The sequence below is a fragment of the Motacilla alba genome, chromosome 4 (assembly GCF_015832195.1).
Source record: "Motacilla alba alba isolate MOTALB_02 chromosome 4, Motacilla_alba_V1.0_pri, whole genome shotgun sequence".
Lineage (NCBI taxonomy): Eukaryota > Metazoa > Chordata > Aves > Passeriformes > Motacillidae > Motacilla > Motacilla alba.
This window is the reverse complement of record NC_052019.1, coordinates 35,440,873-35,492,362: the sequence shown is the minus strand read 5'-3', so window position 1 is coordinate 35,492,362 and position 51,490 is coordinate 35,440,873. Positions and strand designations below refer to the sequence as shown.

Below are 51,490 nucleotides of genomic sequence, written 5' to 3'. Positions count from 1 at the left end.
GGCTGCTGCTTTGTCGAGGTAACAAGACTATTTGTATTTTTTTACAGTTGTTTTGATGTTAGTTATCTTCTAGACATAAACCAATTTCAGAGGGTGGGAACAGCTGTCCATGTTGATAGCGATATCTTGTTACTGTTGCCTGCTTTCTTCTGACAGTGATAGTGACTGCTATCAGAAACAGGATATGGAAGTTTGACAATTCCTGTGTACTCTCATACATCCACTGTTTACGTAAATCAGAGGGAAATACTTTCACTCTGCCTTGCTGGTAGTTTAAATGGAGAAAAGTTTCAAAGAGACTAAATCAAAGACGCTAAGAGAAAAGCCTGTGCGCCAGAAAAGTGCTTCATTAAACATGCAGGAGAAGCTGCATGAATTTCAGACGGGTAACTTTTTTACCAATTTTTTCTTTCCTCACCCTGTAGGAGGATGGAATGCAAAAACTTTGCTGTTTCAATTTCAGTGATTTCATAACAATTTTGACCCCTGTTTTTCTGTTTAAAAAAATCCAAACAATGTAAAATAGCTGTTGAATATTCTCACTAATGTACTCTGTCCAATTGCAGTCAGTTTTGGTGCTAGGATCTGCTCTGTTTACAGTGACTGAAATGGATAAATTTTCCAAGTTTGTTTGATTTGTTTCAGTATAAATTTATTACCCTGCATTGCATTGCATTGCCTTGCAATTTTTTTTTTTTTTTTTTTTGTTAATGTGGAAGTGTTTTAGGAAAAAGAACAAGATTAGAGTAACTACTATACAGAGTGTTCCCAAAAAGCCCAGCAAACAAAAGAAAGCCAAGATTGCGACAGATAAGGAATGTCATTACGAGCATAGCTCAGGGCTATTCTGACTTGTGGCCATAAATGCAGGAAGTGATTTTCCTCTTGGATCCTTTTTAAATATAGGAACAAAATAAAAGTCTGGTGATTGCAGGTATAGTGCGTGGGAGATACTGAAAGGTCACATAAATATCTAGGCAATAAGATGAAGGTGCATGTATATGAACTCATAACTTCTCACTGTTAAATTTTTTAGGGTGTTACCACTAATCCAGCAGTATCTGTGATGAAATTACATAACTTCTTAATAGTACTTCCCTTCTTAATAGTCAAATAATGTGGTAGGATGTCCCTGTTCTTATGGTCTGAACAGTATTTTCACAAAATTGCTTAGAAAAACTCTTCAATTGTGTTTCCATCATGTCAACTACAAGAACTCCATGCAGAAGCTTTAGGCATTTTAATAATTAACTGGAGAGCTGTCAGGATTGGTTAAAAATCCCAGACAAACACCATGTATATGAAAAAATTAACCCTGCTGAGATAATGAAAACAAAAAATTCCAGAACACTACATTCTCCTTTACTACAGATCAAATAGTGTATATGTTTCTCTCTTCATGCACATTTTATATGTTTATGAGGTTTTTTTTCCTATGATTAATAGGTAATTACCAGTTTTTATTTACAACAAAACCAACTGTACTCTCACTGCTTTCTTATGAGCATTTGTTAACATTTATGTTTGTATATTATACACATGCTTTTAACCTCTTTATAAACATGTTCTTTAAAAGGACATTTTTGGTGCTAAAATTTAGTGCCAAATCCTGCTATTGTGTTTTTGATTCAACTGCATTTTTCAATTGTATTTCACAGTTAATTCTTGCAAACTGAAATTGCATCATGTTCAGCAAAAAAATATAGTTTATTGCTTATCTGGCCATCTCATTTTCCAGTTGCATATTTCCTGCAGTTCATTGATTTTTCCTGATTTTTTAAAAAATATATTTTATCTGTAAGCATTTTTTCCCTTACTATTTATTCTGCATTTTAAATTAATTATTTCCCACATCTCTGTTTGTTTGAAATAATTAATAACTAAACCCTGAGGGCAAGCCAATTGTTTTCCTTTTCAATTCAGACAAGCATCTTCCAAAACAAACATGAGTGAAATCCTGGTGACATAAACAGTTAACACATTACAGGAATTCATCCTGGAAAATCCAATCTGAAAATTGAAGTTCTTCGAGTATGAAATCACAACACTTACAGTGAAATAATCTTCTGTCTAGCTGGGTAAGGGGTTGATGTCAGTGGTAATCTTGCAGGTTGTTTCATTTCTCAGGGTTTTCTAAAGAAAGTGTTATTTTGCTTTCCTCCACTAATTAAATGCTTTCTAGGTGCAAAGAGCAGCACTGGTTTGTATAAAAAGGACAGTTAAAGTGGTTAAAGAGCTACCCAGAAGTTTTTGAAAACATTCCATAGCCACCAAGTGCCCATATGAATTTTCCATACAAAATACTATCTCCTTTAAAGAAAATTGTAAAAGCTCATAGACTTGTTGAAGGTGGGATTTAATCTTTCTTGTCTTCCTGTTTCAAGTGCTCCACTGAAAGTTGTAGTAATTCATTTTTGCACAATCAAGCATAGAAACTAAAGAGTATGCTTTATTCATGTGAGAATAGGTACTGGTAATAAAACATAGCAGTGCAGAATGTGATTACAAGACTGGGATTTCTCCAACTATTTAGTTTTGCTTAAATTTCTCTCTGTCTGGATCTCCAACAAAATTATGGATATTAAAAAGAAAAATTATGAAGTAGTTAGCATTCCAGAAATCATACAGCAGACTCTGAGGGAAAGCATGCAAGCAAATTAAGTAATGCATATTTCATTTCATCAGGGATTAGAAATTGTGTTGATCAGTATATAAACAAAATATGGCAGTTAATTTTTAACTCTAAGCTAAGAAAAATGTTTAAATAGAATCAGTTGAATTAAAGAATAGAATTAATATGGTCCATTCACTTCAGAGTTCGACTCAGTCATCCTTCTGGGTGTCTTCCAACTCAGATGATTCTGTGGTTTGATGCACTTTAGAAGGATGGACAGTTGGCTTCAGTGGCTCTGACTCTAGGCAGCTTTTCCCAGAAGAAGCTCACCTATATAACCCATATTCAGCAAAAAAACTGTGTTTATGAAAAAGGGGTCCTTGGTGTTTTCTTGTTAAGAGTTTTGGTTTTGTTTTGATATTAATCATGTAAAGGTTTAGGGGCTATGTCAAAACATGAGCTGAAAAAGAGATGAAACCAGAAAACATTGTGTAATATTTCTATTGCAACTTCTGGTGTTATTTGGAATATCAGTTTTATTTATTTTGACCTCCATTTTTTACTCTGTTTTCTAGTTAGATTTTTAAGTCCTTTGCCAGTCCCAGACAGAAGCTGCTGGTTCTAACTTCTGTAGGTTCCTCTTCTTCAGTAAGGGCATTTTGAGAAAGCAGTTTAGGATCAATGTCAGTGGTTTGATAGACCCGAGGACAGAGTAAAAGGCTTCAACAAGTTCCTGGATGAAAGAGGCTCTTGAGTGTAGTGTAGCAAAAAAATAGGAGAAGAAAAGAGGTTGCCTGCTCCTGTAAACACAAATTATTTTTCATGTTCTAGTTCTGTCTTTGGCTGAGAAGAACTTGGTAGAAGACAATGAGAGGACAGTCTGCCACTGCCTAAAGACTACCTAGTACTTCATCAGTTTTCCCTGGTTTTCCATACACGCTCTAAGAAGGTAACTTCTGCCAATCTTATAATAGGAAGTTAGGATTTATAATGAATTCAATTTTTCTGAAGCAAGCTTTTTTTACTCAAACTAGGGCTGCTGATTTTGCAATGTGCTTCTTCTTCTGAGAATAAATTTCACATGGAAATGTCCCAGAAAGTAAGGTATTCACAAGGCATTTTACTGGCAATGTTTCTCTCCATATTTTCTTTTTAGCTGATTTGCAGATCTTTCATATTCTTCTGTAGGATTGGCTGGTGCAAGGTTTCTAGTGAGAGAGAGGACATTCATATTTGTTAAAAAATGGTTTTGTAGGGTACCAGAAATTGCAAATTTTTTGGAAATTAATGATACATGGAATCCTCTGATGCAGACCATTCAATTGCAGGAAAATGAAAGATTTTTTTATCAACAAACTAGCAACAGATAGCTAAAAGGCAGAGAAAAAAACCTGAAGCTAAAGGAGAAAAAATTTTAAATGTACAATTTAATCCCTCAAAATTTTGGCAGCCATAAATTAGCAAATGTCATCTATGCTTTGGAAATGAAATATTTTGTTAATCCAATCCTTTTCTCCTCAGGCCAACTGCATGAAAGAAAAGCAGAACATGCAAGTCTGGTCATGAACTTATAAACATCTTTCTGCGAGATCAGGATGTGGGTTTGCTAGTCATCCTTGTGCCTCCACCATCCACACCAGTGCTGATGTCAGTGTTCCCTAGTGGTATGAACTAGCTCAACCTTCTGAAAGTTGTCACACATGTTGTGAGGTATAAGGACTCTTGGATTACTGTGGCACTTTGCCAGCAGCTGGCTTGTTTAGAGGAACAACTCATTGAGGAAGCCTGTAACAGGACCAAATGGGATGAGCATCTGGCAGTGAAGGACAGGGGCAGCGTGGGTGTAGGCAGGTTCTTGATTCCCCTGTCTCTTCCCTTTTAACCTGTCATCCTAAATATCCATACTACCTGTGTGTTTAAGCATGTCCTCCAAAGCTGTGGCTTTTCAATAAGCCCACTTTTGTTGCTGTTTTCTTTTTTTTTTTACACAAGAAACAGAAGGTGGTGTATTTTGTTGCATTTTTTCTCACAGAGTCCATGTAGTAAAAGTGACCATCTGTGAGCTGGAGAAAACCCCAAACAAGCATGCACACATATTGCTCTATCTAATGTTTCTTTTTTTAAAAACTTAGGAATCACAGGTGCTACAGGTCACATGTTTATTACTACACATTGCCACAAATGATAGCAGAAACATGATAATTCAGCATTTTTTATGAAGCTTCATTCATAGTAATGCAATGTGACCTTCAAAAATCTGTCTGGCTACCCCAAGTATTTACAAGAGAGTAGGGAAGGTATGGAGTGCTGTTACATAGATGTTTTTAAATATAAATAGAAAGTATCTTTCAACTCTTTACCCAATCAGTTTCTTTCCTTCTAAAATGTATTATACTTTGAAGCCTGATCTGTTTGCAATGCAGTATGATATCTGTATGAAAACCAGTGTTCATGAAGAAAATAGAAGTTGTATTTGAATATCAGTTACCAGTTAAAAAAATAAAATTGCTATCCCTGCACAATAGGGTAGTCACAGCACTTAATTGTGCAGGGTCAAAGTGAGTTTCAGTTCCAAAGAGGTCATGGATTCTTGAGAAAAAACAATATGAGTTCAGGCCAATAATGATAGAATGCTTTCTATGGTGAAACTGCCTACATTGCCATTGAAAAAGAAGTATTTTGGCCTGAACTCCCGGCCTGCAAAGGAAAATAATGTTAGTAATTGCATCTAATGCTCCTAGCCTGAAACAGATTAAAAAAAATTCAGGACTGTGCCTATCACCGATGATAAAATTATCATATGAAGTCGTTCTGGGTTTCCTCTTAATGCTAAAAAATGTTAAAATCCTTTTCAACATTATACTAGCACAGAAATCAATATTTTCTTAGAAATCACAGGGAAATCAGATGTATGAAAATATTTTACTAATTTAGAATTTGGTGTTTTTTTTGTGAGGAATCCTGCCTTAATAAAGTAATCTGATTTTATTTCTTCTCTGAAAGAATTGTTTAGAACTGGAACAGGCTGCCCAGGAATGTGGCTGGAGTCACCATCTCTGGAAGTGCTCCAAATACATATGGACATGGCATCTGGGCACATGGTTTAATGGTGAATGTGGTGGTGTAGCTGGGTTGACAGTTAGGCTTGGTGATCTTAATAGACTTCTCTAACATTAATGATTTTATAATTTTATAATTTGTCTTCCATTTTGAAAATTGTCTGTTTTTGCAAAGACAAAAACTGCTGTATCTCCATAAATCCTGCAGTGTCGTCTGATTGTAAGTCCTTCTTAGCCTTTCAGTCCATTTTGTCCACTTGCTTTCCAAGCTTGGAAATATGGTTTTGTGATATGATTTGCAAGCTGTATAATTAGGACCACCTGGGGATGCATTTCTTTCAGAGTCCAGATCAGCTGAACAATTCCTGCTGGTACATAGGCCAAGAAAGTGGATGAGGAAGGCAGGTACAGTAAAATCCCCAAACCTCCTTCTGGGCAGAATTGATGTTGAAGGGATGCACAAGCATTCAGATTATTCTATTCCATCCCTGTCTGTCATGACTAGAGTTCCTTAATGTAGCAGCATATCGTGGCCTAGGAAGCCCTTTGATATGTTGAATGCCTCCTCTCCATAACCATTTCCATGCCAGTGTGGGACAAACTCCTCCTTTTCTCAGACTAGACTAAATATGTTCATTTGGCTGACCAAGGGTAACTCAGAAGAAATGAAAACATTGTGTGTGGTGCACTCATGTACTGGGTTTTTTCCTACCATAAACAGAAATTTCCCTTCTTTCATCAGGGTGTGCACACGGAAGTAGAACCTCTCCTGTTTTAGGCAGAGGCTGACTCCACAAACAGTTTCAGGTTTCTGTGTATTTTTTTCCTTCCCATTACACTACAGTTAGCAGTATTATCTATTAATTTTATCAAGGTAAAATCCTGCTGCCTATTCTTCTGTGTATAATTTCTAAACCTCTGGATCTGGTCATGGAAAGTAGAACTAGGCAGCCACACTCAGTGATTACAAGAGAAATCAAAACAAAGGAAAAAAAAAGATAAAACTTGATTTCTCTTTAGGAAGGAAATTCCTAGCCATGCACTGTCACTGTACAGTGTATCTTTATGCCATTGCTTGCCACCATTTGACATGAACTATTTGTTGACAGATTAGAGTTCAGACTGGTTGTGGGGTGTGATGGTGATCTGAAAATTAGTAGTTCCAGAAGTAGCATAGTATAGCCCATGTAGAGGGTATGAAAAAAGCAATGCGCAGAACCACAGAACAGGCTGGGTTGGAAGGGACAAAACCATCTGGTCCAACCTTTGATTGGAAATGGAGCATAGATGAGACCAATCAAATACTCTAGAACATCAGAGAACTCTTTGTCCCAGAGGCTATGTCCCTAAGAAGGCTTTCCTGCAGTTTGTATGGATTCTTGCCTGTCTCCTTATCCTTTATTCCCTTGACTGATACTGGCTTTTGTTCCCTCGTTAGAATTTCGACACTTCACCTCTCAGGCTGTGGACTAATCTACAGCCAGTGAGTAACAAATTTCTTTTCGAGTTCTTCTCTGTTTAGTCATCTGATGAATGTGTTTCACCAGAATTCAAGTGAAACTTATCCAATACCAGTCTGATTCTAAAGAGTGGGGGAAACACTGATTCTGTGTCCTCTTAAGGTGGTCTCAGGCTCCATAGAGTCTCTTCCTTGATGGATTCCTTTACTTTACCTTCTCATCCTTGACCATCAGACACCCCACCTCAAAATGTAAAAAGATGAATTTTTAGGTGTGGAAGGGTCAAATATGAAAAATAGTGTAATTTCATTTCAGCCTGGCACTAACAGAACATGAAATTAAAAACAATGCTTTACTTGATAAGGAAGAACTTACTGCATGTAGAGAGGCCCCAGTCCTCAACTATCAAATGTTCTATCTGAAACCACATCATTTAGAACAGGAAACCCAGAAAAATATGTTTCCTCCAGATCATATTGACGTAATGGTGTATATAAGGTAATTAATATTCTGGATTTCAAACTGGCCTAATGGAATCCTCCAAGTCAAAATGATATGAGAAAGCAAACAAAACATTTCCTTTCTTTTCCAGAGAAAGATAAATAGGAATATCTAAGCAAGTCCTGACAAGCTTTAAAATCTGATATGAAGTTCAGTTGTATAATACCACCTAAACAGGATGCCAGAGTTGTTGAGAGTTGGTTGTTCCACTAAATAAACCTTGTTTAGGAGCAAAAAAGTAACAGTTGGTGACCAGGAACTTTTTCAATCCAGAGCTAAACTGTGGTGTATCAGACCAAGAAGTTTAAAAAGCCTAACCATTTCCTAGATGTTAGAGCAAGCAAAACAAATAATCTCTCAAAGTGTTTACTGTTTGAGCCATTTAGTTAGGAAACAACTCTCAGAGGCATAAAAACTGCACGAAAATAGCAGAACAGATCTCTGAATGGTGGAGACCGATTATTTTGGTATTGCATCCAAATTAAGCTTAAAGAGCAAACAGATGTGCTTGAAGTTTATTACCCTTTGCACTGTCTTATCCCTAATTCGATTAAGTAGATGGAGAGAAAGAGAAAGAGAGAATGTGATTTCTCTCTCCACGTAGGGCTGGTTATCGATATGCAGCAGGCTGAAGTCAATGGTTCTTGTGACAAATTGATTAAATTTGCTGTTTTGGTATATCTCCCAGCTTCTGCTAAAAGATACCCTGTCCTCATTGATTTTAAATCTGTTCTTTTAATCAAAAGTCTGATGTAAGGCAAGAAGTTTGTGTTTTACCAGCTTCAAGTTCTTGCCTTTTCTTTGACCGCCAAGTTAGAGGGTGGTGCAGGATGTAAAAAAATACACTGATCTGCACTGGATTTAATGAGTACAGTTTTAAAACTAATTTTATACAAATTTTATCACGCTATTTATTTTTTTGATATGTGAGTGGAGTTATGTATCCAGTAAGAGATATGCAAACCCCTCAAAAGCTGCCAAAGAATACAAGTTATACAAGTGGGCATGTCACAGGCTGACTTGGTGACTCACGTCTTGGCAGCTGCCCTATAAACAAAGCTACTGAATTGGTTGAATCTGTCAAATCATAAAACCTTCTATGCAGATAAAACCTTCTATCACTTTCAAAGATATTCTATAAAGAATTACTGGAGAGTGAAAATTTGATCAAAATGCATTAATTACTAATGAGTTGAAAAATTACACTAGGCTTCAGAAATTCAATTATAATAGTTGTATTTCAGTCTCTGAGTTTTAACCAGATATGAATGCATATTAAATATAAACCAAAGATTTGCAAATCAAAATGCATTCTCTTAGTAATTTCCATTTCTGCTTTGGGAGTCAGCCAAACACCAATGCCAGAGCTTCTAATCATCTGAAAAAAATTTTGAATATCAGGTAAATATTGAGGATCCTTTAGTCATAGTTGCTTTAAAGGTGATTTAAACCCCACTTATATATTCTGAGTGCTTTAAATATTCAAAAACTTCTGGAATGCAAGGAGAAAAAAAGTAAAGAATTAGAAACCAGTGACTATGATTCTGCAGGTCAGATCTTTCCTCAAGGTTGTAGTACTACAGAGGTAGCCAAGTTCCAAGACAGAGTAGCCATGCTGCTGATTAGCAGTTATTTGCCAGTTTCTAGAAGTGTAAAATGTATTTATACTCCACAGCTTGAGAACAATGAGTGTTAAGCATTAACAGTTGTTGAGGATACCTTTGCTGGATTGCAAGCCCCCTTTAGAAAATCCCAGTACTGAAAATTTAGAATGATTTTTGTACTATAATGCTACAGTCTTTATAGGTAGATTTGTGCTAATCTGCACCTGTGACTGTAAAGCCTTGTCTTTCCTTCTCTTTTTAATTCTTCTGGAATGCTGGTTTTTTTGACTTTCAGAATTGAGGACTCAATCACCTCTGCCTGGAGGGGAGTGAAAAGTATTTGTGGTCAATTTGCCTAGACATTAATATTTTATTTAGAAATTGAGTGAGAATTCAGTTTATGCATATTTTCAACTACTCTTAGAAAATCTTCACAGTTTGTCATATGCTCTGGAGCAGCATTTACTGTTAGATAGTTCCTAAGTCCATGTTAATTAATTTCTTCTGCATTTTCTCCAGAATTGTGCAGCTTAGAAGCTGTAACCCAATACATATGGAGATGAATTTTAGTTTTCTGGGATAGGCCGAAATGACTTTTAATTGCATTTTTCCTTGAATATCAAGAAATTAAGGGACCCGGAAGGAAAGAGCTAAGAAACTAAGGCAGCTAATGCAGCTGACTTTTATCGAGACGGTGGAGAACAATGCCATGCAGGAGGGAGGTCTCGGAGAGAGGCAGAAAATTCCATATTGTTTCTTTGGGGGATTCTTGCATAGTTTTCACCTTCCCTGACTACAAGGGCTGTCCAAAATTCTTAGTCCTCACAGAAAGACTTGGCAAAGAGGGAAGACTCCATCAGGACTAATTTGCAGTTGAAGCAGTGAATGCCTTAGTGCTATATGCTATACCGTTATTTTTTCTCTAGCACAGACTTGAGCACAGATTCAGCTGACTTGTAGACTGGTTCAGGCTCACTGAAGTTGATGACATCTTAGCATTGCCCTGAAGCTTAGCATGCAAATCCTGCTTTAAATACAGATGTTACCCCAGCATGACAAATGTTCCAGTGCTGAAGTGTCATTTAACTTGAAAACAAAAGCGCTTTGTTATAAATGCAGCACCAAGGCTTGAAATTTACAGAAATTAAATACATTTAATTTATTTAAAATGGTTGTGATTGCTTTTCAAGCTGTTGCTAATTGAAGAGGCCAAAACCAATGTCTAATAAGGTTTTAGTCCTTATGTCTGTTAAACAGATTCCACAGATCTTTGTTGGCACCCTGGAGAATTTTAATTTACGCTACAAATGTGTTTTCAGGGCCAAATGTTTTAAGAAGCTCTCACTGGAAATGAAGTTTGAATTTCACTCCAATGTGTAGAATGAGTATTAAATCATTTTTCTTCCTTAAGCTGTTTAATTTTTTTTTTCCTAACAGTATGGTACAACGACAAATTGAAAGAAAAATAGTGGCCAATAGGAAACTTATTATCCATGCTAAAATTTATACAGGGTCTTTGTTGTTCATAGGAATGAACCTTACTCTTTCAGCCACAGAGTTTGCACCATGTACATGTCATAGACAAATATCTGTACTGCAAGATACAGCTATTTATCTTCAGTTGAGTGGCATCAGCTTTGCACTTTATAGAAACATTTTGTTCTATGCTTGTGCTTTTTTTCTTGGCTTTTTTTTTAAATGTTTGACATATTAGACATAATGAGGAATGACAAGAAATAATGAGACTCAGATGATATATGTGATGATTTTTCAAGTAACACAGTCCCAGAGGTTGGCCTAGTGACCATATTTTTGATTTTGGCCACAGTGTAGCACAATTGTTCTTTTTAAGCAGAGCCCACTGATGTATTCAATTCACAGTTCTGTTCAATAAATGAAATGGCATTGTATGTTCTTTTATGCCTTTTTTGAGTTTTGGCATTATTTCATTTTGTTTGCCTCTTCTGCAAGTAAAAATTAGCAATGCTAGCAGCATAAAAAAAGATGGAAAATCAATAGGAAAAAATGTAAATTTGCCTTGTCACAAGGGTGGTCTAAATGGTCTTACATATCTTTTCCAACCTAAGTGATTCTACAGTTCTAAAGACTCTGTCATGAAACCTTTGGGAAATGTTCCATGTGTAGCATCACAAACCTTCCAGTAACTGTGATTATCTATGACAGTATATAAAATAATATATAAGAAATTATAACAGATAAGAACATATCCATGCCTCAGCAAGTGGCAGTTGAGGGATCCATAATACATCAAAAATTATACATCAGCTAATGTATGATTGTTTAAATTAAAGAGCAAATCTAATTTTAATATATTTCAGGAACTGAGAAGAAAAATGAAACTTAAAACTCAATTAGGTAAAACATTTTCAATAAAATGTAACTTATGCAGATTTAACCTTATTTCATGATCTTAAAACACCTTAAGATGCCTTAAATTGGGAGATAAAATCACTGTGATTTGGGAGATAAAATCACTGTGAAACAATGCTTTCCAACTTTTATAGAAATTGCTATAAAGGACATGAAGGGATAATGGCTATTGCTCTAAAACAAAAGATTTCTATTGTATGTGTAGATTGTGAGTGTGATTGTGATTGTCTGATTGAGATATATGTGAAGATATATGTATATATATGTATATGTGTGTGTATATATATAGATAGATAGATATGTAAAAAAATGCTAGCTGCATTTTCCCTAGTCTTGCATTAATATGTACCAAGTACAGTAACTCAAATCAAAACAAGAGCAATAGTTTTGATAAGTGTCAGCTAATTTGTAAGCATTGCTGAGGGCAGTGTATTTAAACAGATTTACAACTGCAGAGAAGGATAAAAGCTTCCATAAAGGAACGCTGTATCTGTTTCAAGTGAAATTGCCAGAAGGATTTTGTACATGGAAGGTCTTTCATTTTTGTAAGAACTGTCCAGAATAGGTAGTAGAAAATTGAATATTCTCTGCCCATCTCTGGGTCTTTCTTGAGATCTGCACTGTTTGTGCGTGTATGACGTTAACTGCTTGTAGTGTTAATAGCTGAAATAATGCTTCAAGGTCAAATGCTGTACAAGATTCTGAAGCGTTAGTAATGTAAACTAAGTAAATTTGAATAGCTAGATGAGCTAAAATACTTTTTTTCTGAAGAGTTTTACATTCCTGTATTCCAAAAATGTCTTCATTTCCTCTTCGCTTCTGTGAGTTTTGTTTGCAGCTGTGGGAAAGAGCGCTGAAATTTATCTATGTGTGTTTTTTTTTTCTGCAAGCAAGAAGTGTGCTTATTCTCATGTCCTGTAGTGAAGAGTTCAAAGCTCTCTGACTGAGAGCCTGATTTCTTATTCTTCTTTCTTTCCTTTCTGAAGATTGTGGCTGTCGGGGAATGATTCCATTGCAAAGAGAAAAAAATCTACTGAGATACCTTGAGCCATTTCTTTGATGTGGAGCATCATGTGAAATCAGTGAAATGAGTGATGTCTCAAGTTGATATGTTCTTGGTGGCTGCTGAAGAAGCTCAGCTGTTTTGGTGTAGCTGGAGTGTAGTTCACTTCTGAAACGCATGTGTTTAAGGCAGCTCAATGAAAGATGGAGAGAAGGAATTGGCAGAGTCAGGGTGACAAATAAGGGATTAGGCAGATCTTTTGTGTTCTGCTCAGATGTCACTACCATAAATCTCTGCTTGATGAGGCTAAATCTAGAGCCTTCAACCATTCAGAATTCCTGGACCAGATGTCAGACCTGTCACCAGATGATCATCTGTGCAGCCTCTCTTCTGTGTGAAAGGAGGAGGACTAGGAACCCTCTGATGAAAGTAAAAGTGAAAAAAGTGCAATTATTGTAGCAAGAAATTAATTTGACCTCTGCAGTAGTAAAAGTCTATGTAAAGTTTGCCCAAAAGATACCAGAAGTGAATTAACACAGAGCTTGTGAAAAATAAAAGGACCCGAATATATAACTGTTTCAAATGCTTCATTGCTGAATGATTGCTTGAAATAGTTCAATTTTTTTCATTAATTTTTACTGCGAAGATCCTGATTTTAGCCTCTGAATCCCTGGGAGAATAGTGAGCTAGACTGTCTTTGTACAAATCAGAAAACATCCAGATTTTAAATTGGGCCACAGTGCGCAGTAATGGCCTTTCACTTAAACAGTGGGGCCTAAGTTACTTACTTTAAAGATTTTCCAGGTTTAGCCCCTTTGTACCTTCTTTTACCTCATCTGATCTCTTCCTGTTTATTGTCCCTATCAGAGTAAGAGCATTATGCTTGTTTACTGCCCCTTTCTGTTTTAATCTTAAATTTGACCTGACATTAAGCTGTTCCTTTATGTACTGGAGGGGAAAATAAAAAAAATCTAAGTCATATGGTATTATCTTTCACTTTCATTGCACCATCTGGATTCCTGGAGCTGGAGCTTAAAACTGACAGCGTCTCTTGATGCAAAGCAAATAGACTTAGCTAAAAGGGAAGTTCAAGCTGGAGAATCATCCTGTTGAAAGTTTAGAGCAGTTCAACACTGGAGGAAGGAAATCATCATCTGTCAGAAGAGGCCGTCCTGCCCAAAAGCCATAGCTTTAGATATCTAATAATTTCCCTCAAAGATTAGTCCCATATTCACAATTTCAGTGGAAATCATGTTTTGGTTCTATTGAAATTTATTTTTGGTCCACTGTTTGCAAAGCTTGTGTTCCAAACAAGAGGAAAAGGTCTAGTCTCTCATATCCAGACTTCCTTAATTTCAGAAAACTACAAGAAGGTGTTGTTACTCCATGGTTCACCCCATCAATAACAAAATGGATACCCATACGATTGATTTTATGGCACCCATAATACAAGTTAATTCCAAGTCATTCTGAACTCTACAGAATGCTATGAACAATCTACATAATTATGTAGCTTATATACCTCTTAAATGCTTTGAATTAAGGCATTAAATAATTAAAATAAACTAACACTGTCATGTAACAAAGCATTTGAAATGCATTATGATTTTGGCTTTTCTGTAGGATCATAAGCACTGAAAAAATGGAGTTTGTTAGTAATATTTATTCTTTACCCCTAAGAAAAATCCTACTTGAAACTCTAAGGACACACTGAAAAGTAAACTTGTGTCACATGGGGTTGAGTGTTCATTCCAAATAATGATCATTATATCAGTCTAGAATATTACTTGTTATTTTATGTTCTTGGCAATTAGTGTATCTCATTTAAAATATTTATTTTTCCTTTTGGCTGAGTTTCTCTACAATACTGGAACAGTTGTCTTAAAAATGATGGTCTCTCGGGCAAAATAAATTAAGCCTTGGAATTATGTCAAGACTTTTAACTGAAGATGAAGTTTCAAAACAATCTTTGTACAAAAAATGAAACTCACTTTCCCCCTTCAACTCATCTTTCTACCTACTGCTTCTCTGGTGTTTCTCTCTTTAAATCAAACATATGCTCTCCTTCTTTCTGACTGGAAGTCTTCCAAAGTTTGGGGGGAAGTCTTACAGGAAACCCTTCCAAAACATATGTAGAACTTGTTCTTCCTGTGCAGATAAAACCCCCAGATGTGTTTAAATTCAGACTATCTGAAGCTGGAAAGCTGTAATTAGTTTGGGGCATTTTTTAATTAAAACATAGAATTTTGCTGGTTACTTTTCACATTATGATTTGCATCAAGGATTTTGCTTCACTGTACATATTTCTTTCAGTAGGTTCCAGATTTATCTTAGTTTAAATGTTTATTTGATTCTGAGGCTTCCTTATCAGATTATCAGATGGAAATCAGTGTGGTATATGCCTTTCAGGAAGTTTTCTGTATGGTTTTGATTTGAAAACATCTGTCTTTTGAGCTACAAAATTAATCCAGAAGAAAAGACCTATACATGTAAGATACAATTTAAATTCTTTCCCAGATATAGGCTTAGATTTTTCTGGTGTCCTGTACTCTAATTGTATGTTTTATGAATCTAATTTTTTCTTGTGTGACTATTGATACACCACATAAATGGAATCTTAGAATAATGCCAATTAGTAGATTAGAATTTTATAGAAGTGCAATATCACAAGTTAACTGAACAATGATTAAAATGATTAGCTGTAATTAACTTCACATTTCTTTCTGGTTCTCTTCCCTCAGGGAGCATGTGTTGGACTCCTGGCCTTTTATTACTAACATTATTAAATTATTTATTCTTTCATTGATTCCCTGGGGAAGTCAACCCACCCTGTTAAGCAGAAGTTTCTTTTGGGGTATCAAGGAGCAGAGATGAGCAAAAGCAATCAAGCCAGCAATGTACCACCAATTATAATCCTATTGTTATTTGAAGTGTGATGCTGAGAGAAGCTGCTGAGTTGCTGTCCTAGTGTGGAGTTTGGTGGTTCCATGTTTGGCATGTACAATCGTTATTATTAAGTACTACTACTACTACTACTACTACTACTACTACTACTACTACTAATTTCCATAGTTTCTAGACTATGTTGAAATCCTCCTTAACAAGGAGACGCACAGAGGTAGATGGTTATCAGCTTTAGGACCTAACACATGCTGAATTCAAGTTTTCATCACATCTTTTACACTATTCTGCCATGTATTGGGAAGTGCTCTGGTTTTAAGGAGACAAACTTAGAAATTAATACTATCAAATCATTAGGTAGTTTTTAATCCAGAGGCATATACAGATGATGTCAGGGAGGCTAAAGGTGTGGCTAGCATCCTGTGTGCATTCAAAATGGGCTTTAAAAAATTGTGTTAACATACCCAAAATTGCAGGCATTGGGAGAAGGATGAGTAATTCAAAGTATGTGTTTCTGTTTCTTTTCTTCTCCCTGAGCAGACTTATTACTTCCTGACTTCCACAGAAGGTAAGTATGACTGTTTCCACCTTTCAGTAACAAAAACCAGTGGAATTAAAGTCAGTGCTGCTAAGAAGGGTAAATATTAACTTTCCAGCTTTCTCAGGAGCTATTAAATCTTCTTATGCTATGAGCCTAATTAAATTACTGTGAAAATTTTTTTTTGTTAGGCATGTAACCCATGAAGTAAGAAGATTTTTTGCATAAATATAGTGGAGGATTACCCTGGATTCAGAAGGTCCGGTACTGCTCAGGAGGTAGGAAGCTCAATTTTTATTTTCATTGCTACTATATGACATGCTATATCTGAGAATATGTCCTGTGAAACCAAAAGGCATGATAAAAACCAGGTTATTCAGGATTGAATTGAGATTTTACTCAATGAAGGCAAGAAATTAAAGGTTTTGAAAATAAGATTTAATAGGCAAGCAGACATTTCAATCAATGCCAAAATATTCATCTTTGTATATACAGAGTGAGAAAATTCACATATATATATATGTATATATATATATATATATAAAAGAAAATTTAAAAATTTTGAAATATTTTATAAATATCTAAAATTCAAGAAGTTAAAAATCTGTACTTCCTTACATGATATACAACATATTAAGTTGCACATATTTAACCTTTCATAAGAGAAAGTTAATTCTTTACTCCTTATGGCTACATTTGTGATCTAGATTCCTGAACTGAATTCCTGGTCTGAAGAATTCAAGATGCAAATAAGTAGGCACAACAGTGAAAAGAATTATAGCAAAGTAAGTCAGATCAACTAAACTATGCTTGGAGTATGTAGATCAAAACAACCAGAATGAAAAAAAAGTGGCCCCTACTACTAAACAATAATATAAAAAGACTCAGAACAGTATGTTTATTCTACTAAATAAATACTGTTTCTAGTGCTTATAGAATCAGAATAGTGTGGTAACATCTTCCCACAACAGATTTTCTCATCTATCTCTTTGTTATTAGGATGTAAAGGTTTGAACACTGTCAATGATCTGCAAAAAACACTAATTTTTTTCCTCCAAAATTACTCTTTTCAAATTTTTTTTTCTGTTTAAAAAAAGCCAAAAGAAGTTAACCCAAAACAATTCTTTATCTTTTTGATGATGTAAAAGGTGTTTGGCCATATTGGTGAAAATGAATTCCTTGGGATGCTGTGATCTTCATAACTTCTCCATTTAGAGTATCATCTTCAATTATTGTTATCAATCCCTCAGCAATTATTGATGGGCTGAAAAAAAAAAAGTTATTTCAGAGTTATGATATAGTAGAACATGTAAAAAAGGACAAGAAACTCAATGTAAATCTATATATCTGAAAAATTTAAAAAATGGCATTTGAACAAATTTATTTTGAGGAAAAGCAGGGGTGGTATGAGTGTTTCAGGAGAGGCATGTATTCTCCTCAATCAGGACATACATCTAAAGTGGCTACTTTACAAATCATCATTTGTTTGCTCTAGTTTCTGATAAATGCCTGTGGACATCCAGCTGCCACTGGGCTTCCTATCAAAGTTTTCTCTGTCAGGGAAATGGACAGAAGTAATCCTTACACAATCCTCTGCAGCTCTTTGCTGTTGATTTATCCTGTTTCTGTAGCAGAGCTGGCATACAAGTTAGCATAAAGGATAATTTCAGATGCAGTTTGCTGTGGTCAATAAGTGCAAAATATTTTACATAAAGAAAAGTATGGGTGAAACAACACAGTCATACAATTTCCTTTGTGCAGAAGCATCTTGGAAGCTAATTGTAAGAAGCTAAGAAAGTGTTAAAAAACATCACTTTATGCTTGCCATCTTCTCACAGTCTGTCCAAGCTGTCTGCTTTTGGCCTTTGTTGGCAAGACTGCAATGGGCCAGGTAACTCTTTGATCTGATCCATCGTGGCTGCTATTGTGCTCTTAATCCAGTTTTGTCAGTTCATGCTCTGATTTCTATCTTGGTTCACTTGACAATTTTGTGGAAATTCTGTGCAAATTAAATACCCTGTATCTCACAACAAGTTTGATTAAACGAATTCATGAGGGAACACCAAAGGCTATTAACAACTAAAAGAACTATATTAAACTTGCTAATTTGATTTGGACTTTGCTGGGAAATGGGAATGCATAAAGGGATATATCACTGTGCAGATGTGCACACAGCTTTTAAAATAGGCTTACATATCTGCCATTTTTTTTTCTTTCTATATGGATAATGCATTTGATAGTCTTTTATCTGAGGCAGTATTTCCCTTTTGTTTAATTTTGCTGAAAGTGTGTCCTTGTTCTTCATCAACAAAGTGCAAAACCTGCATGGTATCTGACTTGACTTACTCCATCACACCATAGAACTGCATCATATTTTTTATCTCATCCTTGTATGAATAGTATTGTCCCATATTCTCTTCTTTATCTATCGACTGAAGAATTGGTGTGTTGACAAATCCTGGACAAATTGTGTTCAGTCTCACACCGTAGTTGTCCATGTTAGCAGCTAACTAGAAAAGAGAAAGGGGTAGGCATTTGTCATCAACATTTTAAGACAGTATTGCGTAAGCAAATTTTCAAAGAATGAGATTTACCACAAAGTACTTTTCAGCCTTGCTAAGTAAGGAGATTGTGTTACTACTGTTTGTTTTAACAACTAAGTTTGAAGCACGTTTTTTTCTAGTGATCATACTGGGATTACTGGGAAAAAAATGCATTTCTTTTGTTAAGAGAATAATTCTACAAGAAATCGGAACTCTTTCCATGAAGCTGTTTTTGTCCTGATACTTTTTGTTGTTAGTGCTCTTTAGCATGTCATTGATAGTATTCTAGGGTGATGATATAACTCTACTAAGCAAAAACAAGAAAAGATTCTCCCAAATGTATGCTTCTGATCTTATAGGAGCTTTTTTTTTATTAAAAGAAAACTCTGAAATAAATAAAATAATCTTTAAGATACTATATTAAGATACCTTCCTCACATCAACAGAAATACAATATGTTCTCTATCCCTACAACTGTAATGCTAAACCTTTCTACTTGTTCTGTTGTCCCTGCCAAGGAATGAATCTATCGCGGAGCATCTCCACTGGAAAGTCCCTGTAAACTGATTAATTTTTTTCAGGAAGCAGCTCAGGAACATGATGCAAGAAAGAAGCACAAGTTGTTCTGAGAGAAGTAGGACCCCTTGTTTGTGTTCCTACCAAAGTGTGCATGTAGCAAAAAAGTCTGATCAACATCCAGGTATGAGTCAAATGAACTGGATGAGCTGGATGAACTTTCTTAGCAGTAGCACAGAACTGATGAACTACACATGATATATCCAAGAATACCCATAACTGTTAAACACTGTGTTCTATTTATTTTAACATTTAATGGACTCCTTTCAGGTATTATGTAAGTCACATGTCATTTTCATGGCATGGTAGCCTGCCCTCTTGGTCTGGGGAGACAAGAAACTGAAGCCCTAGATGTAAGGTGTCAGCCCTGCCCAACATCAGGCTGTAGAGCCTTTCTTGGTAAATACTGTAGCTCACTATGTTTATTATTCTTTTTTTCCTCGGCATTTTCGTGTTCCTTAAAGACAACATTTCCTCTAATTTATTTTTGAGTTTAGATGTGACATTTATATTTCTAATGAGAAAACAAAAATGGAAAACTAGGTTTCGTGTTCTTGATGTGTTTAATATGATACACGCAGCACTTATCCACTTATCCTCTTTATGTTAATCTGAAAAAGGAGTTATTTGTGTGAGGATGGAGGCATAAAATATGGATAGAGTGTAATTGATGTAATTAAATTGATAGTATAATTTCAGGTGTTTAATTTGGAAATCAGACTTATGTGAGCAGATTATCTTTAACATTAATCTATTAAAGAGTATTTTCTCCCTCCAAGTTGTTTTATTACACTGCTTGTTCAACTTAACTAGAAAGTTTTGGACTTAGAGGCTAAAACTTACAATATGGTCATATTACATGCCCCATCCTGAATGTGTCAGTTTTCCTTTTCAGAGTATTAAGAGTCAGCAAGAAAAAATAATGATGTGTTCAAGTAACTTTTTTGCACTTCAGTGCCTTTTTCTCATAAAAAAAGTCATTGACCTGACTTAGAAATAAGGAAACCAAAATTTTAAAGGACTGGGACAGGGTTCTGAAAAAATATGTTTAAAACCTGGATTAGAATTTTGCTTTTGGATGCCTCTCACTGTCCTTAAATTACTCTGCAACATCTTTCTTCTATGTTCTCCAAACCTCAAATCGGTCATTAACACGCAGACGCCGTACTTATTCCATCTTCAGATTCCATTTGTGAAAGGAGGGAACTTCCACTGTTTCACACACTTTGTTTTCTTTCATAAAATTAATTCCAGTTGTGTGACTATAGAGGAGGAACATGAAAAATGTTCCCAAGGAGCTGCTGACACCCTTTTGGAAAATGCATACTTACTGCTATGGAACGTGTGAATCCAATGACACCGTGCTTTGTAGCACAGTACACAGGCTGGAATGCAGCAGGCATGAGTCCTTTAAAATAAAAAGGTAGCTGAATGAAGATGTGGCATATTCCTATTTTGTGATTACCTTAAACACACGTATAGGTCTACAGTGTAAAAAATCTTGCGTCAGAGATGCAATAAAATGGATTAGTAGGCATTTGTAAATTATATTCTGTAATCTGGGATAGGCTAAGAAAAAAATAGATGAATAAAAATGTGCAGGCAAAAGAAGAGTAATTAAAAACCATAACTTTTAAAAGGAAAAGTTATATCTATGAAGTAGGACTTAAAATAGAGGACACAATCTGGAAGAAAACACTCAAGAATGAGATTTTTGAGACATCTTTGAATCAGTAAAGTATTTAAAGTATACTGAGGAGCAAAGTCTTTTAGGTGGGCTTTGTTATCTAATGTGTGAACTGGATACCTGCAATCATTTACAGTGTGTTCAGGGAGGAAGTGTGGGAATAGGAGAAGCAAAACGAAAATTTTCTGCTAACACTGTAAACCTTTATGGTCTGAGTTGGAGAGTACTAAATTTTTATTTGTTGTAGAGAAAGAAGAGAGAACAGAGGTTTTGGAAGAAAACTAAGGACTTAATTCTGGTAAGACTGAGTAGATGGCAAAAAGCTAGTCAAGAAGAAATGACAGACCATGAGCACACATTCATTTCTGCCAATCATGCCAACAATTTCTAATATATGATGAAAGCTGAACTGGACCAAATAGATGCTGTAGTTGCTGAAAATTAGACCCTTATGAATAGCAAACTTTAGCCTGTCTGAAAGCTAGAGGATAGAATGTTTTCCTGAATGTGCTATTGTAAAACAGGATATTAATTTTAATGCCTTAATGTTTGGTTCTAATAGAAATAATCCAAATTAATAACTCATATTTTTTTATCTTTCATTCTTCACATCTTAAGCTGACATTTTCAAGAAGGGCTGTGACTTACCTCAGTGGAGATGAAGAATTTGCTATCTAGCTCTAAGTATTGATTTGCCAGAAAAATTACATATGCCAGACTTGCATGGGCCTTTTGTACTAGGATTTATATATATATATATACATATATATATATATATATATATATATAAATACATTATATATATTATATTATCTATTTATATTTGATGGAAAGAACTTTATAAGACAGCTCAAAGCTCTAATTACCAACATGACAGCTTCAAGGTTTTATCTTGATTTAAATGCTACCTTGATGATTCTGTGAAAGCAGCACTGTTCAATACTGGGAAATGAAGAACTTAACCTATTGTCTGGTTTTTCTTTTAAAATTGTATTTATTTGCTTAGCTTGGATTAATGTGTTATGCTTCTGCTTAAGAACTCTATGAAATGGCTTTTGTACTGTCTCCTGTGGGTTGTGATCACAACAAATTTTTAATATTCCTCTGTTTGTTGACTTTTTGTGATCACCATTCTTCAGATTATTGGAAGCATTGGAATATTGGTGCATTAGAAATAATGCAATACTATTTTTAAAAAAAACCAAACTCTCAAGTACTTTACATGGTTCAAATAAAGGAAATTCTAATCAGACTGTAGCTAACAGAAATAAAACAGACAAAATCTACTGGGAAACACAGAGGAAGAAATTAGAAGTAATTTTATTTTTATTTTTTAATCACAGTAAGAAAAATTACCTTTTACTTGAGAAGGAAGAGAAACAAAGTCAAGAAATAAACAAAGAAAGGGTATAGCTCACAATAATGAGGTGGAATAAGGTTCAAAGACTTACTTTAATGCCAGAGACAGCAGGAATAACTAGGCAGAAAGAGAAGAACTAGTAGCATTTTTGGGGTTTTTTTGAAAACCAGTTCCTTCCTAATTTAAATTATCTTCGCTGAAATGGAGAACGAAGAAAAAAATCTCACTTTTGGATAAAGCATCTAAAATTAGTCTTATTCCTCACATAAAACAAAAACAATCCTGTGTCACTTTTGTTCTTGAGTTCAGTTCTCAGAACCCCAGTGAGGGCTTTCCAGCTCTGAGCCACTTCCCTGCCCTAGGAAGAGCTGGGCCTCTGTTAGTGGTGTGTCCCAGGGACTTTCCTAAAGTATTTTATGATTAGCCACTGTGTCACATTGAGTCTGCTCTGCTCACGTATTTCTTCAACCAGTGAGCAGAGATGAGTTCCTAACATATTGGTTAGGGCATTCGTTTGTTAGAAAATCTGGATTCTATTTGCTGCTGCCATGAATAGTTAATTATCTTATGCAAAGCAGAGTGGCACTGAAATGGACTAGAGACCATTATGCGCAAAATAATGGGGAGAAGAAGAGGAGGGTGTTCAAATGGATGGTGATGGATTAGTGTACTTCTGGAGAGTGATACATTTGGGTTTTAAAATCTCTTAGACAGGGAGGAGGAGGTTGCTGCTATGGCTAGATTTTTCTCTCTCTAGATGTTGCTGCATGGTGAATTGAAAATGACTTTGTGATGACTCAAGATGCTCTTTGGTTTACCAAAACAAGTTCAAGCAGACCAACAATAATCCTGTGCTCCAATGTTAACTCCTCTGTTCTATTTTTCTCAGTTCCTGGCAGGCTGAGAGAGACAGTTTTTGCCCTTGCTTATTCTACTCACTATTCTACTCTACTTGTTGGTGTCAAGAGCACTCTACCATTGAAGACATAGTGTCAGGTGTCTCAGTACAACTCCTTATTTATCATGGTCAATAGTTTCAAAAACCACATCCTGAGAAATTAATACTAGAGGTGGAGAATTCTATCAACAAGTTTGAATTGTATCAGTAGGCTTTACTGAAACCAGTATTTCCTTTCATTCCACTTCAATGAAATGAAAGAACTTTGATAAAAACAGAATTAAGTATTTTTCCCCAGTTACACTCTCCCATTGAATGTGTTGCCCTCAGAGATTTGAGTAAGTTCCTTTCTTTGAATAAGATTTATTAGCTTTTTTTAGTTTTAAGCTGGACTTTGGCCTTTCTGGTTTTCTCTCTGCATGCCCCCATGATATCATTTTAGTCTTCCTGAGTGCCAAAACAAAGGTGCAACAGAAATCCTAGCAAAAATTCTAAGCTGTGCCATTTCTATGATTTTTTTTTTGGTAGTGAAGTCTGAAGGGAATAGCTTCTAATTCTTTTTAACCTCATTCTGGCAGATTCTGCTGAGCATTTTGCTTTTCACAAAGGGGAGGGACCAGAAGCTCTGTCATGATGCTGAGCTGAAGGCTTCAGTTCTACCGCAATTGACACTTCTGGTCCCCTGTATCACTGGGACAGAGTCCTTGCTTGGTGCTGTAACCACATGCTTAGTTTTTTTTCTTGTAATGCATATAGGATCTGGTCCCAAAAAAGCTTGTTTGCTGTGACAGATACTTGTAAGTATTTCTTGTGGCTGAGGCTTTCAATCAAGGGAAGACAAACCAGCTGTTTGAGGAATCGGAATGTTTGAAGTTGAGTGCAATCAAACCGATATGGCTGTGCAGCAGAAAGGTGTCCAGATTCACTACACATCGAACATCCTCTCACAAAAGTAGCATGATGCTAAGCTAAAAAATTGTAACATTTTTTAAGCCCACTGTAAATACCCTGACTTTTTTTTTGTCTGCTAAAATACAGACAGATACAAATTGATTTTCACAGAAAACCTTCTTCAAATATGAAAGCCATCAAAAAAAAAAAGTGTGTGCCTTGAATTCCTTTTGCCCTTTTACCCTTTGCAAAAAAGGTACAGGTACACCACAAGGTAAAAGACCATGTTAAGTTTAATAATTTAAACAGCCTCTTGAGTTAAATTTAGTTTTTTATGCTTTCTCTGTTGCTTTTAACTATTCCATTAAATGCAATTGTACCTTTACCATGTGTGGCTTACTAGAGAAGAAATTCTAGAACCTTTTATTACTTGAATTTGAAAATTAAGTCTATTACAATGCAAAAACCTGCAATCATTAAAATTGTTTTTTATGGAGCCAAATTTGAAGTAAAACACATTTCTCATTATCTCAGTTTAGCAGAATTACTTCTTTATATGAATGCACAAATCAAATAAAATTAAATTTCGTAGCTTTGAGACATAGTTGAGTGCCTGCTGCATGTGATCACATATTTCTGTCCCTCTTTTAAGTCCTGTCTGGGGTCAAGACTAAAAAAAGGAAGACTCATTACTGCATAGACAGTCTCTGGCTTTGATCCAGTTGAAGTAAAACTTTTAAGCATCCACTTCACAGAAATAATTTCGGTAGTGCCACGGGTGTTTGGAAATGTAATATTGTAAGGCTTGATTCTGTCCCTAGTCCAAATCACTGGTAAAATTCCCATGGTGATTTAATGATTAAATTAATGTAGCTAATTAAGGAAGTATTATTGAATTTTATATAAGCACTATGTACAACTCTTCTTGTTGCTCAAAAAGACATAGGAAGGTTTGCTGTCTGTATCTTACAGAGAACTTGGACAGTGGGGATCAAAACCACTCAGAAGTTTAATGATCAACAGAAGCTAGCTCTGAGAAAACACTTGAAGAGGATGTTAAGCAAGCCAATGGAAATTTGTCTTTCATATATGGCATAAACTGCAGGACTTAGACTTTCAGACTGGGAAGGAGAATTACAGCCACAAAGCAAAAACAGTAGTAAGTAAATAAGCAATAAAAATTAGTATATGTTAGCTTTTAAAGTGTGTTTTTCCTTATGACCTTGGAAACAGTTGTTAAACACAAGTCATGTAAAACCAAACAAAGCAAAGAAACGGTTTGTCTTAACAAACAGAACAGCCAAGCTTTTAAATCTTAAAACCAAAATAATTTTGTGTTCATTTGAAACCAGTTATAAAAGGAATCAAACCACTTGCTAGCCCTACCCTTTCTTAAGCACTGCCTTGGGCATTGGTGTCTCTGTGAACATGTTTAATATTTTACTTGTGTTGATGACCTCTTGCACTGCAAGCAGTTTCCGTCAGGTTAATTTGGACCCAATACAATGTCCATTTCAGCCTATAGAGATAAACTTACTGGCATCAGTAGGCAATGTGTCAGGCAGTATGAAAAATGCTAACTTAAAGGTACATGGAGTCTTTTAATAAGACCCCCTCGCCCTTTGGACATCTGTGCATGCATTAAGTCAGATCCTCAAGATCCATATGCATTATGTCAGTAGGGTGAACTGGACTTTTTATCACAAAAGCAAAGGTTTTCAGGAGAACTTAAACTACTCAGAACATACATACCTGTGCACAATCAGTTAACTATAGCTGGTGCTATCTTAACGGGCTTTTCATTGTTAAAACATAGGAATATCCTGGAATAAAATGGCTAGAATTTGGTAATCTGCACAGACACCAAAAAACCCCTCTGACAATCTGAGTGTCGGGTAGCATATGTATTATTTTTCACAGGCAGTCTGACAGTAGAACAAAAGAACAACTTCTCCAAACAAAAAAGAGCAAATGCAAGTACTACCCCACCAAATTTGAGGAGGGTTATTGGGTGACTTCATTCTCCATGTACAGTTTTGCCCTCAGCTGTGCTTTTTTGCTGGGACCCCAGTCACTGAAACTTTGAGTATTTCTACAGGAAATGGTGCAGAATTCTGCCTCACAAAAGGATAGCATTAACAGCACCAACTGGTGTACAATCCATAGGATTCTATTTTTATACCAATAAATTGAAATGCAGTTATAGAATAGATAAGTAGTGAGCAAAGAAAGTGCTTGCTTCAGCTTGGTGAAATATGAGTGTTAATTTTATGACTTCTCAAGTACAGGTAGGTCACAGCTGGAAGGACTTGGAACACAGAGTGGTTGTGTGAAAATCTTTGTTAATAAACTAGGTACAATCTAGCCTTAGATGTTCCTACATTTGTGTCCCTCTGGAGTTGAATGGAGGAATTTACATCAGGCTCAAGATTTTAAATGCAAGACTGATAGGTTAGGAAAATTACTGATTTTTTTCTATTGAATTGTGTTTACAAAAGCAAATTAAATTTGTGATTGTTTGATATTCCTTCTATTGCTACGATGAAAACCAGTTCAAAATATTTCTAAACAGGAAAGGGCCATAAAAAGAAGAAAAATTAAGACTGATCAGTATGATTCATTTACTTAAGAAGAAAACACAGCAGAAATTGTTTATGCAGAAAATTTCCTCACCTGCCAAGGATGAGATATTAATGATTACTCCTCCATCACCTCCATTTCCTTTTTTCATGTATTCTATGCCAAGGTAGGTTCCTCTGATCACAGATGTCTGGTGTAGAGAGGATGAAATTATTGAAGATACTCAAAGATTATTTGAAACTATTCAAAATATTTTACTGAATTATTGATGTTATTCAAAATATCTATTGTGCTTATACAAACTGGAACTTGCTTTTATTGTGGTGCTTAGAACCTATATTGCTTTACCAGTAATCTTATTTATACTTTCGAAGATTTTAAGTTTTTAAGCACAGAGACACTCCACAGTATTGCAACTCAATAACTTCAGAAGCACAATTGCAATAGATAGAAGTAATAGCAGTTTACTTATTTCTCTCAAGAAGACATAAATAAACAAACTAAAATATTGAAATGAGAAATAAGAGCTGGGCAGGAAACGAAAAAAAGAGTAAGTAAATTAGAGATGAAACACATACCTTTTCTACAAATATAAGTGGCAGATGAACTGATCTAAATACCATCATTTTTGTTGAGATAGCCTGTTCTATATTATAAAAAATGCACTGATTGTGTCTGAAGATAACATTAATATTTAAAACCACATTAGGCTCAAGTCAAAAGAAACTCACGCTTTTTAGGATTAAGTACCATGACATATTTCTTCTCCCAATACATTAAAAATGTGCATTATTTTCTGACTAAAGTTACAGAAGTTTTACCATTCCTCTCAAATGAAAGTTAGCCCACACAGGCCAATACAGAGAAGGTAAAAAATTTTACGGAAAATTCTGAGGAAAAATTTTCTGAGACCTGTATGTATCATCTTGATTCCTTAAAATCTGTTTCTGCAGTCAGAAATTCTGCTGAGATTCCTCTCACTGATCTTCAGACTTTTAAACTGAGATGTCCAAAGACACATCAAGCCTTGGGTTACCAGCCTGCTGGGGGAATTGTGAGAGAGTTTCTCCCAGAAAGTCACTTTACCTGAGAGTGAAACAAATAGTAAGAAAAAGGCAGCAGATGTTGTTCCTTGGTGGAAGATAATAACTTTAGAGAAAATTTCTCTAAATGTACTGCATTAATGATGAGTTCCATAACTATTTACCATTTTTTTTTAATCTCTCTGCAAGAATTTCATATTTGCTTTACAATTTCTACTTAAAATGGGAAAATACATTGAGACACACTTTTAGTCTTTTGGAAATATTATTTCAGCTTTTAAATGAGACTTTGTACTTTATGACTGTTTAGTGCTATTTATTGACCCAAATGAATTAAGATGTCCAAAAGGTGAAGTGTGCATGATTATTTCAGTATTTCTGACCAGAGAAGGCCTGCAGAATAATGGAGACAGAAATTTCCCATTAAAAAAAACACAGTGAAGAATCTGTATTTGCCTAAAACCTAATGGATAGTGACTAGAGAAACTGGGGGAAAAAATAGAAAAGCTTTTAAAATCAGAATGGTAACTATTTTTCTGTCACTATCTAAATCCCAAAGCAAAATTGGAATAATCTTGAGATGGGTATTATATTTCATTTTCATTAGCTGGTATTTTTAGACATGAATGTTGTAAAATATAAAGTAGTACTTCTAATTAATTTTCAGTTATCCTTCATGCTTTTTTGGTTTAAATAGGAATCAGATTTGGAAGAGTGCATGTCCTACTTTATTAATATCACTGGTTCATTTTTCAATTAACATGAGGCTGCCCATTGACAGAGATATAACAACCTGAGACCTCATTACCAAGTTTGCTTTGGAATCTTGATAATGAATCAGCTTTTCCCATTTTCTATAGTTTCAGTGCTTAATGAGATATTTTTGTAATAATATATTTTCAGAATATCTATTTCCTGGAATATTGTAAAACTCCACAAAATATGAATATTTCAAAATTCTGAAATAATATTTTATATTTTTCTTAAAGAAAAAAAATCCTTTTTTTTTCCGGGAAAGTCTTGTTAAAGCTATCATTTTTAAAGAAATATTTTTATTTATTTAAAAAGGATGATGTTGATTAAATGCTTTAACAGAAGCTTTCCAAAGAATTGTCTTCAGTATCTTGACACATACCAAACTAAATCAAATTTCTCTTGTATGTCCTGGAATGTAGCAGAGTCCTTATAAAGGTTGATTTTGTGCTGTTTAATGTTGATTGTCACATGCAAGTTTGATTTATTTAAACCAAGATTGTTAATGTACAGTAGTGTTGTTATAAGATATACTTATATCTGAATATAAACTTATTGGCACCTCAACCAAAATTAGATTTGGACTCATGAGTGGAGTGTGTTGTGTGTTTTCTTATATATATATATATATATGAGAGGCTATACAGAAGATATTTGAGGAAGAAATGGGTTAATGATGTCTTTGGAGAGCAGGTGCAGGTCCTGTCATGCCCTGGAGCAGTGGCTCAGCCTGCTGAACAGAAAAGGAGAATTCCACTTAGGATGATTAGAGACAATAAATCAGTTGAAGAAGGAAGTAGCTTGGGGCTCCTTGAAGGCTTTTCAATTCCTTCTAATTCAGAGATAATAGAGCTAGATGAGTCCTTGGCCAAACCACAATTACAAACCAAGAAAAAAGTGGGTAGCTTGGCTGTCCAATCAAAATTACTGTATTGTTCTTTTTTCTCCCTCTGGAATCCATTAACTTAGTACTTCTTCAAGTGGCTGGAGACGTTCTCCTTTACATAAAGGCATTGTGAGAGGTGGTCTTCAAGTTAAATGCAGACTTCCATCTGGATATTGCCCCTTACACCTGGTATAGCCTTGTAATCCTTACCTGTGATCCTTGCAAAAACCTCACTGGGTGTGGCTGATCTTGGGTCAAATGGCTATTTATGATGTTTGGGCAGATAAAACACAGAATTGTTCTGCAGGTAAACTCTGAACCACATACCCAGGGTGAGAAGAACCTGCCGGCACTCTCAGCAGATGGCACTTTTCTTCTATTGTGTGTTGGATTTCCCATTCTCTTGAAAGAATCCACCTCTCTCCAATCCTCTCAAAATTTATGTGCTTTCTGAACCCAGTTTTTTTGGTTTTAAGTTATGATGAAAATATCTGTCATTTCCTTTCACTTAAATGAAAGAAACTAAAAGTATTTTCAGATTGTGCAGTTCTCCAGTTGTACTTTTAAGACTAATAATTTAATCCCAGGTTCTTAACCAACAATAATTTGTAGATTATCTATTAAATAAAAATTCTGGGAAATTTAAATTGAAAATTACCTAATAAAAATTATCTAACTCAGCCTAAGATGAAAATATGCTGGGAGACTTTGAACAGGAAGGCATTTTAGAGCTGAATTTTTTATGATTTCTTTGTTTACAACTGCATTTAGCTCAAGGGATGTTTTTCATAAATATGTCAAGAAAAAGGGGTATCAAAGTAGTCAGCTTTGTAACTAAATGTAGGTAAACCAAAAATTGATACAGCCAAATCTTAACTACTTTTCTTTTTTTTTTTTTTTTTTTTTTTAAAGTCCTGGAAAACTAGTATCCTTGAAGTCTGAAAATAATCTCAATTACTGTTCTTCTAGATGTTGAAAAGCGTGATACCTTGGCAGCATTGGTGTTTAATTTCTTACCAAAATACAGTGTTTTACTAGAGCACATTATGAGGACAGGCCATTAAGGTGCACTGGAGGTCTGAGTGTGCTCTCAAGGGGAGGCACTTTTACTCTTCAACTGCCAGCAGAAAATTTAGGATTCTTTTAAATAAAGTTATAGTGGTGAGTGTAGGAATATGCCTTAGCATTAAGTTACATAAATTACAGATTTAAATTAGAGGAAATCAGACGTGCTGAAGTATCATACAGTAATAAACCCAATATAGTATCTGACATCGTGGTAAACATTGCAAAATAATTGTGCAAATACTCAAAACATTTGCAGTTGCTTTTGAGAATAACGCATCAATAATTAGTAACTTATTTAATGATTTCTTAAATAGCAATTTAGTTGCCAGTGTCAAAATCAGAACTAAAACTTACAAAATCTTTGATTCTTCAAAATCCAAGTGCCCTTTGGCTGTATACCTTTTATTCTATCATTCTAAAAAAAAAAATCATATATTGAAACTGTGATTTCAATTAGGCTCAGAGTCTTCAGTAGAGCACTAATTTATTTTTTACACCTTTAGGAACCAATGTCAGCCAATGCGTACAATGTTCTTGTATTCCAACATTATGTCCGTCAGTTTTCATACTTTGTGTTTCATTTTAGATCTATCTATTAAAAAAAAACAAAGTGTTTTTTTGGTGATGGTGTGATGGTGCCCAGGACATCATTAATCACCATCATTTTCAAGTGACAATTGCTTTGAAAGCAACTGAGTACACGGTGCTTTTTTTCCTAGTGTTTCAGGGCAGCTGTTCCAACTGAAATAGTTTCTCACACCTATTTAATAAGGTTTTGCTTGCCACCACTTGTCAGATACATCTGCTACTTCATGCTGAAAAAATACATCAGCATCTTCAGTGCTGAAGATAAGCACTATATTGATATCAAGGTGATATGGTAATATGAATTCTTTTGAGACAACAAAATAGTAATCAGTCCTAACATTTTATGTAGGCTCCTGAACTAAGATATTTCAGTGCTTGGGGTACTGAATATAAAAATCAAAGAGCCACTAACTTGTGGTTTCATAAAGCAGCTTAGCACAGAGCTGGAATTTGACTCAAGATCATTTGTCTTTCAAAGAGTGATGTTGTAAATCAATGACTGTCTATAATGAAACATTTAAAAGTACTTTGTGAACTGTGTAAGAGGAACTTCAAAATTCTGAAACTAAAAGTGCTGCTTGTGATATCCATGGAAAGTTTTAGCATTTTGCTGTTGGACAGGTGGAAGTAATTTTTTTAAGGTAGATTTTCTAGGATGTAGACAAGTTGGAGCAAGCATGCAAGTTCCTTGGCAGTCCTATGAATAGGTTAGTTTGATTGCTACATGAAATTAAAATTTAAGCTCTTGAGTATGAATTTACAACTCCAGCTGTGGAAAACAAGAAGTCTAGAGAGGAAGAAGCAGAAAGGAGAAAGGAATACATAACAGGATTAGATAATTTGCTAAAAATCAATAGCTCTTTTACAATGGGTGGGAATGAAACACTATGCTTCAGTTTTTTATGGTGCAGATTCCTTTGCTTCCCTCCCCCCATTCAATACACCTCCACATTCCTGAAGGACACAGGAATAGTATTCCATTTTGATAGCTGGTCTTACGTTTTTAGTTTGAAACCTTTGATTTTCATTATACTTCAACACTGGTTACTGGAAACATACATTAAAACCATAAGCTAAAAAATTCATTGACTTATTGTGCTATTAGGGTAAGTGTCCTTCCTAGTACAATATAAACAGCAAAAATAATTATACCTAGAGGCTTCTTTATGTACATAGAGAATTGATTCTTGTGCTACTAGTTTCCAGGTGTCATTTCTCATTTTTTGGCCACATCTCCCCTTAGACACTTCGTCTTCTGACATCAAATTATGCTGAAGAATAGGCAAATAAGCCATTGAGGTAGCCAGTGGTTGTCAGTAAATCAGTCACCTATGCCATTTCATCTACTACAGATAGTACTGCTTGTTTTGCTTTGTTTCTCTATTGCTGGCACTGAGAAATGGCGCTTGCCTTGGTCTCTGTTGCGGGATTTAGTGGTTATTTCCAACTGCTGAATCCAGCTATGCGTCCAGGTTACATTACTAGGGGATGAAAGTTCAGTCCTTCTCATTTCTCCTGGTACACTGGGAAAGGCCAGCAAGGTGTTTGGACCAGAAGAAGGTTGCAGCATACTCCCTTTTATAGCTTGCACAGTGGAACAGCTGTGCAAGATGATCATGATGCTGATCATCATCAGCTGAACAGATGATCATGATGCCATTGTCACAAAAATAAATTCAATGAATCACTTCTGATGTTTGCTTAGCTACCCTTCTGTCTTCTGTTGAAATAGTACTTGGCCTTCTGAGAAATAGGTCCTTACTGATAAGCAAACAATGATTTTGCAAGGTTTGCTAGTTTCTGGAACATGTATTTCACCATGAGCCATATTGAACGGAGTCACACATACAGTGGTGCATTACCTTCTCTGTAGTTCCAATCTAAGTATTTTGATGTTGGTAGACTCCATTTCAGTAAAGGACTTTTCTAAATTCATGGAAATTTGTTACTTCTGTCACTTGTGGAAATAAATTGTGCAAACTCATGAAAAATGTGAAACCTTGGAATTGTTGCATATTTCTACATTTTGCCAAGTAATCAAGAATAAGACTGTCATGCATCTGAAGAAACTTTATGTGTGCACTTGAATTCTACTTACTCCTGGACAACGCTTAAATAATTGAATCCCATATGATTGGGGTGTTTTGATGTACCCAGGTTCTGGCCTGAAATTTACTGAAATTTAAAGTTTTGCCAGAATGTGTTAAAACTGCAACATTATCACGTAAACAGGAGATAGCTGTGATTTTTCATTCAATTTTTTTTCATAATTTCATTTGGTGAATTGATTTAAATATATATACGAAATTAATTTTTTGTCATAATGAAACAGTAAGCTGGTCAAAATGCCACATAAAGTACTTTTAAACTTTTGATTCAGGTAATATTTAAAATGTAAGCATAGGTGATACCAGTACTGCTACATTTAACCGTATACTGCAACCTGTGTCAGTTTTCAGAAACCTCTGACACGAGCATAAAAGGTAATTTGGGGGATTGTCTTTAGTACAAAATGCGCTAAGTGCATTTGTAATGACAAAAGACACTGTAATTGTAGTGGCCACTTTAATTAAAGTGGTTCCAGAAAGCCACATCAACACAAGAGCAAATTATTGAAGCTTCTTAGAACACACAGTCATGTTTAAATAGCATACATGTTCAAGGCTTGTAAAGATGTGGGCCCTTTTCTTGCTTTAGGGATTTGAAGAACAAAAAAAAAAGCAGATTATAAAATTTCTGGATCCCTTAGGTAAAAATTTTTATGATTGCAATAAAGACTGTCATGATGGAGGACTGTAGGTAGGACCCTCAATAAGAATTTATGTGTCATATATTCTTGTGCTATTCTGTGCCCAAATATGTGTGTGTGACAGACTGCTGAAACTACACTGGAAATATCTTTTTAAAATGGAATTCTTGTATGGTTGCCAAGTTCATTTTTTTTATGTGTCATAATAACAAGAGTGTATCCTTGCATGAGTTTCACTAGTTTAAGCCTCTGATGATCAAGCTGATATCAATCAAGTAAACACCATGAGATTTGAGGTGAGGAATAGATGGCATTGCTGGACTACTTCAGTAAAAAAAAAAAAAAAAAAAAAAAAAAAAGTATTAATAAAGTAATGAAAAGATGGATTTTTAGCACAAAATGTAGCAAAATGATGGAAAGCACTGCAATAGAAATATAATTTTAGTAGTCAGTACTCCTTCCTACACCCCCTCCCTGGCTTTATCAAGCTGTCTTTTCTTGCTCTCAGGAAGCTGTAATGGGCACCAGTAGGAACTGTGTTTTACTCCATTTTCCTTCCAAATTAAGTCCCACTTTTAGAACCTTCTTCTTCATGCTTTCTCAAGCAGTACTATAAGAGAACTCCCTTATACTCCTGTAAAAGCATTCCTTTTATAGGAACTTTTAAAGACCAACCGGTTCTGTGAACTGTTTCAGCCTTAAAGAACACACCCCAGATGTGTTTGTTCTGATTTATCTTGCTCTGTACTGCTCTACTTTTGTACTTTGTACTTTAAACTGGGGCAGGGAATATTTGTTATATCAATACATAAATGAAATCACTGAGACAACGACTGGCATGTAGATTTTTTTCCCCTTTTAAAATAAAAAAAATATCTTCATGATGTGTTTCACACATATGTGTGGCTATAGCAGCTATTTCTGTTCTTAAGAATACAAAAAGAATACTTAAACTATCTTACAAGAGGGAAATCAAGATATTTTGAAAGAATGTATTTCATATATATTTTGCTCCTTTCTACAAGAAACAGAAAAATATTTTATAGAACCAACCCATAGAAGATATTATGTGCATCAGCTTTTTTTTTTTTTTGCTATAATTAAAAAACCAAAAAGTACAAAGTGTTATATCTTGTTTTACGGAAATTACAGAAGCTAGACAGAAATACTTACTGAGATAAGTTGACTCGGTGTTGGACAGGGAAAGGATCTTAGAGTGGCTTTGATTTAACCCTCGTAACTGTACTTCTACTCTTACATATATAATAACATATAAACTATACAATATTCCCTTAGGAAAAAAAAGTAGAGGACTAAATTGACAGTTAAGCATGTAGGTTTCTAAGACTTGGATTTCAGATTTTCTGCTACTGGAGACCCCTTATGGTCTGCTCCTGCTCAATTACTTGTGATAAGAAAAAAGAAAAATAGAATCATGGAATTGTTTAGATTGGAAAAGAACCTTAAAAATCATCAAATACAACTCTTAGCCCAGCACTACCAAGTCCAGCACTAAACCATAACCCCAAACACCACATCGATAGGCCTTTTAAATACCTCCAGGGATGGTGAGCCAGCACTCTCCTGGGCAGCCTGTTCCAGTGCTTGATAATGCTTTTGGTGAAGAAATCTCTCCTCATATCCAATCTAAACCTCCCCCAGCCCTTCTGACCATTTTCTCTTATCCTATCACGTCTAAGACAGAAGAAGAGGCTGTCCCCCACCTCCTTACAACCTCCATTCAGATGATTGTAGAGGGTGAAAAGGCTTCTGTGAGCCTCCTTTTCTCCAGGTTAAACAACCTCATCTTCCTCAGCTGCTCCTCATAAGACCTTCACTTTTTTGTTGCCCTTTTCTGGGCATGCTCCAGTACCTTAGTGTTTTTCTTGTAGTGAGGGGCCCAAACTCAATATTGGGATTTGAGGTGCGGTCTCACCAGTGCTGACTACAGAGGGACAATCCCTGCCCTGATGCTGCTGGCCACACTATTGCTGATACAGGCCAAGATATTGCTGCCACTGGCCTTCCTCACCACCTGGGCACAGCTGGCTCATGTTCAGCTGCTGTTGACCAGCACCTCCAGGCCCTTTCCCAACAGGCACCTTTTCAGCCACTCTGCCCCAAGCCTGCAGCAATGCATGGGGTTGTTGTGACCAAAATGCAGGACTCAGCACTTCACCTTGTTGCAGCTCAGACAATTTCCCTTGGCTCATCAATCCAGCCTGTTCAGATCTACAGAGGCTTTACAGAGCCTTCTGACCCCTCAGCAGATCAATTGCCCACCCAATTTGGTGTCTTCTGCAATGTAGTAGGAGGAGGCTCTCAACATCTTTTGTTTGAAGCTCTTGACATCAAAAAATTATTAAGACATCACTCTAAGTGAGGATATTTACCTTGACAGCAAGTATCACAGTCAAACATATTTCCCACATGGACTTCAGTATTTCCAGTGATTAGACTATTTCCAGACTAATTATCTGTGCTTGCAAATTTGACAGGTGTGTGGCTGCCTACATTAACTTATATCATGTGTTAAAACCAGGCACAAAAGTAAAAAGAAATAAGTCATCTAGAACACAGTCTTCTTTTGCATTCAAGGGATCTGTACCAAGAGACCCGGATGTTCCCTATCACTGAGGATGACAAACCACTGTTACTTCACAATATGAAGTTTCCTAATGTTTAATTTTTTGGAACATATTAGAAATTAAATAAAGAGGAAGAAATATATGTACTTAAATCTTGATGAATATGTAAGAAATAGATACAAAAAAATCAAGAGAAAAGTGTTATGAAACTTCAATTTTTTTTTTCATATACCAATTTTCTCATTAATTTTTCTGTAACTTCTCTCATATACAGCTTTTGTTTTTTGTCCTGGAGTTATATTGTTAATTTGTTTTTTTTTTTTTTTTTTTTTTTTGGAGGCATTAGGATTTAAAGACGGGTATCTTTGTCCTTAAAAGTTTTGACAAAAACACACATAATTTTCATATTCTGAGCTTTCTTGTTGCACAACAAGTTTTAAATGAGAAAACTCCACATTTTACTTTTCAAAGCTTCCTTTTGCTACTTTCTTTGCAGTAAGTATGATCATGTGGTGACTTGTTGAATCACCAGTGAATTAGGACTTCACAGATGGTAAACTACAAGCTGAATTTCATTAACCTAGAAATTCTATTAATGGTAGAAAGGTCATTCCTTGGAGCTTAGATGTCCTAGAGATGTACTTCAAATTAAAAACTTTTCAGTTGAGAAACAGATATCGTGGTTTCATCTGACGAGATACCAGATAATATCAAAGAAATGGTAACAGTTTGTTTGAAAATGAATTATCCAGGCTTGTTGAATGTACTGGATTTTAGGGGGTAAGTGCCCTTAAGTAGTGTGCTCCTACAAGTGATGATGATGAAGTGGCCTATATAAAAACTCAGATTTTATGCTGGCATGGTTGGTGAGGAAAGTGTGGAGGTCTTGGCCGAACAAATTTACTTGTAGTATCAACAAATGGCAACTCCAATGCAGGCCAGCTGAGCCACTCCAATGCAGGCCAGCTGAGCCTCACAAATAACTAAAATGTTCTAAAACATTCATTTAAACAGACTGGCCTACTGTAGATGCAGCTCTACTGCCTTGAGCAGTCAATTCTTACACCTATTTGGGAATTGACTGGATTTTTCTAGAAAGGGAATGTTTGGAGATAGATAATCTGAGCACCTCTACACAGTGCTGTATATCTTGGACAGACAATTTTAGGGACCCATCACACACTCAGTTAAGGGGTTTCAGTAGCTGTACTTACCAATCCAATAATTAATGTTCTGCCATCTGGCAAAATCTGTACAAGCCACAGGCTGTTAACTGTTTTCCAACATTAAATACCGAAATATAGACAGGAGAAAAGAGATAATGCTTACCAAGTTAATTTGTATAGTGCTTTCCCAGTCCTTCTCATTGTTCACTCCAGCATTATTAACCACAATGTCCAGCCTTCCGAAATGTTCAATTACTTTTTTGAAAGCACCTATAGTAAGATCCAAGAGTGACATATCTTAGAACTTCAGAAAGTAATATATAAAAAACAATGCATGCACAAAAATGAATGGTTTATTAGTCTACCAAAATGTCTTCATTATTTTCTTAAACATTAGGTAGCAACATGAAATTAAATACTTTATCTAACATGCATCAACATTAGATAAATTTAGGAAAAGTGGAAGAATTAAGACAACATTGTTGCCTTTTCATTTAGTTTGATAGTCTGATAACAGAAGTTGTAAGTTCTTAGCACTTAAACATTTGTATTAGATAGGATGTTTGGTACCCCAATTACATAAATTAAGCATTTATAGTTTGATTTGTAGCAGTTTGGTATAGTAGTAAAGTCAAGATTTGACACCATCTATTTTGAATGAAAAACAAAAGCTTCAAGTGTTCAGAAAAATTTTCTTAATTCAGTCCAAATTTAACCTAAGAACACAGTTTTTATTTAATGAATAACTGACACGAATATTTCAACTACAAATAATTAATCATGATTCTTGTTTAGATATATCTATTTATGGATAAGTTATTATATATCCTATTTGTCAGGTAACTTTAATAATGTGTTTCTGAAATTCAAATCTTCCTTTTTTTCTGAGGATAAAAATAGTGACTTGTCTTCCAAAGAATTTCAAAATGAGAACTGGGAAACTTCCACAATGACATTGTGTTTTCCCAGGTGACAGTGTTAGAACTGAGACAAAAGATGTGTATAGAAAAACATGATGATGTCAGAATGAGGAGCAAACTTCTTAAGCCTGGCTCTGCTTTGACAAGATGGATGAGATGACTTCCAGATGTTCATTCCAGACTAAGATGTTCCAGGACTGAGGACATTTTCTGACATGTATATATAACTTGCTTGTTTTCCCCTCCAAATATTGTTCCTCATCACTAAATATTTACTATTATGTAAACCAAGACACCACCTCCCCAATATTAATTTAAAAAACATTGTTTGATATTTGACTCAAAATCAACAGTTTTTCAGGTATACTAAAATTACGCTTGGTAGGCCTTGATGAAATCACTTCACTGAAAGGTGATGCCAGAGGCATCTTCCTTCCCTGATCCTTAGTGCTTGGTCCTTCATGTCAATCAGGTGCATAGCATTGGATTGCAGACATCTTTTTCTGCAGCAGTTGCAGGGGTTTACAAAGGTTTTCCTGCACCAACCTTTTCTTTGCGTCAATGCTTCAGGTCCATCATAATCATCATCTTGTGATCGGAGCAAGAGCTGGGCAGCTGATGGGACAGGTTTTATTTGTCCAACTGCCTTTATTGTACAGATTTTTCTAATATTCTTATTCTATACTAGAATATTGTCATATTAATAAATCTTCTGGTTTGGTCTGTCTGCCTTTTTTATATTTTCTTATGTTTGTTGCCAATTCATTCTCTGATTTCTCAACTCTTCAGTCACTTATCTTTCCAATTCTGCATCGGCAAGGACTGAAATGAAAACCTTTGGCTTTATTAAAAGCAGAAATGAGTATTTAACTTATTTTGAATGAGTAAAATAAATACAATTTGGATCCTTATTTATCTTCCAAATTTTGGAAACTAGCTAATTGCCTTTTAAGCCCTCTCTAAATAACATCTACCCTAAGAAAGATGTTTTTGAAGATTCTATTCAGAGTTAGAGTCTTCAAAACCCACCATGGATAATAGTTATTTTGCCAATGATTTTTAAATTAAATTTACACAGACTCGACTAATTGTAGTTTTCTATTTTACATATTGAGAAAAGTTTTTGCATGTCTGTGTCTGGAATATTTCTAGTAAAAATTTATCTGCCTACAGTAATCCCATCTATCATCTATCCACAAAAAGAAGAATCTTCTTGTAAATTCTTACTGAAGTTGTCACCTACACATCAGTATAAGTAGATTTATTCTTCCCTATTCAAACATAATTATTCAAAAATAATTCTGTGTTTGCATTGCACATCACTTAGTGCTTATGGAACCATAAAAAATTAAAAGCAGATATTTGTTTGAAATATTGAGTGAGGAAGGAAAAATTAAGAGAAGGATCCATTTTAAAGGAAAGGTAAGAAAAACAATGCAAAGTCAGCACAAACACCAGTTATATGTGAGCTTCTCAAATGTCCCTGTAAGACAATAGTAAGTATGGTGATTTTTCAAAAGTGGGATGAGATAAGAGATTTTTGTGGGGGATTAGGTGAAAGAACCACCAGAGAAAAAAGTACAGGCAAGACTTGAAAGTAAATTAAGCAGATGATTTCTTGCCCATAAGCCTGATGTACTTAGAAATACTAGTTCTAGTACTGGGACTTCCTTCCTACTGTAAGGGCTAAAGCTAAAAAAAAGAGGAACTTCATTCACACACATGACCTTTAACATAAAGTACAGGACTTGACTCATCTGATGCAACCTTTAAACCCTAAATGTGAAATTAATCTAAATTTGTGAAGTAGTAGCTTACAATTGCAAGTGGAAAAATATGAAAAAAAAAGTTAAAAACAAACAAACAAAAAACCAACACCAAAACCAGCTCATAATCCCCAAAGGATTGTGAGACATGATTGAAAATTGATAGTAAGAAACCTGCAGCAGGATTAATGCAATGGTCAGAGAGGCATTAGCAGCAGCAGCAGCTGCCTGTTCTTGCTCTTTTCTTCGCAAGAGCCACTTCCAATTTTACTGTGATTGCTTTTTTCCTACTAACTTGGTTCCAAAAACTCCCTTGCTGACCTGTCCTACTCACTCCAGCTCCCAGTTCACACCCTGTTGGTCTTGCACTTGCCTGGCACTAAAGAAAGGAGGAGTGTGGGAGACAAGGCACACTGAGGTAACACCCACGCAGCAGCACATGTTATTCCTACCCCTAGGATGCTTTTTCTTGCTCCTTACTCCTCCCACTTCGAGAAAAAGTCAATCATCAACCTAGCTGATAAAAACTTTGCTGATTACAGCAGATCCCAGATTTAAAGTACAGCATCTTTCTTACAAATAGACAATGTAAAGCTATAGAATTAGGAATAATCATGCTATCTTGGAACAGTGGACAATATGGCTGAATTCTGGAATAGCAACAATGTTTTCTGAAATGGCTATGCTCAGTGATCACTATTGAGAAAGTGACCAGTGAAGTGTAATGAATGGAAACAGACCAAAACGGTTCACATCTAGCATGGCAGAAATTGATCTGGGGAAAGGGCACTGACAAAAGAGATGTCAAAATGTGAATCTGAGTCACTACCTATGAATGTACCATTTATTAATGAAACTTTGATGAGGTGATGTGCCTGTTATGAAATATTGTGAAGGTACATCAATGTTATATGATACTCCGTAGGGGGAACACTGTTTATCCACTAAGTGAAAACAGAAATGCAAACCATTTATGAAGGAAGCTGCTTCCATTTCATGCATCTGCAAAATGTGTGTGAAATGTTATCACCCTATAGTTAACCCCATGATGAAGTAGCGTGCCAGTTTTTGCCAGTTCTTCCTTCAGCTGTGGCAGCACACAATGAAAGTAAGTGTGCTGTATGTAAAGAGTACTGCAACCCAGCACAGAATTTATTACTCCTGTGACGAGGGAATGCAGCTTGGAATCTGTACTGAAACCTCATAAAAAGCAAGTCTGAGCTTTAAAGTTTATATATATTACTCATAAAATAGCAATTATCTTCTGCAGAGGCTTTCATGCAAAAATATTACACACAACACTCAATGGAAATGACTTCTTTGGCTTTTCTTTCTGATGTGCCAAGGAACAAAGAGAAATTGTGGTAGTAATGCTGGTAGCAACATTTCACATGTGCAGGTTCAGGAACAAATCGTTTTTGGGTCAGTGCCAGAAGCGATCGGGAGCAGGCTGTCCCGCAGAGCTCTCTCTCCGCGGAGCGCCTGCCGGTGCCGCAGCCCGGGCGCAGCGCTCAGCGCTCCTCTCCTACCTTTCAGCTGCTCCTGGTCCATCACGTCGCACTGGATGAACAGCGTCCTCTGCGCTTCGAACTGCTCGTCCAGGGCCGCCTTGCTCTCCTGTCCGGCCTCGGAGTTGCGGTCCAGCAGGGCTACCTAAGCGGGGCGGGAGGAAAATGAGTGGCTGGCGGGAGGGCGGATGGACAGACGGACAGGTCGCGAGCCGAGCCGAGCCGAGCTCCGGGGGCTGCCACCACCCCCCGCCCGCGGGTGCCGGCTGCAGGCAGAGGGGAGGGAAAGGGAGGACGTCCTTCCCGGGGCTTACCTTGGCGCCCTTGCCCAGCAGCGCCTGGACGAAAGCCCGGCCGATGCCCTGCGCCCCGCCGGTGACCAGAGCCACCTTCCCATTGACGTGCATGGCCGCCGCGCTCCTGCCGCCCGCTCCGCGCCCGCCGAGCCGGAGCAACCCAGCGCGCTGTCACCTGCCCGGTTTCCTTTCTCCCTCCTTCGTGCCCTCCCTTCTGCCCTCCCTCCCTCCTGCCCTCCTCCTCCTCCTCCTCCTCCTCCTGCCGCCGCCGCTGCAGAGGCTCATTCCCTCCCCACTCCCCACTCGTGTGACCGAGAGCCTCCCGGAGCTGCCTGGGCGGGGGGAAGCAGGGGCGGAGCGGGTCATTAAATCGTCCTCCCGAGTGTCTGGATGGATTCTGGAGAGCAAGAGCCAGAGAGAAGACCAGCTTCATCCCCTCTTCCCAGCCCCAGGCTTTCCGGAGAGGACAGGCTCGCGGTGTCCCCCGGAGAAAGGGTCCCAGGGCAGCTACAGCTCCGCTCGGTGGAGAGGGGGATTTGTGCGTGCGTGTGTATGTGTGTGTGTGTGTGTGTAAATCGCGTGAGAAGCTGCTACAAGCTTTGATAAGGGCTGTTGGCAGCTTCTGAGGCTGTGTGAGTTTTAGTTGGCCCAAGTCGCATGAGGAATAGGGTGAGGACAGCCTCCAAAACAACAAAAAAAATAGGCCACTTTTTCTCACTTCAAAACAACCCACCAGCATTCTCCCTCTCATTCCCCTAGTAGGCAGAATCTATTTGCAGGAAAAAGCAACCATTTAATGTTACAGATATTAGACATATCAAGATAAGTGCTTTTGAGAAATTTTCAGGTCTGTGGTTAATGTAGCTTATACCTTAGAACATGTTTAACTGCTTTTATAGCTTATAAGCCAAATTCTGTCTGCTATATTAATGTGAACTAAATTAATGCAACTAAAATTCCTCAATACAAATGCATATGAGCATACAGAAGAAATAAGAGCACCCTTAACCACGTAAAAGCTGAAATAAATGCTCCTGTTCATTAGCTTGTTATGAGATTCAAAAATGTCATCCCATAGAAAATGCAATGTTGTGGAGTGTTGGGTAGGCAGGAAAAATCCTTTGTTTCTGTCCTGAGCTCTATAAACATGTAGATCATGCAAGTGTGTGTATATATTAACACACACTCTTGCCTTTTATGTTCTCTGTTTTCTTTTGCCTGGTGTATCAGGTTTAAATGTTTTACTTGTGCTTTCAAGGCCCTAAAGTACTCTGACTCAGACTGCATCTCTATCATTAATGTCTTGTAATTTCTCCTTGTTTCTCAGTAACAGTGTTCCTATTTTGCCCTCTCTCTTATCCCTCTTCTGTTTTGTACTAGTCTGCCTTTATCTATGGAATTCCCTTCTTTCGTACTACCTAGAAGAAAGAAATTGCATCACTTCTAGCACCCAGCAAACTGTTACAGAACCATTAAGGTAACTATGTTACCTAATTTAATAAATCAAATAACTCAGGATCTTGCTATTATAACCTTTGTCCTTAAGAATGTGAACTAATATAATACAGCTGCTAAAATGGATCTCAGCCATTAAGTTTTCCTAAAGATCATGATTCACGGTACTTCAGAAGAGCAGTCAAAGGTGGCCTCTGGGATAAGTGATTTGTTAGCATATGATACTTGTGTTTCTGGGAGGACTCCAATTTGCTTTGGAGCTGTGAAAATTATGCCACCCAAAGTGCCATGCCTAATGAGCTCTGTCCCAACCAGCTGAGCTAGCTTCCCTAATTTGTTGGGACACAAGTACAGTGCCAGGTTAAAGTCACATCACGAGAGCACTGTTACCACATAGGGATCTAACGATACCATTGCATGGGAGTCTTTCACCTGCAATTTAACCCCGATACCCACTTGCCCCTCTTTCCCCTTCCCTCTCTCTCTCATGGTAATGATCAACATCTGTCATGGTCTTTATTTCCACAATGTAATTTTTTTTTAAAGAGCTATGCAAAGGAAAAGATCAATAAACCCCTCTCTATTCCAAACAGTTGTAGTTGGAATGACCTTTGGCAACAGTTTTCTAAATTGTTGATAATTTCACATGAATCTTAAGAACAATCTGGACTCTTTAGAAATGCTGGAATGCTTTAAGATCTGAGTGCACACACTGTTTCCATAAAAAAAAACAAACCCTTATAATTCTGTATCCAGAGATCAGCTTGGTTGAATACAATCTTGGGTATCATAGTGTTGAAATTGTTTAGAAGTATTCTGATAAACTAAGCCAGAGTTTCTAACCTGGTTTTGTTGGATAAACAGACTCTTGCCATTATTCCATTCAAGAATCTAAGTGACAAATCTTCCAAGACGTCAAAAAAAGGATCCACACTGATACCCATAACCTTGGAGAAATATGTTTGATATAAGGGACGATGTTCCTAACTAGAGCAGGATGTGCTCTGCAGGATGGAAGTGATAAAAGAATGGCTCTGTGATTTACCCCTGGAGGCAGCAGAGATCACTTGGCTGTAAGGGATAGGTGTGCTTTGCTCTTTCCAACTGCACTGGATTTGTTGCCAACTCACTGCAGGTACTCTTAAGAAATAGTCCTTTACCATCACAAGTTTTTAACTTGACCAACTGCATAAAAGATAAAATATTGCCCATAGGAAGAAGCTTCTTGTTAGAAATCTGTTAGAAATCCTGAGCTAGCATCTCAGTCTTCTTGGTGCAACTTGAGAGTTAGGGAGTTGTTATGAAATATTTTTCTCTCCTATTCATAAATTGACAGTTTTTGAACCTTTCCTTCCATTTTAAAGCAAACTTTCATAGAAGCATGAGGACTCCCATTGTCAATTTTTCAATGGCCCACCTTTTCAAATAACCCAACCTTAAGAAAAAAAGTACCCAACCTCACACAAAAAGTTGAAAGAGCTGTTACATCAGGCAGTAGCATACCATAAATGATCTGTTATTGTAAGTGGCCAATTTACAGAAGACTGAGTATATGCTTTGGGTACCTTGTTCTGTGTATATGGTATGCTATGTGGTAATATTCTGGTATGCTTATTTAAGCTGATATGCTGATTTAAGAAAATGTGAGACAGTTAATAATGGTGCATTATTCAATGGTCAAGAGTCAAGCCAAATCTTATCATATTTGTGATTTTTTTCCACCAAAGTGAAATTTGCACTAATGCATGCCCTAAGGAGTTTTTGTGTAGTACATTAGCTAGACTCAAAAGTATCACAAAAAATATTCTCTAAAATCACGGGCATGAAGAGATACTAAAAGAGTACACAAATATTTGATTTTGGTGCTTTGAGAGAAAGGTAATTCCATGCATTTTCAGTTCAAAGTTAAAAAGTAATACTAAATACTGTCTTAGATGCTGAAGCTGCTGAGGTCAAATCTTTCACACAAACTGCTGCACAAGGGTGCAATGTTGAATGTTTATTAACCTTTCATATTGTTTGTGTACAGAGTGTCATTTCATTTATTGCTTTCTAGTAAACTTCTTGGCTAGCAATAAGTCTTTTTTTGCTTTCCTTTTATGTCTGTGATTCCTCTTCCATTTCTCTCCATTTACTAAGTCTGTGGCTTGTACTGCTCTGTTCCTCACAGGCCACAGTAGCATCAAAGTGAAGGATCTCCAGGTTGTTTAAATCTATTTTTGTAGAAAAGACAGAAATATGACCTCTTAGACAAATGTCACCCTGTTCATCATTTTTTGTTAACATGTTCTCATTTTCTGCAAGGTGTTATCCAAGTTGCTATAAAGACAAGTAAGTGGTACCACGGTGGAAGTGAATTATCAGGCAATGAGTGTAGCAGGGCATACAAACACAGGTGATCAGCATGCGTGCTTTGATATGTAGCTCAGTGCATTTCCCCAGCTTCTACTAAGAAGAAGAGGTGGAATACAAAGCTAGAGAAATGCCACAAATGTCCAGCTTTGCATGGGGTAATTAAAAGACAGATTTCAGGCCACATACTTAATGTGCTGTGTGTTTTTTCATTGACAAGAAACTTACAACGAGTATGAAACAGTTTTCCATGTCCAAGCGGCTTATTCATAATGCAATTTCTGTATTTTCTCTCTGCATGTATTAGATTGAAAGGCATAAATTACTCCATAAGAAGGGGAGCTTATGCAGCTATGCTACATTTCAGATATTACACCTAGCTGTGTATACAAAAGAGTTTAAGACATAGACTGGCTGCCAGAAATATTTAACTAACTAACTCAGAGGGCAAGAAAATGAATGAATAACAGACTCAGAGGTTTGCCAAAATGCATTTTTAGAGGACAACATCTTATCAGCTCATGGTAGTGAGTGGCTAGATTATTTTGTTCACTCAGGACAACAGCAGAACACGCACAAAAATGTAACGTACTTGGGCCAAATCAGAGAAAACTGGGTACATCAAAGAAGAGTACAAGAAAATAGTTGTCAAAAATCTTTTTAATCATATTGCTTGTACTATATGTTGAACGTGTCATGACTTTCATGGTGAAATTTGGAGTAAGAGACTAAAATAGTTCTGTGGTTGTCTGTCTTTTCAAAAATAGCAGGCAGGATAGGGAAAGCAATAATGTAGTTTTTTTTTTTGAAAATACAAGCAATTGAGGTAGTATTGTCATAATAGAAATGGTAGTTGATGAAAATAAAAAGTCTTTGTTAGCTTAAAGAGGACCATACAGTGAAGGCTAGGTCACTTTGCTTTATAAAGTAGAAAAGAGAAGTCACTGGAGATGATAAAAAAGAGACAGAGAAACTTGTACAGTGCAATTTCCTGATTCTTGAGAATGTCTAAAAAGTATACAGTTTTTGTGGAAAGATGTGTCAGAACCTGTGGGAGGATGTGACAGTAAATGAGACATAGACTCATAAATCACTGGTTTTTAGATTGCCTCTAATTGACTTTAGAGCAGGAAGGTTAAGAGAGATTCTTCTTATTTTGGAAACATCTACTACTACTGAGAGAAAAGTTTTGAAGTTAAGAAAATAATGTAGTACCAAATATCTAGAGAAGAGGTGAAGAAAATAGCTGCCTAGGAAAGTAAGGACAAAATATTTAGAAATCCTCTCCTGAGTACCTGTTTGAGAGGCTTTCTAGCTCTCCAGCATGCCTTTCCCTGATCAAATTACCTCTGCCGTGCTCAACAATAATTCAGTCTGTGTCTCAGGCATCACAGTGATAAATATTTCAATCCATTGTCCTGCATATAGGCCATATAACTGAGGAATACTTAGCTACTGCTGTTTCCCCTTAGATACTTAATTCTGTTAAAAATAAAAAGCTTAAACACACCATTCAAAGAGTATAGAAGCATTGTTAATAAAATAACTTTAAAAAGTTACTAGACAAAGGAATTAGGGGTTAATCCCGTGCTTGAAAATCAATAACACATTTTAAAAAAATATAGTCTGCTGGAAGAATGAGAACATGAGCGTGAGGCCTTGCTAGGAAGGCAGTTCTGCAAGGTGTTAAAACTTCTCAAGGCTCAAGACAAGCTCTAAATGAATAAGGAAAGATTCAGTGTTAAAGCATGCCCTGCCCTTTCTCTATCTGATATAATTATAGGAGAACCTTTAAAACCCTGTATTTGGCACTGTCTTTAAACACCACAGCAGTACGGCAGCTGGCAGCAAAACCAAAACAAAAATATGTGAACCCCTCCCATGCCTCTTGCAAGTTTGGCAACACACTGTATGCAGGAGTGACTCTCTTCCCTATTAATTTGATTATCAACCCATCAAGCACTGCAAATATCTATATGTTTGCAAAGAAAATATTGTAGGCTTATAATCAAATTGTAAAGGGCTTCCTAAAAAGGGTGAGCAATTAAAGTCACACTAGCTACCCAGTACAGTAACTTGAGTTTCTTAGAACTGTGTCATTCTAGTGCAAGTGACTTGTTGTCTATTTCTTTAAAGATTATAACTACAGAGTTAAATGGATTTTGATATTTGCTTACATCATGGAGTCTTATTAATTATCTTATTTGATAGATACTACTAATGTGCTTTTTTTGAGTACTATCCAGTTGAGAAGAAATACTGTTTTGATTATGTTTTAACCTCTAAAAGTAAGAACCAAAAAATAAAAAACCCAAACAAAAACCCAAACAACAACAAACAACAACAACAAAAACCCCAAAAAGCAAAAAAGAGAGAAACCCCCAAAAAACCTTCATTCCAAATCCGAAAAATAAGGAATTAGCAGGGAACCATGAAAAAAATCAATCCTCTTATTCTGCTCTCCAGTTTTATGTATGGTCTGATGGTGATAGATGGTCTGATTATCTTTCAAGCTAGTGTTTTGGCTCCCTCCATTTTTCTATACATATGGTCACTGTCCAGGTGCATCAATTTGTGGATGTCCTGTTTTAAGAAAAAGCTATCACACACAGAGGTTTTTTTTGAGTTGGGGCAGATTATTTTGTGCTGCAGAGTGATTGTGAGATGTATGTTTTAGGGAACATTTACTACTACTGAAAGAAAAGGTTTGGAGTAAAGAAAATGATGTGCAAAAACTTGGAAATGATACATAAAACTTGTAGTTTGCTATAGATTAGCAACTGGTCAGAATAATGAGGTAATCCAGAAACAACAAGAAAAAGTGAACCAAAAGTGAAAGAAAAGGTATGAAAGAGGAAGTAAGAAACTGTTGAGTGATGTAGTTTCTAGAAATTATCACATTAAATGAAGTTTAGAAATTATTCAAAAATCTCAAATGTTAGCATCATGGCACTTTTTCCTATAGGAAGTTTATTCTTTTAAATTAAAGAATGCCATATGCAAAATGAAGTTGTTATTGGATTAATTCCATCCTGAGGTAAACCAGGCAGAAGCTGGGAGCAAAGAGTTTAACCTTTTTTCATTTTATATATGCACATAGAAATATTATTTGAAAAGATTGTCCCATATATCTTTGAACTGGAGAAAATGAAAAAATATTTACAGGAAATATTTCATTTTTCTCACACACATTATCTATCTATCTATCTATCTATCTATCTATCTATCTATCTATCTATCTATCTATCTATCTACCTCTCATGTATTAATCTACAGTTAATGACCATTGTTCAATCATCTCCAGGTGAAGCAATGCCAAGCTATGAGGCACCTGGTCCCAGCTGGTTGACTCAGATAACTCATCTGAGGCCTTCTATACATAAGTTTTTGGTACGTTTCATTGAGAGAATGAGGTGTGTGATCTGAATGGGAAACTTTTCTGCTAAGCTGCTTAGAACTTCTGAGTAGGAATGTTAAACATCACATAGGGCTTATGAATAAACCTTGTTCTTCAGGTATCTGTTCATTTGGCTTCTCAACATCAGTGTAAAACTGAAAAGTAATACTTGACTATTTAAAAGACATACACTAGTATGTCAGAATCACTACAGCATGCACAATGTAACTAGACTGTGAAACCCATTGCCATAGGGTGTCATATCATTTTAAACAAGCTCAAAAAATTATCAATGAAATTTACAGGATCAAAGAATAAGCTGAGTCTGTAGGGACCCAAAAGGATCATTGAATCCAACTCACAGCCCTGCACAGCACTATTTCCAAGAGTCACACTCTGTGCCCAAGAATATTGTCCAAGCACTTCTTGAACTCTGTCAGGCTAGGTGCTCTGTCTGCTTTGCTGGGGGTCTGTTCCAGTGTCCAACAACACTCTGAGTGAAAAATCTTTTTCTGATATCCAAACCAACCCTCCCATGGCACAGCTTCAGGCCATTCCCTTGGGTCCTGTCACTGGTCACCAAAAGGAGAGATCAGTGCCTGCCCTTCCTCTGCCCATCATGAGGAAGTTGCATCCTGAGTCTCTGAAGCAGCAGATCCTGCACAATTTCAGGGTTGACTGGGAGTTGGCCATCCTTGCAGTCGTGGTCCTCCAGCTCAGATTCCCTTGTTCCATCATCCATGTTGAAGGTAGAGGCAAAGAATGTGTTAAACACCTGCTCCTTGTCTGTGTTCAGGTTTGTGAGGTGACCATCCTATCCATGTAATGGGTTGATGTTATTTCTACACTGCCTATTGCCTTTAATGGATTTGAAAAAACTCTTTTTATTGCCCCCCACATTTCTGGTCAGCTTCAACTGTTCTTGAGCTTTGGTCACATGAATTTTCTCCCTAAAGTGGCAAGCAGCATCTCTCTATTCCTCCTGTGTCACCTGACCTTGCTTACACTGTGCATATGCCTTCCTTTTTTGCCTTACTTCCAGAGAAGATTCCTGTTCGGCCAAGTCTTCTGCCTTACTTGCTTGACTTCCAGCATTTGGGAATTGCATGCTCCTGTGCCCTTAAACACAAAATTACCATCACTGAAGGTGAGATAGCAAAATGTGGAAGACTTACAACATATATATATACATGTATGTTCTCATATGATCTGGTGACTGTCCGAAACAGGATTTTAGAATATGTGGATCTTTGTTCAGAATGAGTAAAATCCTGTTTTTGATATTATGACAGTACTATAATGTCTATAAAGTTAACTAAATCTATTCCACATGTATTTTTCAGAATACTTTTTACAGATAGAACATTATTTTTGAAGAATGTTTGATTTATTTTTTACCTAATTTAAGTATATTTCATTCTGTCCTCTATATCAATATGCACTGAATAATCAATGTACATTTGTGTGTCTTTATACAAATATACATAGCTTGCATACCTTGTTGTATCTAGAAAGTAGGCTGGTTCTGCATTTCATTTATTTCTATTTGAAAGATAAATTAGCCCATTATGAAATATCCAAACTGCTACAAGCTGGAAGAAGAGCAATTCTATTTATAGAGTGAATTTATGTTTTCTTCTCTGGCTAAGGTGACATTAGGTAGGACTGAGAGAGATCAGTGCCAAGAAAAGCATATATATGTTCATCTCAAAGAGCATTTTGATGAACTAATCTGATTCTGTATCTTTAAAAATTGTGCTTGTTTAAATGAGAAAAAAAGAATTACAATGTGTGATATTTTTACACTTATACAGTAAGAGTTTTTCTTTTTCCTCCTCCTGGATTTCATGAGATTAAGGGCAAGCCCATAAGTCCAGTTTCTGTGTGATTATAAATAAATTTCAGGCAAGCTGCAGGTATTTAGTGGCTCTTATGAGAGTCTGGTATGATCAGATTCCAAAACCTACAGACAATTTAACCATAGAGTTTATTATATGGCTTTAAACAACAGAAACCCAGTATTTTATAGGGAATGAAGGAAAAGAACAGCACTGGTTTCAACAGACTTTTATACATGTGTTATTTTCACAAATTATAGAGGTACAAGATGTTAAAAATACGCTTGCAAATATTCTATGTCTCTGTAAAGCCAATTACCTTACGCAAATTCTGTAAAAAAATGAATATGCTTCATAAAGAAGAAGAATAATAGTACCATTACTCTTATTATCATGCCTGTTATTATCAATATATCCCTAAATAAATTAGTTTCTTTTATTTTGGACTTTTTTGCTTTTACAAGTAAATATGGTTGTTTATTTAATTCACGCGGATCTTCTGTAAGATAGA

The 51,490-nt window shown here is 36.2% G+C and overlaps 1 protein-coding gene and 2 long non-coding RNA genes across 5 annotated transcripts; 2 read left to right on the top strand and 1 right to left on the bottom strand.

The window, feature by feature from the left end:
• Positions 1–274: 274 nt before the first annotated feature.
• LOC119700627 lies at positions 275–17,167 on the top strand. Of its 2 annotated transcripts, none has more exons than XR_005256837.1 (3): positions 275–386; positions 3,446–3,563; positions 16,263–17,167. It is a non-coding gene; the product is annotated as an uncharacterized LOC119700627 (long non-coding RNA). The 2 variants fall into 2 exon arrangements; XR_005256836.1 differs by lacking the exon at positions 16,263–17,167 and adding an exon at positions 4,136–4,905.
• HPGD (15-hydroxyprostaglandin dehydrogenase) lies at positions 16,684–42,163 on the bottom strand. 2 transcript variants are annotated; one of them, XM_038136049.1, is made up of 7 exons: positions 41,956–42,163; positions 41,663–41,786; positions 37,611–37,717; positions 26,700–26,796; positions 20,522–20,598; positions 18,418–18,581; positions 16,684–17,335 (listed from the first exon to the last, which is right to left on the bottom strand). In XM_038136049.1, exons 1-7 carry the CDS (start codon positions 42,046–42,048, stop codon positions 17,197–17,199), a joined length of 801 nt encoding a protein of 266 aa, XP_037991977.1. In that variant the 5' UTR covers positions 42,049–42,163; the 3' UTR covers positions 16,684–17,196. The 2 variants fall into 2 exon arrangements, with proteins under 2 accessions (XP_037991977.1, XP_037991978.1); XM_038136050.1 differs by lacking the exons at positions 16,684–17,335; positions 20,522–20,598 and having other exon boundaries at positions 18,449–18,581; positions 41,956–42,162.
• LOC119700626 lies at positions 18,588–26,687 on the top strand. The gene is made up of 3 exons (XR_005256835.1): positions 18,588–19,314; positions 21,125–21,175; positions 24,999–26,687. It is a non-coding gene; the product is annotated as an uncharacterized LOC119700626 (long non-coding RNA).
• Positions 42,164–51,490: the final 9,327 nt, after the last annotated feature.

Coding starts and splice junctions, on each gene's coding strand:
- HPGD (XM_038136049.1), bottom strand. CDS start 42,048: ATGCACGTCAATGGGAAGGTGGCTCTGGTCACCGGCGGGGCGCAGGGC. Junction 20,599..26,699: donor TAATATCTCATCCTTGGCAG/GTGAGGAAATTT, acceptor TTTATTTTAAAG/GACTCATGCCTGCTGCATTC. Junction 17,336..18,417: donor CAGTTCTATGGTGTGATGGA/GTAAGTCAAGTC, acceptor TTTTTTTTTCAG/CCCATCAATAATTGCTGAGG.